A 59,438-nucleotide genomic window follows, 5' to 3' on the forward strand; every position below is an offset into this window, starting at 1 on the left:
CACAGATATATTTGACTCAAGAACACTTTGGTATACAGAGGAGCTCATGGTCGACTTAACGACTGCAAGGTACCCCCAGGTCCTGTGGCTGCGAAACAAACCCAAATCCCCCTGTATGTGTATCACACATATTCATCTGAAAACTATCCAACCACTATTTGACAAAAGAAAAGATGGCTTTTATGTGTGCTTTGTTTTATAATTTCACTTGACAGATCTCTGCTGAACATCATTACTTTCTTTCTTCAGATGTTTTTCCTGCATTCCTTTTTGTTTTTTGAGCGTGACCACTGCAGTCCTTCAGCCGCTCCTGAAACCTACAAACATGAACGAACGTGTGCTCATTTGGACCCACTGTGAAATAATTTATCACCATCAAAAGCTTTCTGTCCACTTCTTGCTCTGTGCTGGCATCTTATTCATCTACAAATGCATTTGGTAAACCCGTGCTTTTAAAATGTGTTGAATTTCATAAATATTTCAAATCAGACTACTCTGTCTTTAATAACAATGTGCCCTTCACATCATGTTCAAACCCAGCGCTGCATTTGCTCCAACACACGCACTACCACATGCTGATCCTCACAGTGACTGAGTTTTTTTTTTATCCCTTTCTGCGCCTTTGACTCACCAACGCACCACTGCTTCCATTTCTATTCGAATAGGCACTCTAAAACTCAGCTCTCTCATTTGTCCAGTCACCTTTGCCATTCTTTTTATTTGTTTTAAACCTGACTTTAAAAGACTCGCATGGCGGTGATGGCACCCAGACATATGTAGTCACCCCTGCCTTCTTGAGCTGGTTGCTATGGTTTGTGTTCAGCTATGGCTAGTAGTAAAATAAAAGGTGTAATAAATGTTCAATCCCCCTGCTTTGGATGATCTGTCCTCAAAGAATCATTGCAGACCATATGTACACATTCTTGCAAGTTTCACACATGTCTGCATTGCTGGCTTGGAGATAACATAATGCAGCGTGTGTAAATATTCAATGAAATACAATCTGAGTTTCAAGTAATCATGCTGCTTTTTCAAATGAGAAATCGGTGCCCCTTCCTTTTTTTTTTCTTTTGCTGTTTCTCTTCACATCCTTTGCGTGCAGCCGCACCCAATCCTACATTTCAGCCAGACATCTCACATTTGAAATGACTTATAACACCAGCCAATTACAGTCTGTGTTTTGGGGTCTGGCTCATCACTCCCTGCAAATATGATACACATAGAAATGTTGGAGCGATGAGCTAAACATCCCTTTGAAGGACACAGGTGGATGTCGGGGTGGTGGAATGGTTGAAACAGCAGGCAGTGATGCAGGGAAATTCTGCAGCTTAAATAGAATGACAAACCGAGAGGGTGTTTTTCAGCTTGGACTGCTTGCCTAAGCTAGCTCGTAGGTTTGCCATCATTTGTGTCAGTGCACATGTCGACGTCAGAGAGCGAGGTGGCACGGAGGATGGTTGTTATACTGTGGAAGCATTTGCAGTGCATTATTTGTGCCATACTTGTCTGTTATCTGTTTCACATTCTAAAGAAGCACCTGCACTGGTGCCCCAGCTATCAAAGGGAGAGAGGTGACGTACACCCAGGACTGTTGCCCTTACCAGGGTTCAGGGAAATCTAATGAAAATCTTCACTGGATCAGATTCTGATAACATCATTGCTTGTCCAGCTGTAGTTCCCTGTGTCTGATGTAGAAGTTTTTAATCGAACTGGATTGCAAATCTCATTTGGAAGTGTGTCCCATATCCAACTATTAACATTAACTTTTCATGGATATTTTGACCGCAGGAGAAACCTAAGCTCTCAGAGAAATCTTGCACAACATCGGAAAACTATGCAAACTGAAAACACAGAAGAGCCTCACCCGAGTACAACTCCAAGAGGCAAAATATGTGGCTAGGATCACTAAAGCAAAACGTTTTATCAACCCTCTTCATAAAATGCTAGTTTAACTTTTACTAAAGAAAATCATATTTCTGTTTCGATGCTGAAATGGTGAAGATGTTGTCAAACCGATGTGCAGTGGAAGGAGGCAGAGGCCTCTCTGGTCCAATTCTCACTCTGATCACCCGCCTGTTGTCTACAACTGCTTAAAGATGCTCAGCAACGCCTCAAGATCATCCACTGGGATCATCTTCTCTGGGCTGCAGTGAGCAAGAGGTCAGGGGAGATTGATTGTCTGGGTGAGAGAAGGTGAAAAAGCCACAGACTCAGTTCTCCGCCAGCAATTGTGCCACTTTGCAGTTTGCCTGTCATTGCCGCAGGCTGGGACGACACTCCAATAGATGAATGAGATGTTGGGGGATTTGTTCAAGTAGAAGTTTCACTGACCAGGGTGAGTGTCTCTCCCAGTAGATTTCAGAATCACTATGAGAGTGTTGAGGCTTCAGGGCTATGAAAGGTACGACTAACAGAGGAGCCACAGTACGAGACTGAAACAGTAAAAGTGGACAATGAAAGGGAGAGTTAACAGGTGTGATCATGTGATCAGCAGCGGGGAAAAACACGACAGCTCCAAAGGGACAAGAAAGATGACTGTGGTGCAGATATTTTAGAGGAAGAAGCAAAGCGTGTTATAAAACTCTCTCTTAGGCAAAACAGCTGAATGAAAACGGAACATGTGGAGAAGAAGATATTTTTGCTGGAGGAAAATTTGGAACAGGAACTAAACCAAATTAGTCACTGCGAGTTCAAACCCAAACATATGACACTGAAACTTCACATAGTCTGTGGCACCATTTGAACGTTAGTGCATCATATTTGGCTCTTCGTCTGTTCCAGGTCTCGCTTCTCAGATTCTTGAATACTGATGAAGAGCTTATATTTTAAAACATGTGTTTCTACTATTATGAACTTTATTTTGAATAAATCTGAAATAGTATGCAGCAACCCTGACATTGTGCCCATCCACTTAAATACATGGAAAGAGCTTCCAAGGGCTCATAAATGATTATAGCACGTAGAACATGCATAAACTTCTTTGAGTGTTAAATCTGGCCCTGTTATTTTTGTGTGTTAAGTGTGTTGATCTGTGACCTTATACAGTAATTTACTGTAAACAAAATTAAAGCAAATTAGTATCATGTCATGTATTGCTGTACTTATGCAATTACAGCAAGATGTGAGATGATATAGAGAGCTAAAAATTATTAAACTGATAGCCAAACGAAATGGATAAATCGGTGAAACTGGTCATTAAACATAATGACATGAATGGCAGTTACATTGAGTAGAGTGTAACTGCAAGGTTATGAATGGTTGAAACACTAATCTAATAAAGACGGTTTAACAAATGGTGACCTGAAAGTTCTCCGGGTTAACTGGATTTATTTAAGCAGGAAAGGTACTGGTTTCTGAGTCCATCTGCTGAGGCTGGAAAACATGACAGTCACCTGAGGCAAACTCCTGGGAATTCTTTCCTACTTCTGAGATGAAAGTAGCAAAAACCAAAATTATTTTTGGGGCAACTTTTGGCTGGCTACAGATGGGAATCAATCCCTACAGACTCCTTTGTTAAAATGTCCAACTTTATAGTATTAAAAAGCATCTTTACAGCCTGGTACAAAAAAGGTTTTGTGTTCATGGGTAGTTTCTCTATGGAAGCTTCCACCACTTAAAGGCAAAAATTAATCAATACATAAATTGCCATCTATAAGTCAAATTTTCTAGTTGGGTATCTCTAAATTTCTACTTACTAACTCAAACATCTGAGAAAAGAACTAAAAATGTAAAAAAAATAACTAGAAATCTTGAGTTATTAAGCCAAGTTTTGAGATAACTTTACATTTTAGTTTAGATTTTTCAGTCAGGAAGCTCCAAGAATGTTTTATTTTTAGTGGTGAGAATAAACTTCCATTTTCCCTTTTCTTAAAAAAAAATCTATGAGTGGGGAAATTTTTTCATAACTCATTCACCTGGATCCAGGGGCGTGACCGTTTTGATTGACAGGTGTTCCCATCTGAGCCTGTTAGACCTCACGCATGAGTTTGAGTCAATACACTGGACTTTTTCATAATGTGTGAACTGTTGAATCTTTACTGGATTATCTTACTGACATTATGTCTTGTTGTGTGATGCAGATCACCTGAGAGGTTTGCGGGTCAGTTTTGGTGAGTGAAATTCTAGCATTTTAGCTAACTGTTTCCTAGCACCCATTCACTTTATGAACATAGCTTGCTAACCAAGCTAAATAGGGTTAGGTGAATAACTTAGCACGTCTCCCTTTCATCTGTCACTTCTGGATTCAAAGTCACTACATAGATGTAGTCACGGTGACTACATCTATGTTTTATACTGTCTAAGGACATTACCCATTGGTTTGAAACATCAACCTTAGCCATTTAGCTGACGCCATGTTGCTTCTTGGGGGCCAGTATGTGGACAAAACGTTTGAGTGCTAAGCTGTCAGTTGTTTATCAAACTGTATCAGATGCAGATACCTACTAATTACTTATTAGCAGGTATCTAAATACACTAAGAAAACTTTACTCACCTGACTTCTTGCCAGCGGTCTGGCTGCCCTCCTCTGACCTCTGGGTGAAAATGCCCTGTTGATGCCAAAGAGCGGCTACAATTTTCTCATTGTGTTAGAAAATCTCAATAGATTTGCATTTTCTGAAATTCTCATGCACCAGCAGCCACACCACGCACAAAGTCATTGAAATCACCTTTCTTCCTCATTCTGATGCTCAGTTTGAACTTCAGCAGGTTGTCTTGACCATGTTTAGAAGCCCAAATCCTCTGAGCTGCTGCCACATGATCAGCTGATTAGATATTTGCAGTAACAAGCAGTAAAATAATATTTCTTTGTTTTCTGTCCACTTATAAAAAGAGGCAAATGCCAGCCACATAGAATCCCTCAAACAACCTCATATGTCTTTCATCTATACCTTTCCCTACGTCCTCATCCATCTTGGGAAAGGACTGATGAAGTGCTAATAATAACCCCCAGATGCGATGTCACCGGGGGGGAAATCAGGTTTGTCCTGCTAGAAATCACTTTACATTACACTGACACACTTATTCAAGGTGACTTTAAATGGCCCACAACCTACATACCAACTCAACAGAATGGCCTGTACAATATATATATTTCATCATAAGGCCATCAGTCAGTGCCACAACAGTACGAGGAGCTTTTATTGCACAAAAGGGAGGCAGATTTGAGGCCTCTGAGGATCCACGTTAGACAGAGCACATCAGTAAAAATATTAAAGGCTGCGATAACGTGAAGTTTGTTTGAGCAGCTCCGTGCGCCAGCAGAGAGTCTGCCTGACGTAAAAAGGACGTATTCACTGATCCGTATCCGTTTTGAAGGAGATTCCTCTGGCAGGACGCGGTGAGAACACACACAGCCCCCAGCCTTCAGCAGTGTCCGTAAATCACACTCTCACAGCTCCTCCTTTCTTTTCATTTCTGTCTTTATATCTTTTTTTTTCTCCCTACTCTTCATTTTTACAGTGCAGTAAGGAATGCTCACTCTACAGGGTGGCTGGTGTTCACTGGAGCGACTCAACTCCCATGTCTCACACTCATCCCATGTGTCTCCTATTAGCCACACTCACCAAGAGAGGGAGGGAGTGAGCGATGAAGAGAAAGAAGGGGAGCAAGAAAGAGAGAGGGGGGGGCATATCAAGAATTTGATATGCTTTGTGCATGAGTGACTTGTATAAAACAAAGACAGGGGAAATACTCTGAATGTAAGAGCTGGAGCAGAGGTGGGGTTTGAGGGGGGGCACAGTGCACACACACACGAGCACTCGAGAAACTAGCAAAAAAAAAAGATTATAATTTATTTCCAGATTTTTTTGCCTTCCTTTGCATCTTGTTTCACAAGTTAAATTGAACGTAAAAAATAAAAACTGACTGCCATACCATGAAAATGTAAAAAAATAATACAAATAATATGTGCTGTATATATAATTATATCATTATCAACAAACGGACAACATTAATCATTATAACAATGCTATTGATCGTAAACATAACAGAACACTAAAATGCTGGTCTCATGCATATTGAACGCCCCTCAGATACAAAGGAGGGGGTAATTACTAAAAATAGAACCAAAAGTTCCACCAGTTCAGAATAAGCGCCTATAGCTACATGCAATGACATAAAAGGGACTCATGTACACATTCCTTCTGGCATCAAGTATTTTACATATACTGTACTTCACTATTGCTGCCCCCATCTAATATACTGTACAGAGCACAATACAAAACAACATTATGCAGGAAAGCGCTGGAGTCTGGTGCCGTTCGCGGGGACTCTGTGCAAGGTTTTCACGCCCTCCTCCCTCTTTTGTTAATCCTTCAAAATCTTCTCGTTTCCTTCTGCGATTTCCCTGTCCACGAGTCCGACCTCTGTTCGGAGTCTTCAGTGCTTTTTTTGTTTCGCTGTATGTGTTCTCTTCTTGCGCACACTCTCCCTTGGTTTTTCTCCATGCTGCTGTTTGTTGGTGCCCCTCCCTCACAGGGTCTTGTCGCTCTCTTTCTTCAGGTGACTAAAAAGTGAGAGGAGGAATCGAATGAGTGCATTAACCTAAGGTATTGGACGGAGGTTTGATTTCATCTCGGCACATGTGTGTCGGAAAACGCTTCAAAGACTCGTCCCCGTGATTAAAACTTCCCTTCGGTCTTCATCTACAAAAATAACATCAGTGATGTTTGTAGAGTCAGCCTGATCAAGTCTTGTTTAGAGGCAGATCAAAATGTAGCATGCAGATTTCTGCTACTGAACACATCCAAACAACGTGTGAGGCCAAACGTCAGATTTAGGGACATTTTTACTGATTTTGGTCTTCCTATGCCCCAACACACAACCAACTACAGTGATGATCAAAAGAAAGTACACCCTCTTTAACTTCTAAGACTTTACATATCAAGACATTACTAAATTTGAGTAGGAAAACAACATGGCATATTAGGCCATATATTGTTCCAGAAATCTTGCGGTTTATCCAGGTGCAGCTTTGCAGCAAACTCTTCCAAACAAGCCATACTTGTTCTTTTTCTAATTGTGCTGTCGTGAACTTTAACATTTAACTTGCTCACTTTGGCCTATAGAGTCTGAGATGTAGCGCTTGGGGTTTTTTTTACGTTTCTCTGACTCTGGGGTGAATTTGTTGCACTTCAAATTGGCCTTATAACCCTTCCCAGACTAACAGACTAAGATCACTGCTCATTCTTTCCTTCTTGGCTTTGTGTTAACACAAACCTGAATGCTTCAAACCAGCAATCTGCTAAAACTTCTGCTTTTATTGACAGCCACACTCATTGATCGTCAATTAATCAAGTGAATTTGATTAGCAGTTCCAAGCTGCTACTTAACCGCTTTTGCTATGGAAGCCATAAGAAAGCTTCTGGTGAATTTTATTATGTCCTGATGTATCCTTTAAATTGAGGATGCAGTTTCTTTTTACCAGGACTGTGTATTAATGAATGCGACCAGGGAACAACAGATAAAAAACTAAATATAAATATAAAGAGAGAAATGCTAGTATATTCAGGAAGATTGCTTCCTGCATTCAGAATTTATTTGTTTAAGGTGATAAAATGCAAGACAGTCTCTTAAAAAATGAAGGATAAAAGAAACAGCTTTATTTTTTATTGCAAACTGACATATGGAGTTAATTCTAATTGTTTTCCACCCATAGGAGTCTTCAAAGCTTGAACAGACTAATAAGGGCTGGTGGCTCCACGGAAAATTATCAGCATTGTAACAGTTTTTAACCCGGTTTGTGTTCAGTAAATCAGAAATACCAAGAAAACCTGTAAAATTAAAATAAGGTAACACAGACTTTGCAGCATTTTGTTACCACCCAAAGGTCCTTTCTAAATCCAAAAAAAAAAAATGTAAAGGAATTTTAATCATTTCTTAAAAGATAGTACTCTGTAGTATTTTTTTCTGTTAATTTTAAATATACAGAAGATAAAGCTTAAAGGCTCAGCAATGCGTTCAGATGGATTAGTCTGTAAAACAGTGCCTCAGTAACAGTAGTGGTCATTATATCAGAACATATTTATCAGCGCATATTTGGATGAATAAAAAGCTTCTGGCTTCCTATATGTTCAAAGACTCGGTTTCCATTTGTCTTATATGACAGCCACCCAGCTGTGTTCAGGGTCTGACTGTTGGTCAAGCCAAAAAAGGATACCACCACCCAAGGCAGTGCTGGGTGTCACACAGCACTGTAATTAAATTATATTTACCCGCAGTGAAGAAAAGTAGCACATTATTGTATTAAAGTCAGTAATCACACTTTCCCTAATCAACCCGATACTCATCGAACAATTATGTTCCATCTGTTTTTCAATTTTCTGCATCATTTTTTCCGATTTAAAAAAAAGTTAATCAACATTTGCTTTTCCTGCTCAGTTGTGCTACACAGTTCGTGTGGAAGGAGAAAACAGTATGTGGTCTATGAGGACTGGAGATAATGAGCTACTTTAATTTTACTTAAAGAACATGAACATGACGGTAAAGTGCAAAATGCACCCGGGCCAGGAACAACTATAAACTCCAGCTAACACAACATCACTTCACCAGCATCTATCAAAGAGACCAGGCTACAAAAAGCTAGCAGCCAAGAACTCAAAACCCACAATGTTGGTAAAATAGAGTGTATGCTGACCCCAAACCAAGCAGCCTGACCTTCATGAGGAAATGAAAACAGAGAAGGGCAGCCAGGCCTGTAGCATTGCTGTCGTACCTGATTCTACAGCTGAATCACTGTGACCTCAACATGTTCCTGTGAAGTGCATTTAAGGATGGTTTGTATTAATATTTGTCGTAATTAGGATAGAGCCTAAAGTTTATACTGTTAAGTGGTTATTGTGTTACAAATCATCTGAAAAAATTGAATAGTTAGAGTCAAACACTGGCAGCTGCAGTGGATGCACAGCCTCTGTACCTGTAATACTCATCCTGGGTGAGGGAGTGGTGGTGATGATGATGGATCCACTGCTGTTCCAGGGCCAGTCTCTGGATCTGCAGCTCTGCGCTCTGGGCCTGCTGCATGGCCTGGAGCTGATGGGCTGCAGACATAGGGCCGGTGAGGGAGGAAGGCTGGGGCAAGTCACGGAAAGGAGCACCTGTCACCAAAACAGAGAGGAAAGAGCAGCCGCAGCAGCAAGTGGGAAAGGGAGAAAGAAAAACAGGGATCATTCATCGCCGCCAGTGTCAAAATGTTTCTTCTTTAGCTTTCAACACGGTGTTTTTAGAGAAGAAAACTGAACTAGTACATGGACGAGGAGCCTTCTCCTCACCGAACAGCTGTTGGCGGAGCACCTCGCTGTCAGTGAGGGGGTGTGCCAGGATAGGGGTGCCTAGTGTGGCTCCTGGGTAAGGGAGGCGTGCCAATGGAGACCCCGATGCCAACGGGTCCATCAGGGGGTGAACCCCGCCCGCCGCTGGATGCCAGTGATGTAATAGGAAATACAGGAGATTATTGTTGCTGCATTATAGCGCTGTTTGTTAACACTTAAAAGCTTTAGATTAAGTCAGAGCAGCTGTCACTACTGATACTGTGACATTAGGCTCATTTATTCAATAAAGGGGTAAAAACGTGAACTTAAGAGCCTTACAAACATTGACAAGTACAAATAAAGTTTGATTTTCTTTAGAGTTCGTACTTTAGTAATAATATAATCTGTCGTATGACATTCTGGCACCGCCCATAAAGACTCATTAATATTGATTTAAATCCCCCCTTTAAGGTCATCTATATTCAAAAGCACTACCCCATGTGTCTGTGATAAGCTCTGGATCTCTTTTTATAGAATTGGGCAAGTTCACAAGGAACCAAATCTGGCTAGATCTGGTGGTGGGCTGGTGGTGGTGTTGCCAAGAAAACAATATGTTTTCATTAAGCTGTGTACCTGCATACGATGTTACGCATAATCGAGGCTGTTTCAGCCAAATGTTTTCCCTCAGATGCCTCAGGATGTTACAACAGAATTCACCCACAGTAATTAATTCAAATGATCAGCATGCTCCTGGTTGCGCACCTTTGAGCTTCGACATAGCAGGTTTTCCCACTGAAAACAGCTGCTAGGTCTTCACGTTTTAGCCACAAACTCGGCTTTTAATCACTAGGGGCGATCCTCGACATGAAAGTCGGGTCGGTTTGACACAAAAGTAGATGTTTGCTCCTTGCAAAGGTTCGAGTTCACAGAGCACACAGTGCAAACGGTCAAATCAAGACTTCCTAGGAACTTTCCAACTATAGAAGCAGTGCTAGAGGCAGTTCACACAGAGACGACCTTAAAGAGGAGAATAGCCAAACTTGGTTATATATTTTGATTTCTTTTTATGAGAAAAGTCCTGAAACTTCATGATCACAGCCAGATATAAACTTGTCAGTGTGCATTCCAAATGTCAATATGTACAATTTGGATTTAAAGATGGGTGAGCTGCTCCTTGTTGTTCCCAAACAGAGATCTGAGTGCACAATCATCTCTTTACTTCTCTTGATAAAACAAATGTCTTTGAATAACAATGGTCAGATGTTTCAGAGAAAACTATGCAATCACAGAAAAGCTGTGTTCAGCGCTGAGCTAAACTAATACAAAAAGTAATTATACTGGAGTTAAAGGATAAGGCTTTTGTTTATCCAATGAGCAGAACCATCAGTGTGTTCGGTCAACACTTTTCAGCGCCGTGCCCATTTTAGATGTACTCGTACAATAAAGAGGGAAATCTTTTAAAATAGGTCACAAATATAATTTTTAGTTTTTCTTAAAAACGCGCATTTGTTCTGGGCTAGACACATTTACTGCAAGGGAAAAAAAACCAAAAAACTACCACCGGAAAACCTCTGGCTTTCTTCTTTATTGGTGTCTGTGCTTTACAGAACATCACCAGCTTTATCCTTTCCTGTAACAAGTTCTGTAAGATAAACTTTTGACTCCAGGAATTTTCTGAGCTACACGTCTGTGAAATCTGAAGATTGATGAGTTGGTATAGACAATTGCATAGTTAGTAGCAGTGGGTACCTGTGTCTTGCTGGTGCAGGTGAAGATGTGAGTGGATGTGTGAATGCTGGTGATGATGAGGCGTCACATTTAGCATCTGAAGACGCCCCAGATTCTCTCCTCCACCTCCTCCACCTGTACTGGCTCCACTTCCCCCTCCCCCTCCTCCGCTTCCTCCTCCTCCGCCTCCAACACTTCCTCCCCTTTCTCTCTCCCTCTCTCTTTCTCGCTCTCTGTCCCCAAAGGCCGGCAGAGCTGCTCTGTCCCTCTCCCTCTCCCGCTCTCTTTCTCCACTCCGTTCTCGCTCGTAAGAGGCAGGAGATCGAGTGGGAGTGGGGTAGGTCTCAGGGGCAGCGGCCGGGGCAGGGGCTGGTGGCTGATGAGAGGACAGGGAGCCGAGAAAGGAAGAATGGGGGACAGGGTGGTGAAGTGAGGTAGCGTTGGAGGTCGGTGGGGCAGGTTGAGGAGGAGCCGGGGGAGGAGCGGCAGAGGCAGCTGGGGGAGCCGGGGGAGCAGATGAAGGGTGAGAGGGGAGTGTGGGTGGGAGCAGAGATGAAGGGGGTGGATTCGACAGGGACTGTGGAGCAGGAGGGTTGGGAGGTCGAGTTACAGGGGCCAGAGTTGGGTTCTGGAGGTGAGGTGGGCCAAGTGGAGCTGGTGGAGGCGGAGTGCCATAGATTGATACCTCATTACTGCCCGCTGCACTGCCTCCAAGGAGCAGAGAGTGTGCATGCGCATGGGCACTGGCGTGAGCATGTGAATGTGAATGAGCAAGAACTGCAGGATCAGGTATAGACCCTGGTGGGTAAACCCGCTCATCACTCTTAAACTCAAATCCTGGCTTTATCCGATCTCGGTGTGCAGCCATTGCATGAGGAAAGCCGACACCTCCCAATCCTGCACCCCCAATCCCTCCAGGTACTGGGCCCCCTGCCATTCCCGGGTGACCACCAACACCTGGACCACCTTCCAGGCTGCCACCATACAAAAATCCCAAGATGGCTGCTGCAGTAGCTGCATCAGTGGGCAAGTGGTGTGGGTGAGCTAAAGCATGATTCTGAAACTGAGGAAGAAAGAATGAGGGGTGGACGTGGGGATGACCATGATGAACTTGTGGGTGGTGTGCCGGGGCACGACTTGCCATCCCAAGTGGAGACATAGCGTGGGGGCGAGCATATTCACTCAGAGTTCTCAGCGCTGGGGTGTCAGGGCCTAAATATGGTCCTCCTAAACCTATTCCCAGGGCCCCCTGAGGGCCGCCAACCACTGCTGGTGACCCACCCATGGATGGTAAGAGGAGGGAGTGGGGGATAGAGTGGGAGAGAGTAGGGTGGAGATGGTGTGTCGGAGGAAGGTGAGCATGAGGATGTGAGTGATGATGTTGTGGATGAGGAGGAGGATGGGGGTTGCCCGAGGAACAAGCGGAAGAAGACGAAGGGTCGAGGATGATCGAGGTTGAGGAAGGAAAGAAGAGTGAGGAGCCCTGGCGACCTCCTCCAGCAGCGCTGGCATCCTTTTGCTGCTGAAGAGGAAATAGGAGAAGACAGTAAATCACATGTGCTTTGGTCTGCTTTGCTCCCCTCCCATTAAACTGACCAATTTAAACGACATCAAATCCATTACATCTGACGTGATTATCACCCTGAAATGTGCACACCTGTAGATGCCGATCGAGCTCCCTCTCACGCTCGCGCTCCCTCTCTCGTTCCCTTTCTTTCTCTCGCAGGTCTCGGGCTCTCTGCTCCACCTCCCTGCGGGCCCTTTCAATCATCTCATTCCTCTTCTTCCACAGTTTGGAGCCATCCAGGGGGACAAAGAGGACATCGCTGCGGGCGCAGGAGTTCCCACTGCCGCGGTCGAGGACCTTGTGAAACCTAGAGTCACGAGAGACACCGATGTAGTACATCATTATTACAATCATCAGGAGTCAGCAGCACCATCGTAACAATTATCGCTGCTGTTAATTACAGGGAGTGTACACATTTACAATCTCAATTAGGCTGACTTTACCGTGCTGACTGGCTGGCGTGGATAGGAATGTCTACAGGTTTTGGTTCAGGCGAGGGGCTTCTCATCACAGGTTGTGGGCTTTCACTTTCTTCCCTGTCTTCTATTGGTTCTTCCTTAATGACCGGTGTAGGAGGCGGGCCTGAATCCGAATGTCCGTCTCCACCAGGGAGCGAAGAACTGGAGGCAGGTGTGGAGATGCCATTGTTGTTGCTGCTGGCCGAGTTACTAAGGGGTGGAGGTCCCTTTGAGACATTCTGAGGCGAGAGTGACTGTGGATTGGTATTGCTGCTGTTGGGTGCGCTACTGTTGCTGCTGCTGCTGCTGCTGGCCATAGTACTGCTGTTGTTTCCGTTAGAGTGGTAAGATCCACTGAAAGGAGGGTGGTTGTTCAAAGTGCTATGATAAGAGGAAGGGCGGCATCCAGGCGAACAGCTAGATGACACACCTGTCGCTGGAAGCGGCATGCTGGCTGCAGAGGAGGAGCCAGGGGGAAAAGATGAGAAAGCTCCCATCTGATTGGTAGATGGGCTGGGTAAAGGAGAAAGGGGTGTCGGAGGAGTCTGGGCAGAAGACTGGTAGTGTGGAGGACGTACATTGGGTGCCATTCCTGAGGGGGGTGGTTGGGTGTGGGAGGCTTGAGGTGGGGGTAGAGGGGGCTGAGGGGGTGGAGGGGGATAAGGAGCATTCAAAGGGTGTCCGTGATGGCTAGAAGAGGAGGAAGGAGAGAGTGCAGGGGGTTGACTTGGGCCTCCACGGTTTTGGTATAGAGAAGTGTCTCGCAGATTTGAGTCTCTCTCTCTGTCTCTAGGCCCAGATTGGTAGTGGGGATGAGGTGGGTGGGGGTGCTGCGTTCCCCCGGGCCCTGAATACTCTCGTCCCAGGTTAGGAGTTACTCCAGGGGAGTTTAGGTACTCCCGATTTGTACCAGTGGAAGGAGGTGCACCAGCAGGGAAGTCTTTTCCTCCGGTGGGTGGATACTCCCTGTGAAAGTGATCCGCCCCAGAGGAGGGCGTTTGTGCCTGGTCGATGGGAGGAGGTAAGTCCCGGTTCGATGAGTTTGGGGGATGTGGGTGGGGGTGTGGCGGCAGGGAAGGATGAGTAGTGTGACTGGGATTGTTTTGGGGAGATGCAGGTGGGTCACGGTTCAGCATGGGGGTGACAGGTAGCCCGCTGGTTGAACTTGGGGGGTTTCCCTGTGGGATGGAGTTGTTGTTAGGGTTACTGCTCCCCACAACGTCTCTCGTCTGGCCCCCAAACTCACCCCATCTGCTCCCATCTTTGTCTCTGGGATGCCCCCCACTGGCTCCACTGGGGCCAAAGTCTCTACTCTGGTTTTGGTTTGGCAGATTAAACTCCCTTCCTCCTTCACGCTCCCTTTCACGCTCCCTGTCTCTGAAAGCCGGAGCAAAGTCTCTTCTTTCTGGCCCCAAGTTAGGTCCATCTCTCCCAGAACCTTGGAATTCCCTGTTCTGACTGACTGACAGCGCTCCAAAGTCTCTGCCTTGGATGCTATTGGGCCCACCCATCCCACCACAAGGACTGTTACTATTTGCCCCGCTGCTATTGTTACTACTGTTGCCAATCGGAGCGGAGAACTCCCGGTTGATCTCCCTCCCCCCACACTCCCCCCTCACTCCCCTCTCCCTCTCTCCTGCACCCCCCCTCTCTCTGTCTCCTCCCCCTCCAGCATACCTGGGAAGGTACTCCCTGTGAGGGTGGGGGTGAGGGTGGGGGAGGTAAGAGGGGTGGGAAGAGGAGTGGCGAGAGGATGGAGGGTTGTAAACGGAGGGAAGTTGCTGCTGCTGAACTGGGGGCTGGTGCTGTGGTTGGTGTGGGTGGTGGTTGCCAGGGTAACGGGTGTAGCCCCAGCTAGCCTGGCAACCAGTTGCCGTGCCACCCTGCCAGCCGGTGGAGCTGTAGTGGTGAGGGTGGGAGGAGGGTTGGGTCTGAGGCTGAGACTGGGACTGAGGCTGGGGACCAGTCTGTGGCAACAGAGAAGGTGGAGTGGACTGAGACTTGTCCAGAAGTTTGTCTCCTTTTTCCATTTTGTCTCTTTCTGCCTTAACCTCAGTAGGCATGTTTTGTGCCCCAAGCTCCAAAGGCTTCAGGGCAGGTGGAGGAGGAAGTGGAGGGGGCAGGGAATGGGGAATGTTGGGGCTGTTATGGGAATAATCTCCTCCGGAGATAGTTGTCTTGGTCACGCACTGTGTGCTGGCTTTGCAAGTCATTCTGCTGCTTAGCGCAGCATCAACGCTGGTCGGTCCACTGTACTCAACTTTACACATCAGCTTAGAGTCCAGGGAGAAATATGACTTTCTCCCACTATTGCTGTCATTTGATGAATCTCCTGCTCCACGGAGAGAGGGAGTCAGTCCAGAGGAAGAGCAGGGAGTGGAGGGGGGCTTAAGAGATGGACAGTCCTCAATTCTTGCATCCACATCTCGCTTTTCTCCATCTCCACAGGGCTCCTCACCCCTCCCCTCCCGCAGCACTCTCCTATCCTCTCCTGTCACCTTCCCTGCGCCCCCCTCTTTACCTTTCTCCCGGTCTCCTTGCTTTGGTGAATCGGGGCCATCAGAGTCAGAGTCCAGGCTGCCCAAAGGGGAAGCGGAAAGACTTGGGGATGAGGAACGATTGTCCTGGTCTATATCTCTCCCGCTGCTCAGACTGCTACTGCTATTGGCCAGGCTCCCTACAACTGAACTCCTGCTGCCCTGAGATTGGCCATCTTCATTGTCACTCTCACGGGATTGGCTGGCAACTGAGGTTGGAGGTGGGACAGTGGAAGGAGCTGAGCTGTCAGTCGAGTGTGTTGATGTTGGAGGAATTGGAGTAGGGGCTGAATCCTAACAAGAAAAGATGATTTGAGGGTGAGGTAAAAAGTTAAACTGTAATATCTGCTATCTACATGATGGCAGAAAATAATAATATATATCTATTTGAGGCGTCCCCTTTTAGGTGATTCATTTAAATCAAAGCTTTGTATTAGGTCTTTATATAACAAGTTGATGAAATGTAACACAAACCTGAACTTTCTGCCTCTTTGGAGGAGACACAAGTTCCTCCCCCTCACTCTCTGATGAATCATGCCCTTGTGATCTGCGACTGAAGCGATTTCCAGCCAATTCCTCACCAGCACCTCTTTGCTAAAACAACACAAGACTTTTAATTCTGTAGTGACGCTTTTGAATCCCTAATAGGCCTAGGTCTGTTTTTAGAACAAAGCTTCGCTTGCATGCACTCACGCTCTCTCACACATACACACACACGCACACGCGCACACACACACACACACACACACACACACACACACAAAAGAGTGTCAAACATGAAACATCAAAGATTTCAAAGTGCTACGGTGTAAAACACAGACTCTAACAATTCTGACACTGCTAGGGGTACATCTATGGCAATCACAGGGATGACTCATTCACTGACAACACATTCACATACAAAAATTCAAGAAACATAGGAAGGCCTTTATTGTTCATTATGTACACGTACACGTTAATATATGGCCCAAACAGTGACAGGAGAAAGGAGATAATAAGATAGGCGGGGTCTAACCGTCTGTCTGTCGTTGCGTTCAGGGCGAGAGGGGCTGGGGTGCGGGCGTCTGCCCCTTCTTTCCTCACTTGCCCCCCGCCGTCGCCCACTGCGCATGGGCATCTGCGAAGCAAAGTGCAGCGAAAGAAGGAAATGTGGCATGTGGGGAAAGTGTTAAAACTGGACAATTATACAGGAACATCGCAGTATGCACGGAGAAATAAAGAAGTGATTGTAGCAAACACAGAGTTAAATCAGGCTGAAGGGAAGTCAACCTCGTTCAATCCAAGGTGGAATTTAACAAGGACGACAAGATGTAGTGAATAAAAGAGGAGGAAATAGAGAGGAGGAACAGGAGGATACAGGGAAGAAGGGAGGGAGGTAAAAGAAAAAAATCTAATTTACATGTGGAATCTGTTTTTTAGACGGCCTTTCGCAACCAAATAAATAATTTATATCTCAGTTACACTGGCCATTTTGAAATTTGATCACATATTGAACTAATTATAATGTGGAAGCAGTAATCAAGAGTTAGGCAGGTACACAATCGCTGACATCATCATGGAAAGCAGACATAGGCCTTATGCATACCGATTCTTTGTGTGTCCTTGTTTTCATTATTTCTTCTTTACAACGTCCATTTTACAACACAAGCCATTGCAGGGACTGAACTGGTTCCAGCTGCTTACTGACTGGGCTGTACTACACGACGAGAGCTACCAAAACCTGTGAAGAAGCATAAACAAAAACATGGAAAACCTAATGAGAACACAAGACTTTGAGTAACATGAGTTCATGAAATGATGGCAAGATTTGGTATCATCATTGAGCGCAGGGTTCAGGAATTTGTGACATTGTTGAAAACATCTGAGTTTACAACTGCAAAAGCCCAGTTACCACATTTAATTCCCAGCATGCTTCACACTGTATCAGCACAACTGCTTTCCACTGGACTCAAAACAGCCTCTGCACCCTTGTTTTCACCACAGCAGCCCAAAACCTTAACAGCACAATAGGTTAACCCACCCTGACTGATAATACATGCAGAGCAGAAAAGGTGCTGATTGGTAGACTTCACTTCGGATCGCAGTCTGCAGAAGAACTCCAGCAAAACATCTTGGGAATATGCGGCCACACCCCCCCTCCTCCCTCCTTCCACCTTCACAACAACAGCCCGAACCCACAGACACTTGTGGTTAACCCACATGACCTGGTTATGGCCAGCAGAATCACATGCTTATTTATCCAGCCAAGCCAACCATTAGGGAAAACACACACTATCAAGATCTTTTATCCATTTGATCGACAACATAGCCAGACTACTTCGCAGGGGCCCGACTAATCCATCCATTCATGTACCACTATGATGAAAAAATGGCTCATGTATATTGAATGAGGATATAAATAGTGCACACCGCTGGATGAAAAGAAAGAAAAAAAGAGTAGTTAGCAGAGCTGTGGCGTGGAGTCTGTAAATACGCTTGTATGTGTGTTTATTTAAAGCAAGTAAAGCCCGTAGCAGCCTCACTACACATGGCTATGCATTAATTAGTGCATGCTGCAGTGACTGATTCAGTTTTATGAGTAAAATCTTCATCACTGTACACACTCTCCACACATATTTAGAGGCGATGCAGTGCGTGCTGTGTGCATGTACAGTCCCCTTATTCACACACACACAACGAAGTTCATGGCACTGAAGTAGAAGCATTCAGAGCCTGCCTGGTGGGTTTCTGTACAGACACACACACACACACACACACACACACACACACACACAATGCATCTCAGTTACAGGTGGCAGCTACTGGCCTGTCTGTGGTCCACTGGCAAGTCCTCAGTTGTGGTCAGAAAACAACTGCATTTACACCACAAGTTCCCCTCCTAACGCACATGCACACACATGCATGCACACAGCATGTATATTATCAACAAATTGGCCACTGCATGTGATGCAAAGCAGCAGCATGCAGTTGCTCTGCTTACATCACCAGCGAGCGGGGCACTGCAACGACTCTTTCTTCTTTCTTGCTGCTAATGTTATTGATACACATGCAGAGGAGACCGGCCAAAGCTGCTCTATGGTCTGCCTTCACAGACCATCCACGACGGGGGGAAGAGACGTGTTCAGCAGCACATACATGTTCCCCAGTCAGAATGGATGCCTGTGCAGTGCTGTTTCCAGACGCTCCACATATCTTCCTTTTTAAAAAAAAAAAAAAAAAAAAGGAAAAAGGAAAGATGATATGGAATGGCGAATCATGGCATTTCGCACCGGCTCTCCCTTTTCCTCGCTGGAATGTGGGTGCGCGTCGTGCGCTCAGTTCACATTAATTCACCGGGACATAATTTAGCCATAACGCAGGATGATCATTAATGCACAAAGAAGGGGAGAAAAAATGGGAGGGAGAGCACAAGCGTGGCCAGCAGGAATAGCTCCAAACACACAAGTATAAGCATCCATTTTCCTTCTCCTTACCTATAATATCCAGCGATGCGTGCTCCCACTCCTCTCACTCTCTCTTTTCCTTTCTCTCCCTGTTTTGTCGTTTTATGTTGCACGCTGACACGTACACCTCAGAGCCCGGTCGTCTGTCAACAGAGACTCGTGCTGGCTCATATTGCAACGGGCTCCGATCATAACAATAATGCAGAGGAAATCTCTTGCTATTCGTTGTAGGAAAAATACAGGGGTGCCAACTGAAGACTGTACAAATTGATGCGTACCCTCGCCTCTTCCCCACCCCCTTTCGCCCCCTTTTCTCTTTTGCCCCCCACCCCTCTCCCACCCTACCTACTCCCCCCTCTTCCTCTAAGACGACTTGCACTTTTTTTTTTAATGCCCCTCTCTTCTGTTCTTACAGTCACAAATTTTTTCAGCGGAGGGGTGAGCCAGAGAGAGGGATGCACGTTGGGTGAGAGAAAGGGAGAGAGGAGAGGGCGTGATTTGCATAAGGAGAGAGAGAGAGAGAGAAGAGGGGAGGGGGAGGCTGGCGAAGGAGAAGGAGGAGGGAGAAGGAGGGAGTAGTGAGGCAGGGAGAAGGAGGAAGAGAGGCGCAGAGAGAGGGCCAAAACTCTGAAGAGGGAGGGGATCAAGAGGGAGGGTCTCTATGTCTCTGTTGCCTAGTCCCTCCAGAGTCACCTTTACTGTATGGAAAGGCTCGCAGTGAATAACTGTGGTTTTATCTGGCAGTGAAACAGAAAGAGGAGGAGAAGAAAAACAACGAGAACAAATACTGTTTGTTCTCAGAGGTTCTGCTGAAGGTGGACTAAAGAGAAAACAGGAAACTGGGCATTTTAATGTCAGTGTGTGCGAGTTAACAAAGAAGGCTCGTGCGAATTAATTAGGCAATTAATAAACGATCAATTAAATCTCTGTCGTGTTGTGTGTCCGCCAGGCTGTCCAGCAGCTCCTGTCTGTCTGGGGAAAGCTTGCAGCGGTGTGTCCAGTCAAGCGGCTCTGCAGACCTCCTCCTCCTCTTCCCCTCTCCGCTCCCGTCCCTCTCTCTCCCCTTCACTCAGCCCCCTGTCCCGTCTCCTATTGTGTGGTAACTATGGAAACCCGGCCGGAGACTGTGCGCGGTGCGCCTGCGCAGCTCCAGCGTTCCTTCATCATCATCACTAGCAACCGGGGCGAGACAGGAACCGAGCCCCGCTCGCGCTCCCTCTGCTGCCCGGCGCGTGCAGCTGATACCTGACCTGCAGTCACACCTGTGCAGCTGTCAGAGCCAGGTGTGAAGCTATGTAACCAATTTAAACTAATTTAATAATTACATGTTCTGTATTTCAATTTATTTTTGTTCCTTATAGAAGACCCACATTGACTTAGATAAAGTGAAGGTGCACACACTCAAACTGCATGAATGTGGCAGATTATTTTACAATATTCTGCTTTATTTTTGCTATTTTACTTTGTAAAGCCACTTTACTGCATTATATTCCGCTTTTAAGACAAGACATGCTTTATTTCTCCCTAACCTGCAACAAAACTGAAATAGGCAGGCTAAATTTATAAAGCAATGTATAAATTGATAAATCAATAAAAAAAATACAAAACGACAAAACACGGTAAAAACTAAAAGGAGTAGACAAGTTTAATTGTAATACAGTTCCAATTGTAATCCTTTAAAATCCAAATAAAATCCAACAAAATTAAAATAGTACAATGTAAACAAGTGTTACATAGTAATACTACAATTATTGTTATTAAATAAAAGCTGAGTATATAACAATAAAATGGCTTCATTCAGTGAAATATCTCAAATTCAGTAAACAAACTAAAACATAATTAAAATAGCTTACATGATGTTTTATTGTATTTCATTTACATTTTATCCTGTTGAACTCAAATTCCACACACTTCATTATTAACCTCATTTATTTCAATTTATTTTATTTTATTTGGTTTATTTCTTTTGAGTATACTTAAAAGAAAAAAAAGAGCTTATTGAGATTGTTCCTTCATATGTCATTGAGAAATATATTAATTCTACTGTATTAAAGTGTTAAGCTGGTACATCTAATGTATATCTTAGGGTATTACGGGCCATGTGTTGGAGGGGTTGTTTAGTTTTCCTATTACGATGTTTTTTTGTAAGTGGTCTGCACATTTATTATACCTTTATCAAAAGATTGGTATATTAATAGACTACTTTACATAATTTACACGTTTATTAGCCCACGCTTCAACTGTCTCCACTCCTACATCCACTTTACATTAATCTATCCACTATATGTATAGCTGTCTTTGTGTGTGTACTGTCTCTTCTCCTAATATAAACTTCTTTGTATTAGATTATATAAAGTCATTACCTTCTGTGATACTTGCTGCAATAACATTGTTTAAAACAGTTTCTAAAGACTATTTTTTATGCAGTATAAAAGATTAATAATATTAAAATGAAAAAAAGCTGCTGCACTGCTGCCTGTGGATGTAACATTTGAGCCACTTTTCACTCGGCAACAGGTCTTTTTAAATATTCCCAATAATACCTGTGCTTTTCCTGTAGTATCAAAATGATCTGCTATGACACAGACTGTTGACGAAAACAGCAGGTGTTTGCCTCTGACAGCTGGTTATATTTAACGATGCGATTCTAATGAATTTCTGTGCATCACAGAAGTCTGTTTAAGTCGCAATGTGTAAAGAAGTCAAGACAGCTACACAACTTTAACATTTTTTGTTGTTGTGCATGAACTGTGAAACCAAACTGTCAAACTGGAGAGACTCTTTGACCCAAACACACACAGATTAAATTAAAGTAATTAAAGTTGCTTTAACTTAAAAGACAAACGCTGCGCAATGACGGCAGGATAGAGCATGAAAAAAAGAGACTAACAAGATAAGTCTTAAAACACACAGGGTCACTAAAAGGAAACATTACAGCAACTATGACCTGACAAAGGCACAGGGCTTTTCTCATTACTACTTTGTGCCTCCTTGTCTTCTGTGTCCTCCTGACTGTGACCCAGAAATCCATTCCCAAATTGCATCTATAGGACAGAGGAGGCAGCAGGAGGAGCTAAAATCGAGGATGCACAGGTGTTTCCCTGCAAAAGTGTTTTTACCTGCATGAAAGAGGCACGGAACAGGCTTGAAATATTCAAACCATTATAGGAAGTCTTTACGTATGAACAACTCATTCTTCTTATCCAGAAGTTGTTTCAGTCACAAAGACCACGAAACAAACAAACAAACCCCTATAGAAAAAAAACATTTGTGCTAAAAGATTCCCTTATTTCACCACAGGTTTGAAATTATAATCATAAACCCTGTAAGATAATATTTCAGAGCTACATGGGTTTCTAGTTTTGCTCCATAACCGATTATATTTACCTCTCAAAAAGAAGCACAGTGAGGCTTCTCTTCAAAACAAACACACCCAGATCTTTGGTTAGAGTTAACATATATCCATCTCTTTATTAAGCTTCACTTTGAACAGACAAAGTAGCAGACACAACTTTGCAGCAAGCTGTTAAACAGGAGGAGGAGGAAGAGGAGGAAACAACAGGGCACAAAAAAGATCAAAACACTTCTGCAGCAAGTGAAAAGGAGAGAGTCAGGGGGCTCAGGAAAATGAGAGAAACTAACAAGCCCGTGAAGGGGAGTGTGACTCAGTAGTTCAGTAGATTTTTTTTTCCTCCACCAGGCTTTGTTAGGATTCGTGGAGGCTGGCTGTAGGCAATCATCTCTATCACTCACTGAAGTGTTAGATCGATATATTGTAGCTATAATGTGAAAACTAATTCGTTTTGATGCTTTTAAGTTCATCTTTGTGTGTTTAGTGCTTTGCTGATACACGTAAACTTCTCACCACATAGAACTAATCAGGGAAATATGACACTATTTATATGTATGCGTGGGGTTTTTTTTGTTCTCTCTCATTTTGTCTGCTGAGAACACTGGCACCCCACTCCCTAAATGGCGCTGGGGTTGCGGAAGTTGTGTCCAGCAAAGCGAGCCTGATCGCCCAGCTCTTCCTCAATCCTGAGAGGAAGAGGAGGTGAAATGCAGAGCAGGAAGGTGAATGTGAAAGAAGATGACAACAGATAAAAGAATGAAGACAAGAGGAGAAATATCAAAATAGTGCAAGCGCTATACAGGAATCCATTTGCATACCATGTACATACATTTATGCAATGTAAGCTACAGATACCCACCTCATGAGCTGATTGTATTTGGCCAGGCGTTCAGATCGACAGGGAGCTCCAGTTTTGATCTGAATGAAGAAAAAAAACACTAACAGCTACAGACGTGGCTGAACTTTTATCATTAATTCAACAAATCTCCACATGTCTGATCGCCTGTCAACGTTTAGCTGATCTCTTCCTACTTGGGAGGTGGACTGCTGGAGTCTCCAGTAAGTGCAGTGCTGAGGATAAAGTTGTTTCGATCTGCAGTCCTCACAATTTGATTATTACTTGTTTTCAGCTTTAGACTGCCTGCATATGAAGCATTTAGGGAACAACGTAACCGGGTTACACTCCCCTCAAGCAGGTTCTGCACATTTAGTACTAATACTCTGTACCGAGGCAATAACTAACTGGCATTTTGATATTTAATACATATATTATTCTGTGTATAATGTTACAAATTCTGACTACTATTCTTAAAATTATATTTTTAGACAAAAGTGTTGAGAAAAACAAGCTGCAAATTATTAGCATTATGAAGATCTTATGACCAAATGTTTTGTATGTTTATCTCCTAAAGTTTGCGTTTCGTCCCGTCTCTGCTCTCTTCTTTTCCCTCTCACACCCAACTGGGAACGGTGGTTGGCTGCCTCTACCCTGAGCCTGGTTCTGCCAGGGAGTTCTTTCTTCCCACTGTTGCCAAGTGGGCTGGCTGACTGTTAAGGTTTCTTTCTAACAATTTAGGGTCTTTACCTTCCAATATAAAGCACCTTGAACTAAACTGAATTGACTGTATTGATATTTCACTGTTGTTATCAATGCACTGATTAGTTAACTTATTAATTTCAGGACTTCAGTTGTTTTGTTTTTAGAAGTACAGTAAAAAGTTAATGAATATTGAGCTGCTTCATTTCCACATCTGTTTATTACCTCATGCTCTTATTTGCACTGCTTTATCATGTATAATACATATTATTATACATAATTACAATAATCATACATAATTTCCTTAGGGATTAATAAAGTATGCTGATGCTGATTCTGATTATTGCTGCTTTGTATGGTCCCAAAGTGTGATGCTGCACTGTTATGTTGCTGTTATGTTGCTTATGCACCGGGACCCAAGGAAAACTTAGAGCATGAAACGTGATCAGTAATAAGCAGTTAAGCTAGCAGAGGGATATGAGCTGTCAGACTGTTGCATGTGTTACCTGTCCAGTGCAGAGACCAACCACCAGGTCAGCTATAAAAGTGTCCTCTGTCTCTCCTGAGCGGTGGCTCACCATCACGCCCCAGCCGTTCTCCTGTGCCAGCTTGCACCTGGAAAACCAGAGAGGAAATTAGTATAACTGCAATCCGTGTGTGTGCCCACAGATTTTGGCTTGAAACACATAAAAGTCAACTCACGCTTTGATGGCCTCTGTAACAGACCCAATCTGGTTGACTTTGAGGAGCAGACAGTTGCAGGCTTTTTCCTCCACAGCTCGTTGTATTCTTCGTGGGTTGGTGACTGTCAGATCATCTCCAACAACCTGCACAGCGAGTGAAGTGAAGGGCACGGGGATTAGTATCACGTGTACTTATTCAGGGGGCATTAACCTTTGTTGTATCTCTAAGTGTGTAAATGAAGTTCTGGTCCACATAGAATAAATAAGACAGCAGTATTGGAGGGGAGAGGAGGGGTACGTGCTTTAATGTGTATGGATATTGATAGAAACTTGCTTTTTACGGCTTGGCTCATTCTGCTAAATAAAAACAGGATGACTTTACTTCTGCACCATTAATTTTGACTGTTCTTTGTTTAATGGAAGGAGGAGGAATACGAGATTACCTGTTGAAGAAGAGCTGCGCTGATCTACTTCCACATAATAATGGCATAATTTGTAATATCTTACCTGGATACCCACTGAGGCTGTGAACTGAGACCAAGCGGGCCAGTCATCCTGGTCAAAAGGATCTTCAATAGACACCACTAGAGGGAAGGACACATGGGTAAGATCATTTTCCTCCATGACTCAAATATTACAACACTGTAGGAGAAACACAAGGCTAGCTGAAATCACTAGTAGCTGTTCTAATGCCTTTAGATCTACTGCTATTAATTACAGATGCAAACATGCACACAGCCCACAAATAGTATGCACACCATTTACAGGGTAAAGACCCACATCAGAGCAGTACCCCGCTTGCCAAATTTGCAATGTAGCACATAATTAAATCTTCCTTAACAGCTTCATGTGTCAGGAGGCGAGACCAGGCTCTTTCTGCCGCCCCTTTTCTCTTTTTCTTTGACTATTTCTTTCTAAAATGTGACAAAAGAAATATGGTGGGAGGAAAAAAAACATATGGAGTCGACTGCGATAGCCCTGATGCTTTGATTCAAGCTGACGGAGGCTTAGAGAAATCAATAACACCCCCCCCCCCCCTTTTTTTTTTTTTTATGACTAAGAGGTGCCCACATTGTGCTCTCTGGAGAACATGTGTACTCACACACCACATTACACACCTGGGTAGTTATTAATGAATCCCTGGTAGATGGCGGCCAGCTCATCAGCGGTGATGTTGCGGGCAGCATTTGGTGGCGACTTAAAGTCCAGGTCATATTTGCCCTCACTGAAGAACTCTGAAGCAGCAACATCCATTCCTATCACCACCTTATCTGTGAAGCCCGCCTTCTCTATGGCTGTCTTTATCAGCTCCAGAGCTGACAGGAAGAAACAGGAGCGATATGTTAGATTAGGCTGAAGGAAATTGTTTTCAGGTGGTCGCCGTGCTTACCTTCACTGTTCTCTTGTATGTTAGGGGCAAACCCCCCTTCATCACCCACATTTGTAGCATCCTGACCATATTTCTCCTTTATGACACTTCTCAGTGTCTGGTAGAGCTCCGCCCCCACACGCAGAGCATCACGGAAAGACTCGGCACCCACTGGAAGAACCATGAATTCCTGCATGGCCAGCCTGTTCCCAGCGTGAGAGCCTCCATTAATCACATTAAAAGCCTAAAAGAATGTCAGATGGATGTGGGTTTTTTTATGGTTGGTCATTTATGTTTGGAGAAAAATTAATTTTTTTAAAAACTATAAAACTCACAGGAACAGGGAGGACCAGCTCTCTGTTTCCTGCCAGGTCAGCAATGTGACGGTACAGGGGGACACCTTTCTCTGCTGCGCCAGCTTTGCATATGGCCAGCGATACTCCCAGAATAGAGTTGGCACCAAACTTAGCTGGAGGCGAAATAGAGGCAGTCACAAACATAACGCACACATGCAGTCGGTACTCACTGGTGCGGAAACATGTCAGTACACATATATACCATCACCCCACACGAGATGTGAGCGAGGCTTACATTTGTTGTCAGTGCCGTCCATTTCAATCATCACATTGTCCAGCTTCTCCTGCTCCAGCACACTGATTCCCTGGAAGAAAAACACAATATTCCTCATACAGTAAACAGATTTTTTCATTTCAGTCCCGCTCGGCTGCTCATCAGGTTCTGCAGCATAAACTGAATATTCTTTTGTTTATCCCATCACTTTGCTGGATGAATCCCCATCATGTACTATTTTAATAGAGCATTTTGCTCTCACAATACAGGCTTACTTGTGGTTCCTTCAGATTTAAAGGGGGGCAGTGCTTCAGCTATCGCGCCCATCTCTCCTGGTTTGGGTTCAAGCTCTCCCTTTTTTTTGATACATCTTATAGTTAGTATTGGATTAGATGACCCTGAGGTATCCCTTAGTTCAGGGGTGGCCAACTCCAGGCCTTGAGAGCCAGTGTCCTGCAGGTTTTAGATGTGTCCTTGATCCATCACAGCTGATTTAAATGGCTAAATTATCTCCTCAACATTTCTTGAAGTTCTCCAGAGGCCTAGTAATGAACTAATCATTTGAATCAGGTTTGTTGATCCAGGGTGATATCTAAAACCTGCAGGACACCGGCTCTCGAGTTGGCCACCCCCTGCCTTAGTTACACTGATGTAGCCTTAAGCTGATGCACTGATCACTTCTTCTCCACTCCCATCGTCTTCTCTTCCTATGCATTTTTATGTCACTATTGCACTACATTAACTGTGTATCTTCTCCCTTTGTTTTTGCCCATTGTTTCTCTTTACCCTCAGCCTAACTGGCTGCAACAGATGGCTGCCCCTCCCTGAGCCAAATGCTGCTGAAGATTTCTTCTGAGCAAAACGAAGCCAATGCCAAAATGCTAAATCTGCAGTTCCTTGTATGGCGACTTGGGGTTCTGTCCAACAGTGACTCACAAGTTTAAAGTCAAAACCTTAGCCTGGTAAATAACATATTTACACGGGACTGTAGTCTCTATGGCTAATTAACATTACAGGAGTGTGGACACTCTGACCTGCATATATTCCAACACAACGAGCTGGAGCCAGTTGTTGTTTGCTAGGCCTCAAGCACTAAACTCCACTTAATGAACAGGACCTCTGCCTTTTGGCACCAACAGTACTAATAATATGACTTGCAATGAAGCATGGCCCATCCAAAAGGATGAGTAAACCTCTCGTATTTTAAGAAGTATGTCACTTAGCAGGTGTGCCTGTATAACAAAAACAAAACAAATACAGCTAGGCTTCATAATGTGGAGCCAACCTAGAAATCAATGTCATGCTGGCTTCACCCATCTTCTATATACAGTCTATGGAGTCTTCTTCCCCCCACACTGATTGGTGATAGAGGCGTATGTGATGTTTTTGGTTCTCTCTGTAATACTATACACCACCAGGGGTGGCTGTAGCTCAGGTGGCAGAGCAGGTCAGCCACTAATCAGAAAGTCGGTGGTTCGATCCCAGGCTGCCTCCTGGCTGCATGCCAAATATCCTTGGGCAAGATACTAACCCCATGTTTGCCTACTGGTGGTGGTCAGAGGGCCCGGTGGCGCCAGTGTCCGGCAGCCTCGCCTCTGTCAGTGCGCCCCAGGGCAGCTGTGGCTACAATGTAGCTTGCCATCGCCAGTGTGTGAATGGGTGTGTGAATGGGTGAATGACTGAATGTAGTGTGAAGCGCTTTGGGGTCCTTAGGGACTAGAAAAGCGCTATACAAATGCAGGCCATTTACCATTTACCACTATAACATTTCACTTACAACAGAAAGCACCTTGAGGTTACTGTTGGTTGTGAACTTGTGCTGTGTACAGTAAACAAAACTGAACTGAGCCAAAGTGAAGTACTCACAGACTGGATGAGGGCGGGTCCAAGAGTGTCATTAATGTGAGCAACAGCCTTTGTCACACCTTTAGTGCAAAACGTGAAGCCAGTTAGTCCCCATTTTGTTACAATAAGGAAAAGAACCATCATGCAAAATCAGATACAGGCAGAAAAACAAGAGCGCTTAGTGCAGGGGAGACATCTTTGTAAGTGTTCACACCTTTGCCCTTGTAGCGAGTCTTGTCGCCATCTCGGAGCTCCAGAGCCTCGTAGATGCCTGTGGAGGCACCACTGGGAACAGCAGCCCTGAAAAGACCTGGAATCGAAGCATATGATTGGTGGGTGGATAGAGGAGGCAGACGTAATGGGGTGAAAGGTTGAGGGAGAGGAAAGAGGATGGAGAAGGATGTAGTTAACCTTAATGAAATAATCTAAACATTAATTTGAGACATTAAACAAGAGATTTTATTTTTTCTAAACCTTTGTCTGTATGCAGATCTACTTCCACAGTGGGGTTTCCCCTGGAGTCCAAGATCTCCCTGGCAACAATATTCACTATAGACATCCTGTTAAAATAAATAAATAAATAAATAAATAAATAAATAAAAACAAGGGAACATTGGCCTCATTTCAAATGCAGATTTTATCCAGTGCTCATACACTCAGTCTGTTATTTTAATTAGAGAAGGAAACACATGAGCAAGCAAAGCTGCGCGTGAAGATGAAGCTCGGTATGAAAATAGCCTGTGAAATACCAAAAGCACTCATATGAAAAACAAGGACTTCACACTCTCTTCCTCTTTTCCACTTGAACACACACTGTGGTGATAGTGACGCAGCCTTGAGGATGGAAAGCAGTGGAAAAAGAGGTTCTCAAGGAAAATGCTCACACTCACACAGAGAAAGACATGAATCAGAAACCAGTGATGCGCACCTACTTAAAAATCTGTCAAACTGTTCCAGACCACAAACCAGCTCAATTTCTCGCCCGTTTCAGTCAGTGACAGAAAGCACGGACCAACAGAGATGAGACGCAAAAGACAGCGCAGGTAGCGACGAGGAGATGGGGGAGGGGAGCAGGATGAGAGGGATGGAGGGACTGAAGAAACAGATCAATCTTTTTAAACGTTACCTGCAGCTTGTTTGAAGCCTGGTGGAGAAAGTGAGCGAATGTGGGCGAATGAGGAGCAATAGCGGGAAGGGGAGGTGGGAGGAGAAGGGGTGAAAACGTATGACACACGGAGGGAGGGTGAGCATGTGAGTCATTGGAAGATGCAGAGGAGGGGAGGGAACAAAGCAAGGAGAGAGGAAAAAGAGATAGGAAGGAGGAATTGAGTAGAAGAGCTGGAGCAATGTGGATTTGTGTATTAATAGGGGTGCAGGAAACAATGAAACCATCTGAGCATTTAACATACACCGCTACTTTACACCCACGCAGTCCTGTCATACGTGCTGCGTACACATCTGCTCACTGCTGATAACTACAGAGGCACTCGTGACATGAAAATATTGTCCCAGCAAATTGATACATGAAACGTTCATTTGCGCTTCCTGTCAGGTCCAAGCAGCGCTGCGATACAGCTGAAGTAAGTGCATGTGGATGACAGGCAGGAGATGTGACAACAAAGCAACCACAAGGAGGATGCATCTTAGCAAAGACAGCAGAAAAGAAGGCGCCTTGTTGGGGAACGTTAGATATCTAATGATAGGGATTAAAGGAAACAAGAAGGCAGGTAGACGGGAGCAGCCGCTGCCGGAGGGAGGATGTGCATTTAAAAATAGTCTTAGATGTAATTAAAGATACAGCCAGCACGAGCGAAATGCAGACGGGAAGCTATGGGGCGTTTGGAGAAAAGGAAAGTTTTTCATTGGCTGCCCCGCTTGAACGTGCCATCTGGACATCACATGACCTGCAGACACGGTGGCACAGGGAAGATGAAGAGGGCGCACACCTATGAATGCGTGCATGCATGTGTATGTAGACTTGCATTGACACAAATGAACACGTTATTTAGCTGTCAATACATTTTATGAATAAGCAAGGGTTTTAAAAAAAACAAAAGGAAAAATACAGAATCGGAAAACTCTTTAAACAACACTCCATAATTTAAGACATGCAACCCCAAAACATCAAAACAGAGGCACACTTTGCAATTATCTAACAATGTTTAATGAACTTTTTATTTATTACATTAATTAGTTATCAGTATACAATTCAATTCACCGACACACGAGTGTCTTCACAAACATAAAATGGATTGTACAGCAGATGTACTGTATACTGTAGCACTTTAGTGCAGTGGGCAAAGACACATGTCAAGTTTAGAGAATGAGTGTTTATATATATTTATACATTAAGTGAGTGTAGTTATACCCATGTTTACACAGGGGCGTTTGTAAGTGTGTCTGTGTGTGTAAGAGTAAAGAATTTAAACTCTAACCATTGTGTGTGTGTGTGTGTGTGTGTGTGTGTGTGTGTGTGTAATATGTTGTTCATGTAAAGACAGTCCAGTCATATCAAACATTTATGGCGGGCATCAACTTCCCGTCCTCATCGTGGTTCACAGCATCGGGGAAATCCTCAACTCCTTCAATCTGGTCGCATTGTTATACGGAACACCTGGAGGGACAAACACACAATGCCAAAAAAGTGCATTAGATAAACTAAACTGAGTGATTGGTAGCTATATTGTGGGCCATAGATCACTGAGGCGTGATCTATGGCCCACGACTACTAATAGGCTTGCTCACACCTTTGCACAGCACTGAGACCCCAACACAGTGCTGGGATTTTGTGGCTGCTGTGCATTAGCCTAAAGGACTTAAGATTCCTAGAAGAAAATGATCAGGCTACGGTGGCGGTGCAAACAGTAAACAGAGAAGAAAACAACCTTATTTTTAAATTATTTTTTAACGGTAAGAAGGTTTATTTGGGTATTGCTGAAATTAAGTCGATGAAATTATGAGACATGATCAGATAGATTGGACAGGCCATGTGCTGTTATAAGGTTTCAGAAGCTCTTCTATATATACAGGAGCCTGGCCATATAAGGTTTTATATGTTATAATTAATATTTCAAAATTAACTCTGAACTTCACTGGAAGCCAGTGAGGCCCACCGCTCTCTGCGATGCGGCATATGGTCGCCTGCTCATCCCAGTGAGCTAAACTGGTGCCCCTGCCATTTTAATGATATATGAATACGGAAGCTCCGAGATTCAAAGGTTATGCAGAGGGAGACTTTCTGGAAAAATAGAGTTTGGAAGACTTTGGAAAAAAACCTCTAACTTCTTCACTTCCTATACTAAGAGTAATGTGGAGGTTTTCTCTGAGTAATGGCACCTATTGTTCAGGAGGATACTGCAGCAGGTACTCATGTGTGAAGAGCAGTCTCAGAAAAGTGTTAAAACAAGGGCAGTAAACCATTCTGTAGAACTATGTAGGGAAAATAGCTGGCATTGTTTAATCTCCTAGCATTCAAGGTGCAAATGAACAAAAGCAAATCAAAAAGCAGTGACAATGTTTAGCATTTATAATTTCTTACTGTGCAAACCAATATACTGCGAAAAAGTATTTATAAGAGTAAAATATGGCCATTTAATTTTATGTCTGATAACATTCAGAAATTAATAAGCTCACAACAGATTACAGCAATTATAATAATAGTGGCACAATGATCTCTGACATCTCTCTTACCTTCTCACCAGTCGTAACGTGGGCGGGTTTGGGGCTGACGGTGTCTGGGGGACTCGTGCCGATGACCTGGTGGGGACGTTGAACTGGGAGGAGCGGTAAGAGCGAGCTGCTGGCCGCCTCCTCGTCGATCGCGGCCGTAGTCCAACCCACGAGCATTCGGGGGAGCGTATCTTCCTGCTTCTCTTCTCCACTCCTCGTCAAATGCTGGACCCTCACCTAGCAGGAACAAACACCGGGTTAAGAGCCAAAAAGAAAAAAAAGAAATCACACGTGTGTGAAGTGAGACCATCAAAGTCACAACTCCTCATTCATCTCCTTTGCCCCCTTTTTAAATTCAATTCCAATTAGCCTGAATAGTAGGTGAAGCCTGAGCTAAGATTAGTGTTGTAATCAGGGTCGACTCACTCTCATCCAGGTTAATGTAGTCTTGCCGTTCTTCACAGTCTCCAGTGCGGCGATTTCGTGAACGCGCCATTATGTGTGCACGGTCTCCAATGTGGTGGCCAATGGCAAGACCCTCCAGGCCGCTCTCGCTGTCCCTCATCGACTGCCGCGTCTCACGGATCTGGGGGAAGAAAAAAAACAAAAAAAAACAAATCAAAAAATACCTCAGATTACAAAATCAGGCAGGAAGGGATGAACTTAAGTTCATCTCTGATATTTATACTGTACATAATCTATTTACAGTCACTACACTTACTGGTGTTAATGAGGCCAGCAGACTAATTAGGCCCCAGCCACTGAGCAGGTCTACTTACATGGCTCTGACCACAACTTCGTATATATATTTGAACTAATATGAGTTATTCCTACCCCCCCTGGGCCCGTCCTTGTTTCACTGGTCTGCTGATAAACTTTAGGAGCCCCTGGGTCTGTTGACGAATATGAGATCACTGTTGAGGAGGAAAACGTCTGACAGTTTGGTGAACCAGACATTCTGTCCTGGAAGAAGAAAAATAATGGAAAGTAAATAGAAATGATGGAGAACTAGTGAGACACACATTTCATTTACGACAATAATTCCTTTCTGTTTATTTGGAAAGAAAAAACAACTCACCACGTTTCCCATCATTTCTCCCATCATGCCAAACATATCCATGAACCCTCCACCCTGCAAGCAATAAGAGGATCTTTACATTTCTCATTTGAGTAGTCCCCAACCACAGGCAGAAAAGCAGCATACATTGTGTGTTGAGTGCACAGTTGTCAATAACCACTTTTCCAGTGCAGGAGCTCGTGGCAGCCATGAGGTGCTACACAGCGCCATAAACAGCCCTTTCAGCCTCTCTGTTTCCCACTGTGGTCTAGAACCCTTTGATAATAACAACAGTGGACACTGTTGCGTCCACCAATACTGGAGAATTTCAGTGTTGATAGCTACTCTTCTTCCTGTTTCTGACTAGTAGATGTTTTTTTTGTTTTCAAGATTAACCAATTAACTGGGCCACTCAGATATCTAACCTAGAGTATGCACTTCTATGCTAAAAACAGACTGAAAGATGTTCTATGACGGCAGTTCCCGTTGTTGGAAAACGCCCAAAAGTGTTACGTTATGTAGGAGAAAACATTCTTTGAGCAATCCCCTTAAATTTTTTAACCCTTTATTTAATCCAGGATCCCAGATGACATCAGGGAGGAGATGAAATACACCCTGCACAGGCCAAACAAAGATAAACAAATAACTGACACGAATGTCTGTAGATTGTGTGAAGAAGCTGGGGCACCCAGGCTAAGGAGAACATGCAAACTCAACACAGAAAGATGGTCAGCAGGATTAAACTTTGTGGCTTATTGCTATATGGCAGCAGCGATAACCGCTGAACCACCATAATCATAAAATCCATATAATAAATGACAAAACTTATTTTATTATTTTAAATCAGCAGTCATTCTTTTAAGATTCGTTTAAGGTAATAACAGATCTGGGTAATGTGCCTTTATTTATTTTGTTGCATTTTTATTCAGGTTTACTTTTTTTACTTTTCTATATTTAACCGAGCTCCTTCCTTGCATATTTTTTTTACTTTATTGAGAGATTTTGCTTTGCCATATTGTATTGAGCTGGTTTCACACTGACACTCTGTAAAAAGTCAGAAAAAGCAAGTTCAGACACAGCAGGAGATGACTTGCGGTGGGTTCTCTCTAGAGAGAACATACTTGGCGAAGGAGCTGCCTGATGAGAGGGTACAGGAAGCAGGACACTCGATGCCAACTCATTAGCTATTATTAACTATTATTACTGCTGCTATTTTTTCTTATCCGAGCAAATCAATAAACTTAAACTTTGCACCACCTACGTTGTGCAATACCTTGAAATGTTCAGAGCTACAGAGTTTTGGGGATGTAAACCTCAACCTATTAAGAAGTCTAATATAATTACACTGGAACCTATCAATCATCAGTCAGAATATCATCATGTGGCTGGTGACAGAATTAAGAGTTCTGTAATTCCTTTAATGAAAATTAAGTCACCATGCACCGTGTTTGCAGTTGTTAAAAGAGGTCATAGAAGGTGTTACTAACCATTCCCATCATGCCAAAAGGAGCCAGAGGGCCAGCCTAAAAGACAAATATACACCTTAAGATTTTAAAAAAGGCAGTAAACAAAAAGCCAATCTGGACATACAAAACTCATACAAAGTATCTATCAGCACAGAGTCTGTTACCTGTCTGCGTGATGCACGATGTGGCTGCATCTGAGGAGCAAGAGGGAAAGGCTCCATCCCAAATGGTCCAAACAGACTCCTCATCTGCTGCCTGTGAGCTGCAAACGGATCCCTGGAAGAAATCAAAAGCATTTATCAGACTTTTGTGTTCGATTTCACATGTATGAATCAACTGAATGTAGCTGTGTGAACTGTACTCACATAGGTGAAGGTAAACTGAAAACGACACAAGGAGGAAAACTGTAAACTTTCAAGCACAAGGCAAATACTCCAGCAAAGTGTTTCAAGTTCCACTGGGTTTGTGAGCCCAGTTTAGCCAACCATTATTTTGCTTTATTATTTTCTTCAGTTTGGGGGTTTAATACAAGAAAAGCCAGTAATATAAGAAAATCTATTATAGTGTATTTTGTATACATATAAAAAAATTAATAAATTCACGCAGCGAACTCTTCTCTCATGCACCCTGCTTTATTAACCAGACTATCAGCCACCTTTGTTTTCATTATTTTCATAATCTGAATATTGTTTCAACAAGCAAGTCAATCAACTGACACATCGTTTTGTAGCTAAAGTGATTTTCCAACCAGTGACCAGTGAATATCAATGAAATTTTGCTACTGTTTTTTCTTTTTCTTTCATTATTTTTTAAAAATTAAACTTTTTTCTTCGAGCAACAACTTTGGCAGCATAAAGTGGGAAGACACAAACTTTTCTCAACTTTCAGGTGAGCGATTTGAGAGACTTCCAATGAGAGCACAGGATATCAATGATTGATATTATCGCAGGTTAGTAAATACTTTAGTGGGTTACCTCGACAACCAGAGCCTGGAATACCCACTAGCAACCAGCTTTAAAGTGAGGACACACCTTGATGTTTGGTTGTTAACGAATAGTTGTCGAAAATTAGTCCCCACTTCATGTTGTCCGTTCTTGCTTTAAGCCCCTCAATTTAGTTATTTTTCTATGACTCTGGCTGCATTGTTGCTGAAAATTGGTGTCTGTCTGGTTGCTCCTTTAAAGTGTGTTTGCCAATTTAAAATGTAATAGACCAAATGATTAAAAAAAGAAGAAAAAAGATATTAAAGGACAAAAACAACTGCCAATGAATTAGTTTAATAACCAGCCAGTAAGCCTGGAGGCACACCAAACATGGACTTGTATAACATCAAGACCCAAATCAAATACTGAAATTTGCATTTTGTGCATCTGTGTCGTTAGATTGTGCTGTGGTTTTAACAGAAAGCTGATGTTTATCTGTTAAATGGAAAATAAGTGTGATGAAGAGCTGAGATGCAATCATTGCATCTTTATTAATAAAAGGCCTATTGGAAATGAGTCAACACAGAAAGTTTATTTCCACCTACAGAAGGTGTTTTTGTTTTTTGTTTTTAATTTCCATTATAAAAATGCTTTTACACTGCATTTATTAAAAGAGCAAAATATTATGCATTTTCCATTTCCATCCATTTGCCTGAGGGGAAAATGCACTAATGTAAAGAATGCAAGACTGGCAAGACAGTAGGTCTTGAGAATGATATGAATGCAAAGAGAATATGCATACACATTTATTCAAAATGAGTTCTCGGCTATAATTAGAGCACCATCTGGAAAATCTAGAATTATGTACTATTTGGGTTAGACTATACTGATACTTTTGTTTTTGTGGTACACCTTCATTTTGATAAAACCTGTATGAAAAGTTAGATGAAAAAAAATAGCTATTTTTCATTTGCAAATAATATTTTGATTTATTTTGCATTATTGTAAAGTACAAATATATGCCATTCAGAAATTTTCACTAGTAGTCTTTTGCATTGTGATGTTTTTTTTAAGTTTTTTTATGTGTGTTTAAATATCAGAATAAAATCGCGGTTATATTCCATAATTGATCAAGCAGTGCGCCTTTTCTAAAAATAAATAGTTTGTTTGTGAGAGATTAGCCGAAGTAGAAGATTTACTTGCACCTGTTATTTCGATTTTTTTGTCTGAAATAAAAAACCAAAAATGCATATATGCTGTATTTACTGAGGGCTGCGAGATTACGGATTTTTTTCATCCATTTGCCAGCGGGAAATGCGCTAATGTAAACCTGCCAGACTACAAAAGTAAGCACTTTTAAACCTAAAAAACAAGCGATTTAAAGAAACAGTGGAAATCCAATGAGAGCAATTGACTGCTAAATGTAGTGACCGGCTGGTTATAACTAAATACTGTTGAACGCTAACACCTTTTTGTTATTGTCTATCCAATATGGTGGACCAGTGTAGGCCCCCACAGCTGGCAGGAGTAACGGAGGGTACCTGCTACAAGGGACAGTGGAAATTTTTTAAACTTAGCAATCCGCAATATAGCTACCAATCACTTATAGAACACAAAGACACCAGTGTCAAAAGAAAAAAAGTGTGAAATGTCAGTACTTACATCATATAGGGATCTTCATCAACGTCACTCAAGAACCGAAACATGCTAGGTGATTTCTCAGCTGGCTGATTCGAGCCAGCTAGCAAGGTAAACAGTTTTTAAAGGCTGATAGAAAATGAACTCAAACTCGATTTAAGCTGAAGTGGGGGATCTTTTACCAGCTCCCTCTCGAAAACCACGCACAATTACTACTGCTTAACAAGGAGGCAGAAATCGTAGCGTCTCAATAAACAGCGATTTCCAGAAACCTGGAGAAAACACAAAAACGGAAGTCAGTCCTCTGACAAAGGGAAGCAACGCTGCTATCAAGTTAGCATCAAAGCTAACAAAGCTAACTTCCGGTTAGCATATTTTCACAATAACACATTTCCGGAGAGGCTTCTAGGACAATTTTTGGCACTTTTTCTGCAGATTAGGGGTGTTTACAGGTAACTGATACACATGCATTTAAATATATTATTATTTTATTTTAGTTTTATACTTTATTTTTGTTGTTTTATATTTTATTGAGCTGTACCATAGTACTTACTTAGACTACTTGTTATACGTTTGTTGTGTTTAACTTACAATTTAAAGGAATTTTCCAACTCTGGGATAAATAAAGTCTTATCTTATCTTTTTAGCTTTCCAGTCTTTCTGAAGTTTTTCTTTAAACATCGGTTTCCTACTAATTCGCAGTCGATTTCTTGTACCTAAACATTTATCAACTAACTCAAGGAAGGAACAACACACAACTTAGCAAAGAACCATTTTAAAATTGTATGTTTAGGTACTTTGTTACTAGCCCCATGTTAGAAAAACATATTGTTGGGGAAACACAAGGGCAACATTCAACAATTAGACTTAACACATATGGTTTGCTCGCATTTCTTTAGCTGAATCTACAATCAATCTATCAGTCTTTACTGACAGACTTTATGTCCTTAGTTAAAACTTAATAGATCTTAATAGGAAGAGAAACAAAGATCGACTGACCTTCAAAAAGCCTGAAGAGCTATTTCTGAAGACTATTTAAAGATCTTACAAGAAAGCTTCAATAGACAGTTCAGGCTTTGTTGGATAATAAAGATGGTCAAACAAAATATTCACTGTCAAGCTCATGTGATTTGTATAAACACTGTTTATGCCTTATGTGCTGTTTTGCCATGTGAAAAAAAAACAGAAATGTGTTGCAGTTTGGGCAGCAGGCGACGCTCTTTCTTTTGTATCGATTCTACAATCGGGACTGGGTCCCGGTTTGCTATGCGCCTGCGCACAAAGTAATTCGACCCTCAAACCCGGATGTAACCAACGCCTAACCTGTGGGAAGAAAAACGGTGAGTAGAGTTACAAAAACTGCTTAAAACTACTATTTGTGGCTAATTAGAGTAGGCGACACATGCAGGAGAGGCCCTCTAACAATGTTCAGTCTAACAGAAATGAAACATTTGTTTCTAGATGTTTTAAATCTGCGGGGTGGTTAAAGTTTTCTACCGATCAGGGTTAATTCAGAGCGGACAAACATTTCTTTAATGAAGCTGTCATGATTGTTTGTCAGCTTTGGTAGTGTGATTACTTTCATTTTGATCGATTTAGATCCCGCTGTACATTGTAATTAAATAAGAAATCTACCAGTGACAGTATTTTCACGCTGCCTGTCCACTGTTCACAAATCTGATTTAATTTATTCAGTCAGACTCAGTCTTAAATGATTATTTTTTTATATGTTGGCTAAAACATCTCATTTGCAGGTGTTAAACTTTCAGATAACAGATTAACAGATGGAGCTCTTATTTAGCGGAAGTGTTTGCAGTATCCGTTTCTAAATGTCATTTTGCTAATAGGCGGCATTTTCCTTTAACATCCTCGCTGTGCAGCTTATGCGGAAGTTATTCACTGTCATTAATTTTTCGCTTGCACATGTAATAACAAGCCAAATAGGAATACCTCCAAACGGTATGCACGCTGCTTGAACTCACACCTATCTATATACAGCCGTATCCTTCATGTTTTTGTTTCATTTAGACTAATTTTGCATTAATTTTTATTTCAAAGTAGTTTTTAACTTTGCAAAATCGTTTTCCATTTGTTTATTCTACTTATTTATTTGGGCTGTTTTGATTGTGCCAAACAATTTTCTCAGTTTTGGGGATAAATAGTTTATCTTGTCTCATCTGATCAGAGACTATTTGATGGAATACATTTTTTTTGTATTTTTTTTAGCATTGTTCATCATACTGCAAATGTTTCTTTTTGTTTTTACAAGTAAGACTAGGGCCCAACTGATATAGGATTTTAAAGATCGACACTGATATTTGGCAATTTTAGAATCCAATATATCAACCAAATTTGACCAACATTTCTTATGTGTAGTTATTTAGTTTAGTTACATGCGTAGAGTTCTTATTAACATAATAGAAGTGCAATTTAAAAAAAGAGGGAAGTTGGAGAGGGCCCGATGGTGGACAAACTGTGCGTCAACACTGATAAAACCACTGAACAATGTTTTCGCTGTCTCTTCTTTACTGTTTTTTCTTTTATTGTGGAAGATGCAACAGGATGTGGAGTGTGGTAACAAAGCACTGACAGAAACAAGAAAGAAAACAATTGTAAAAGAGAAACAATCCATCCATATTTGTACACATGTTGTGTGGTTATGTGCATTATGTGGATAGGTGAAGCTCTATTCAGTCTCATTTATCAGCTGTTATAAATGCCAGTAATGACAGATGTGGACCAATAGATGAGTGGCGTATATCACTGATAAAGCTGTCATGCTCTAACTAATGCTCTCTCTGTATGCTTTTATGCCTAATAACTTAATTGGTTTGTTCTTCGAATAAAAGTCGTATTACTAGAGGTCTAAGTCACATAAAAACGCCTTGGTATAATTCATCAGCACCACAAAAGTTTAATTCATTTGTCTCAAACTGATTCGACTTTTACTGAATATTATATTTGTCATGAAGGGTGGATCGGGTTGCAGTCGTTTTAGGTGCTGCACATTAAAGTAGCAACAGAAATGTTTAGTAAATTTGACTTTTAAATAAGTGGGATGAATTTAATAGTTAACATGTACTGTAGGAAGGTGTGGCACCAAGAAATCTGAGCAGGCACTGTTTAAATATGCAAATAGTTTATTTGACCTAAAAAAAAAAAAGTTAATACTAAGTATTACCTTCACATGGGATTCAAACTTTGTTCCCTTTGATGTGAACGTTTTATGTTTAATCCATTGCAACACTACAGCTTAGTACCTGTGTGGACTTTTTCACCCTTTATGCTACTTTATATGACTCACCCCAGCCTGTCCAAATAGACCTATGATTGGATTTTCAAAAGAACACAAAGCCCAGCATCGGCGTAAGGGTCTAGTTCTGGCTCAGGCCATTTGAATTAAGATGCTGAAATTCTATAATGGATACTTTTTTGTCCACTAGTCCTAAAAAGACATACCCTGCCCCAACTGTAATGTTATCGCTTATCTTAGGACAAAATATGTTAGCAGTGTGAGCTTAATGGATCAAAACTATGAAAATGGCCATTGAAATGCTGCTGTTGCAATATGTAATGTGTAAGCATTTTACTATCAGAGTTACAGAGGTTGAGCTATTTAAAACTTTCAGTTTTTATTTGGTAAAGTAATACTTTAACACTTAATACATAATACTTAATACTTTATTTTCGAGTATTTGCATGTTTGATGTCTAAAATCCTGTGATGCTGCATACGAATAATTACTTCATATATAAAGTTATGTAATCTTTATATGCAGTCCATTCCCACATCTACACTATAAATCATTGCATGTTACAAGATTAGAGACAAATTCATGAATGATCAGACATGCCTTTCGTCTCAGAAAGGCATGTCAGGCGTTTGCTGGTTTCAGTTTTGCACCCCCACCCAAGGTGGAGGAAGGGTTTGTGATTGCTGCATTCTGCTTTTCTGTCAGACAGCAAGAGGGTGCAAATTCCACCAGGCCAAATTCCAGGAAAATATTGACAGAAAAACATAAAGGTTTAATCGTTTTCTTTAAAAATGCAAAGTAGGCCATTGGCCTCCGCTGAGGATGCAGTCTGTAAGTTTATAATTGTTTGACCTTTCATATTGTACTGACCAATAATTGATTAATCTTCAAAATAATGTGCAGATTATTCAGTAGTGAATATAAATATTAATTCCAGGCTTAGATGTGCTGGTTAGATGCATCACATGTCTCTGTGAGTCTGTCACAGTTAGTGCTTGTGTGTTTGTTTCCATGTTGTTTCACTGCCTGTATGTGAACCCATGCATGATTCTAGAGACAGTACTAAGAGTGCTTGTGTATTACTTCCTCTCTAAGAATCTAGCTAGCTGTCTGGTGTGCTGTTTCTGGCAAACATCTTGTCATGTTTCCTACTTTCTGTTTTTCTTTGTAGATGCAGACGATAAAATGTGTAGTAGTAGGAGATGGGGCTGTAGGAAAGACGTGCTTACTGATCTCCTATACAACCAACAAGTTCCCCTCAGAATATGTGCCTACGGTAGGAGGAGGAATTAAGAAAGACTGAGCCATATTGTTGTAAACATGCTCACCTATAAAATTTCTGTTTTCTTATATTATTCATGGTTATAATGCTGCACTACCATTAACTGCCCTTTTTTGCTTACTTCTTTTTTGTGTTTTCAAAGGTTTTTGACAATTATGCCGTGACAGTGATGATCGGCGGAGAGCCGTATACGCTCGGTCTTTTTGACACAGCTGGTAAGCTGGTCTTCGAAAGTCTCTCAGTTTCACTTTTTCTCTCTCATTTCTGTCAGTCTAAAACCTTTGGAAAAAAAATGTCCTTGTTCTGCTTCTCTTTTGATTACTGCTCTCAGGTCAGGAAGATTATGACAGGCTGCGTCCTCTCAGTTACCCACAGACAGATGTGTTCCTTGTATGTTTCTCTGTTGTCTCACCCTCGTCGTATGAAAATGTCAAAGAGAAGGTCAGTTTTGAAATCTCTTTTCACTGTTTTGGGAACAGAGATGTTGACTATTTTTTGTTAAATGTGTTGGCAGACTTACACTGGTCACTTTGTTTTATTCATAATCTATAATCAGCCAATCATGTTGCAACTTAGTACCTTTAGGCATTTAGACATGGTCAAGATAACTGGCTGAAGTTGAAACTGAGCATCAGACTTGGGGGGGAAAAAGGTTAAGGATTTAAATGGCTTCAAACATGGTCTGAGCATTTCAGAAACTGACGATCTACTGAGATTTTCCACACACAACCATCTATAGAGTTTATAGAGAATGGACTGAAAAAGAGAAAATATTCAGTTGGCAGCAGTTCTCGGGGGGGAAATGCCGTGTTGATGCGAGAGGTCACAGGAGAATGACCACACTGACAGGAAGGCAACGGGAATGCAAATAACCTCTTGTTGCAACAAAGGTATACAGAAGAGCATCTCTGAATGCACAACATGTTGAACCTTGAAGCAGATAGGCTGCAGCAGCAGCAGCAGAAAACCACACCGGGTGCTACCCCTGTCAGCTAAGAACAGGAAACCGAGGTTACAGATTGCATCTGCTCACCAAAATTGGACAACAGAAGGTTGGAAAAACGTCGCCTGGTTGGACAAGTTTCAATTTCTGCAACAATATTCAGATGGTAGGGTCAGAATTTGGCATAAACAGCATGGAAACATGGATCCATCCTGCCTTGTATCAGTCGTTCAGGCTGTTGGTGTAACAGAGTGAGGCACATTTTGGGGCCTTTAGTACCAACTAACCAAGCATCGTTAAACACCACAGTCTCCATCCCTTTATATAAGCAGTGTCCCCATCTTCTGATGGCTGCTCCACCAGGATAACGTGCCGTGTCACAAAGCTGTAATCATCTCAAACTGGTTTCTTGAACACTAGAGTGAGTAGACTGTACTCAAATGGGCTCCACAGTCACTAGGTCTCAAATAGAGCACCTATGGGATGAGGTGGAATGGGAGATTCACATCATGGATGTGCAGCCATTAAAACTGCAGCAACTCTGTGATGCTGTTATATCAATATGAACTAAAATCTCTGAGGAATGTTTGATGCATGTGGAGTTGAGGCAGTTCCAAATGCAAAAGGGGGTCCAACCAGGTACTCGCAAGGGGAATCTGATAAAGTGGCCAGTAAGCGTATAGATCTAAAAATAATGATTATTTTTAAAGATCTCCTGTTCATTTTCTCTAGCTAGCCTAATGCTTATATTTAAATAATTTTGTATGTAATAGAGTGAAGAAAGTGCTGTAGTTTTCTAAATTTGACACACGTTCAAGAGCCACTTGCTCAAAATAGTGAAGTTTTCACTGTGTTCTTATGATCATCCTGATGTGGAGGTGTAACACACCTCCACATCAGGAGTCGCGATGTCCTTTCTGCTTGGACTGCTTGGAATTTTAATAATTGTTTTAATTGTCGTCCTTATTCTCAATAAATGTCACATGGAAGAAAAAGCCTCCTGCTTCCTCAGTTTCTCTACAATCTCACCGTTTTACATGCCAGACATTTTATTACACATTATTTTCTATGAAATGAAAAATATGAATCAGAAACTATTTGGATTAAAGGAAAAGCATACCAGCTTTTGATAGTCGCAAATTTCATTGGGTATCTAAGATAAACTTTGTCTTTTTGTCTGTATCCAGTGGGTCCCTGAGATTTCACACCACTGCCCAACCACCCCTTTCCTGTTAGTGGGGACACAGGTAGACTTGCGGGAAGACAGCAACACGGTGGAGAAGCTGGCAAAGAACAAACAGCGCCCTTTATTACCCGAGAGCGGCGAGAAGCTGTCTCGTGAGCTCAAGGCTGTTAAGTACGTGGAGTGCTCTGCCCTCACACAGGTATGTAAAATCTCACTACACTTTTAAAACGTATTTAAAAAGTGACAGATTTGTTTGAAATAGAAAGTTATGCTTCCTTCTGTTATGCTTCCGTCATCTTTTCCTCTTCTTCTTCTTTAACCAGCGAGGACTTAAAAACGTGTTTGACGAGGCCATACTGGCAGCTTTGGAGCCCCCCGAGACCAAAACAAAGAAGAGGTGTGCTCTGCTATAGAACAGTGCTGACCGCGAGATGCAAAACGGTGCATATAGAAAAAATAGGTGGGATGATTGAAAACATCATAAAGATTAGTGGCCATTTTGACAAAAAAAAAAAAATCCCAAAAAACAAAGGACAAAACCAAAGGGGAAGGGACGGTACCGTGGCATCGAAATGTATTTCGGTACACACGTACACTGATTGTGCCTTCAAAATAAAAGCTGAAACAGGCTGAGGATTCAAAGTATCAGATGTGCAGTGAATGCAGTTTAAGCACCAACGGTGTCCTTCTCTGAAACCTTTAGAAATCGCAGTGTTCTCTCTATAAATATTCAGGTGGGGCAGGCCCCCCCTTGCCTGTCACTGTTTTTTTTTTTCCCCCCCAAAGAAATGTTCATTTATAAACTTGACATTGGCCTCTTCCTGTGTTTTACTTACTGTGGCCTACTGGGTCCTTTAAACTCAGTATAGGGAAGTATAAAAGGGGAAATACTTCAGTTACATTTAACATTAGTACGTTTAAGGGGGCAACTTGATGTTAAGTGGTACTCTACTTGCTTTCTTTTCCGACCTTCCTCAGTTGAATAATGTCAAAAAACTAAACATTTGCTGTCACTCCAAACAAAAGCAGTTGTCTGTAACGGTTACTTTCTTCTAACTAGTGGTGACTTGCAGGGATGAAAAGTGTTTTCACCAAGTTCCCTTATCCAGGTTACTTATGAGTTTCTGTTTTCTTTTTTGTGTATATTGTAATTTCACAATGCTGTTTTGGGAAAATGTTAGTATTTTTTAATTATTTTTTTCCCATTTTGAAACTTGAGTTGTTGTTTTTCGTTTTGTTTTTTTAATTGCAAGACCTCCAACATTTGAGCGAATGATGAGAAGATTCAAGTTGTAATATTTTTAATGGCTCTTGAGAAGATGAACTTTTTCTAGTCAATTTCTGGGTGTTTGTAATCACAGGATATTTTTAATAAAATGGTTGAGCTCAAATGAAATGTAATCGTTGTTTTGTGTGTTTGAAGGCAAAAGACTGAATTCGAAAGTATTACAGAGTTTAAGGGCGTGATCACACAAGTCACACTTGCCTCTGCACTTGCACTGTGTTAATGATCTGGGCCTGAGTATGCTTCTCTCACATGCTCCCACTGTCACAAACACTTGCTCTACCAGAGCACAATGAGCTTCGTAATTTTATGCATTTTGTTGTTTATTTTTAGATCTTCTTAAAAGCTGCAGCATGATCAGTTGAGGAAGCGTAAGGTATCCAGTGAAGTGGGAAAAAAAATCCCTCCAAACCTACCTGGTCTTATTTGAAAAAACTGCCCCCTAAACCTAGTAACTGGTTGTGTCACCCTCGGCAGCTAGAATTGCAATCAAGCGTTTTTGATATATGGCAATCAGTCTTTCACATTGGGACAATATTCCTCCTCATCAATCTTCACAGCAGAATTGTTTGAATTCAGCCACATTGGAGGATTTTCGAGTATGAACGGCCTGTTTCAGGTCGAAATGACAAAGCATCTTAAATGGATTTGGAGGACTTGAGCCATGCAGCCAATCCAGATAAGGATTAAAGGATTGTTAACATGACGCCAGGTAGGTGGTGATTTCTCTGACTGCAAAAAGAAGTTCAGTTGTTTACAAGTCAATAGGAAAACAGCGCCCTTGATCTATGACGTCAATAACCACTTTCCTGATGAGTTTATGAGCTCGGTCGCTGGTTTCAAGTCTTACAGAAAACAACATGATGCTTATTGTGTAAATTATGGCTCCTATTAGATTAAAAACATGATTAAGCTGCGCATGTTTTAGGGCGAGGCTTTGTGATTGAAAAGTTGCTTTAAGTGGGCAGGGTTTGAGAGTCACATGATGTAAGAGGACTCCACAAATCAATGAGTGAGATCTCTTTTTTTATATAAAGTCTACTAGCAATGACAGTCTGACAGTTACTGAGTTTCACTGTAGGTTTTAAATAATAAATCAATCAATGGTATAGTCATGCAAAACTAAACATGTACAGGGACCTGCAACTACAACTTCTGTTCCAAACAGTCTCACAGGGTACCATTCAATAAAGAAGCACTTTGGTATTTTTTTTTTTTAATAAACTACTCTATTTATTAGAAACTCAAAAAGACCTAAACGCACTCATTGTGCAGGAAACAGAACAGTTTCATACAAGGACGAGGGACAAAAACACAAGACATGGAAGTAAGTGCAGCAAAGACTCTGATATACAAATAAATAAACCAGAATCAAAAAGAAGACATAAATACAGTACAAGTCCAAAGACGTGCTAGCCTATAACAGAATACAAGATAAAAGAAATCTTCAGTGTTTGAGAGTTAGTTTGGGTTAAGCTCTGCTTTAAAAGCTTTGTCAGTTCAGCGTGTGATTAACTGCTGTGTTTGTGTGTGTTCATGGCTACACCTGTATGCATGTCTGTGCCTGTCAGTTTGTCTGTCTTAATATTTTGAGCAGTTTAAAAGCTGAGCAGACTTTTTTTTTTTTTTGTACTTCCCGATGGAGCTTTGTCTTTACATTAGTTCTAATTTTGCAGTTTTTACAAGAAAGCAATCAAACCAAACTGCAGTTTCACTTCTCTAAGGGAAAACGTGGACAAAGAAAGGCTGCTTTGGACAATAATTACGATAATTTGGTGTCAAAGTTAACCCGCGCTGTGTCCAGCGGTGTCTGTCTGGTGGTTGGTTAGGATCTGGGCTCATTTGGTCAGGCCTTGTTAGGACTTCTTACACTCTACAGGTATGAATGGTGACCGTATTCTTGCACTGCTGGCAACGCACCGAGCAGCACCAGGAAAACTTGCAGGAGCAGCGCTGCACCACCTCAGCCCGGCCTGCTTTGTAGCCTGGCCCGCAACACACCAGCTCGCAACCATCTGGTGCCAGCCGAGACGTTCCTGGGGGGAGGGGGGTTGGTTTAAAACATTGCAACATCACTTTCTAAATTGATATGAGTGGTAAGTTGGATTATGTGAATTATTTTCCTGTGACATGGTCCTGGTGATCTTACCGTTACATCTTCTACCTGCAGTCCCAGGAATACCATTTTCAGGGTCGAGACGGCAGAAATCTGGGGAGGGTGCAAGATACACAAGATCTCTGGCAGCAGGGGGTTTGACCTGTGAGTCTCGGGGGAGCAAGGCTGTCCTGGAGCCTATACGTGTCAGGCGGACCTGGGAAGATTGTGACATTAAAACACAGTAATGTATACTGTAATAATACTGACTACTAAACACGGTCAACGTTTTTAAAATATGTGGTCAGCTTATGCAGAAGTGATCCAAAAGCTCACAGCTTATTTTAGACTGTTTTCCTTCTCTTGGCTACTTCTGATGTCAAAGATAATATCCTTAACCCTTTAAAGCCTGAACCATGAAATAATTGCCAGGAAATTCAATTTTTCTGAAAATGGAGTGCTTATTGAACATTCTGACAATTTTTAAAAAATTAATCATATTTGATACATTGGCATTTTTTTTTTTTTGCAATTTACTACATAAAAATGTATTGGGCCCGAATTATTTAGTTTCCGTGGGGACAAAAATCACACTGATGATCGATAGATCTCTAAAACTCAAGAATTTGAGGCACTTGGTGTTACAAGGTTAATATGGTAATCCCGAGCACACAGCTCTGGCTTTCAGGAAAGTAGCCCCAAAACTTGATGTTTAAACCTTCTGTTTGCAAGGAGCAGCCAATCAGAAAAAAACTGATTTAAGAGGAGGGAAGTTAAATTGCTTTTAACCCCCATATTTCATGAGATGATGAGCTGAGGGCTTGCAACAATCAACAAGATAAATAAAGATTTATTTTGAGATGTGAATCATATAAAACTACTGTAGCAAGGTCCAAAAATACAAACATGGAGCTGAAAAAGCATAACATGTTCATTTCGAGATGTTTCAGCGGAAATTGTAGTTTTTTTCTGATAAATAATTTACTTCAGCTGTTGTGACGTCTGCTCACCCCATTAAGCTAGGGAAGATAAAACAAGCAGAAGGTATCATCTGTTACCTCTGTGGCTCCATCAAAACGTTCCTTGAGCACAACGCCCACACGCCTGAATGGGGGCATGACCTTCCAGCAGGTCCTCAGCTCACAGGACCCAGACACACCGTGACATTTACACTCAACCTGCATGTTATGAAGGATGGCCTGAGGAGGAGATAATTATAAAGGACAAAAAAATTCTGTAAATTGACACAGGGATTTGGAAATCTGTAAGGACATTGGTGATGTTGCTAACCTTTCGACCCGCCTCGTTGTTGTGGAGGTTCATGAGCGGCCGGCCTGCTGACAGCCCCTTGGCTCGCTCTGGTTCATCCACAAATGTCTGAGAGAAAGCCACACCATAGGACAGGTTGTCACTGCACCCTGACCACTGGAAACCTGTGGTGGAACGAGGCTTAGATTAAGATGATCTGTGTTACTGCGATTTTGTAAGGTCAAAGAAGGTTAGATGTTAAATGGAAAATCCCTTCTGGTTCATGTGAGGCAGGGGGCAGCTGCTACAGTCTCACAGCACAGGTGTGTTACATGTGACAGCAGATGGGAAACTACCAGCTGACATTACTGCTGCATACTTTAGACCCACAATCAGCACTGTAGCAGCCTTTCTATGCTCTGTGTGAGTCAGAGTCGATTTACTCACTATATTTTCATGGAATAGAGTTAAAGCTCACCCTCCGGGCTGACCCCCCTGACCTTCCTGTCACAGCCACACCTCTCCAGCTCCCCACGGGTGCAGGCTCGGGTCACCGCAACCGCCACAGCTGCTGAGGACAGAGCGTGCACAAAGGCTGCCTCACGAGTGCCTGAAACCACAGCAGAGACATGACACAACTTTATTTTTAGAGAATATTTATAAATGTTGCTCAGTGAATCGAGGTTTCTTCAGAAAATTCACTAACTTCATGCCAGTAATGGGTCTACCTTGGTTCATCACTCTGCCAAATACATTGATCCCACGTGGGGTGATGGAACAATTCCAGCGGCGATTCCTGAACTGGTGCTGGCACTGAATTGGACAGCGAGTTACACACCAGGTATGTAAAAGTTTCCATCTCTGCCACACATAATGGTGATTGTTATTTAAATCACTCAGAAGTTATGCTTCATACCTCTTCTATGACCATCTCTGCTGCCTTGCGTACAGACTCCATGACCTCCCCCCGTGCTCTGCACACCCCCACCTGGCCTGGGGTCAGCCCCCTCAGCCGTGCACATGGGGCAGCACCAGACACAGGCCGGGAACGGGGCAGCCTCGCCAGGGAGCTGGGACATAAAAATGGAAGGTGGAGGAGTGATTCACAGCAAGTACGTGGGGGAAGATGCATATTTAAGTACAAGGCTGAGGCCTTTAAAAGAGTGACAGAAAGATGAAAAGGTAACAAATAGAGAGGATGAAAACAAGGAGACAAACAGGCAAAGAAGACACGGAGGGCACAGTGAAGGCAGGGAGAGAGAGAAAAGAGAAAAGGTCACCAGGAGCGAGACAAAGAAAAGAGGGGAGCGACTGAAAGAGATTTAGTGACATGTCACCACCTTTTAAAAGTTATAGCATGACAAACAAACTCCCTCTTTCTCATCCTCCTTCACACACTAGACTTACAGCCAATTGGTTGCCATGGTGGGGTGGGTTGCCCATAGCAACAGGAGGAGGAGTGGTGCCGTGAGATTGACAGTGGAGACAGTTGGCATCAGACTGTCTGTCTGTCTGTCCGTCTCCGTGCGTCAGGCTGGGTCTTTGGGTCCACAGCTGAAGTGATCGCTCCGTCCGTCTGTGTGTTTGTTGCCGTTTAAGTTTAAAGTCCAGAGTCTGGGGATGATCCCCACATATCTGTTGAAATCACAAGTTAGCAGGTTAACGATGAATGCAGAGATGCTCTGCATGGTATTTTGGTCAAGTAAACAATAAATTCCTTATTAGTTTTCTAATGATAAGGTTTATGCAAGTTACTGGTGTTCGAAGTTAAGTCTGTATATGCAGTTTATCATTTTGTAGCAAATAAAACCACAAAATTACTGCGTTATACTCGTGAAATTTCCTTCAGGTTGCAAGAGTTTTAAAATTGATTCTTACCAGTTGATATTTTTGTGATAGCCAGTTATTCTTCTTTTTGTTACTGAGTGGACAGAATTTCAAAATGAATCACAATTTTATTCACCAAAGCTGCTCTTCAGCTTCTCTCTATTGTTGCCAAAAAAAGCATACTTACATGACTGTTTCACAAACTCATCCTTGATGCACAAAAAGACGTCCATATGTCCGATTTCAGTCCCAGATTAACTGAATTCACCCCCAAAAACAAGAACCTAAAATCCAGAAACACTAATAAAAGTCACTTTTTTATTAGTCAGGGAAACAGTAGCACGGTGTCATCTTATGGTTAGTTCTTTCCCGGGAAAACAAATGTGTCCATTGCGAGTTGAAAAAGCAAGAATGAGTGAGGGCAGTGAGCTGGGAGTGATGGGTTATAAAGGAGGTAGAGAGTGAGGCTGGGAGAGAGAGGACATCCAGGGTGTGGAGTGATGCTGAGGGAGGAGGAGGAGGGTTTGGAAAAGGGTCATTGTTTTACTACGCAAGCATTACAAGCGTAAGTATGCCCTCTATTGTGTTAATCTGGCATGAAAACTAAAGTCTGAGCCTGGGCTGGTACCTGGACTGAAATCACAAATGTGGTTGTGTGCATACATGCCTGAACACATGTATGAACATATATATATGATTTATATCAGAGAAACTTATGAGAACTCCAACTCCAACCTGTTTGTTTCAATAAACTTTTCTGCAAAATCCTCTTGTCAGTGACTGAAACGCAGCACTTCCAGTTCCACATATATGTACACGCATGTGAGAAAGTGTCTTACCTAATGTGTAATTTTCCCAAACTTTGTTGCTCATTTTACGAGTCCAGCTCTCCCCCCCTACTTTTCCTCTATGTCCCCCACATTTGCCCTCTCGTTCTCCTTCTCTCTCACTCCCTATATTGTCTTAGAAGAAGAGGTGACATTTAGACAAGGGGAAGAAAACAGACTGCCGACAAATATTGGAACTAAGGCAAATAAATCACAAGAAGGGAGGGCACGAGGACAGAGCGGATCAGTGTCACACGGGGGATTGGGAAAAGCAATAAAGAATAATAAACCAGGTTGGTGGTATATGAACTGAAGACCAAATTCTCAATCAAATTATCCACGTGAACATAGATTTTCTGGAGAATTTGAAATACCCTAAAAAAATTTTATTGATTACTGCATGTTGGCTGTTTAGCACAGAAAAACAAGCGCATGAAATAAACTGTACAGCATTTTTTTTAAAGAATATTTATCGCTGCATATATTTTCATTTTTTATTTTGTAGTATTCCCTCCCTTTCTCTCCTTCAAACCAGTCATAGCAATACTGGAAGAAATCCAGATGTACCTTCAGTGTTTTAAAAATTTGTGTTTCCTTTAGATTTAAGCTACTTTTGGGACCTATTCCAGTCTTATAACACACTGAAACAACCAGAAGAAGCATGTAAATTATGACTATTTCATTCCCCATATTTATGGTTTTTACTGAATAATGTAAGGTCTTTAAGGCCTACTAAGTCAAACTATAAAAGATATAAGAAAATAAAGTTTTATTGACCTATATTTTTTCCTCAGTTGCCCGCTTCCCTCGGGAAAAGAAAAATCAGGTTGTCACAAGATCAGTAAAATGTCAGTAAATGTGTTGTTTCAGCTTTCTTGAGCATCAGAACTCGTAAATTAATATAGCTCATAAATGTATTAAACGATCAGTATATGATTATGATATGAATAAAACATGACCTTTAAATGCAGCTTAATTGCACATAATCACACAAATTCCACTTCAACCAGAATCCTAAACCAGAAATCTGGTTCTGTTGTTCTGCTAATCTAGGCTAGTTAGCATAGAAAGTAGTTTTGTATTACAGTTTCCTCTGTTATGATGAGATTCAGCTGATGTCCAACAAAGTAAGTGAGAAGCATCAACGTGACTTTTAAAGGTAAATTAGCTACACGGTGAAACTTGCAGCTACGTCACCAGCTAACAATAACCAGATGGTGGTAAATGCAGTTTTTTAAAATTCAGAGTTTAAATGTTTAATTTAGGTCCTGATTTCCACATATTCTGACATCACTGATGTCTGATGGTAATTTTTCTTGATTTTAAAGTTGAAATTTAACTTCAAAGACTATAAATTAACATATGTGCCGCAGTCTTGTGACACTTAATGAAACCCCATTTGCTCATCTTAGAGGCTCATGTGTTGAATCAGTCAGTGCGTCACTGAAGCCAAACATTTGCAGACTCAAATGTTGGGAGTCCTCGTCTAAGATTTGGTGGCCCATCTACCTGACACCCAGAGTAAATGGTCACCCATCTCTCTTGCACACTTTCCTCTGTGTGTATCAGCAAAGACAGGTCTCTTCGAGGCTCCCTTCCCTCCTTTTTTAGTCTTCCACATGTCGTATTACTCCTTTGTGTCCCCTGTTTCTCCAAGTGACGTCTTCTGCTGTCTCCCACAGCAACACCATGGAGATGAGCTGGCCACTGTCATGTCCGGCGCCTCTGTTATGCTCGTCCCTTCACCCCTCTCTCGTAAATAACCTGCCCTCTTTTTTTTATCTTTATCTTTCCCCCATTTTGTGGACATTTTATCATTCCGAAATGGTCCCACACTGATTGACTGTAGCCAGGTTGCAAAGCCTAAAGAGATGCTTGTTAAAGCTTCAGCATGACATATATGTGGAGATGAGTTGCTTTACCCTCTGTTAAAGTGGGAGACAGCAGCAGACTTTGAGAGACAACTCTTAACTGATCTCACTTTGTCCACTGATTCTTACCATTGGGATGGATGATTGGCCTCATTCGGACAGGGCTGCCTCAGGGTGAGTCTAGACTTCACGAACATGCCCCCCCCCCCCCCCCCCCCCCCATACCCCTCCCCTCATACCCCTCCCAAGGTCATTAAGAGACAGAAATGTAACCCATCACCTTTTTCTCACTCCTTGATCTGCTTTGTTACTTCCCTGCAGTTGAGGGCTACCTGCCTCAGCAGTCTGAATGCAGATATCAGGCAGGAACATGACTGTTGTGCATGAGCAGGCTCACATTGCTCAGGCATCTCTGCCAACAAAGAGCACTGCACGCACTGCTGTGTATGAATGTGTGTGGAGCGTGTGCATGAATATTATGGGATGGCGGGCGGTGGTGTTGTCAGGCAGGGAAGAGGGGGTGGCAGAGTGGGCGGCGAGCTGTGTGCACATGGGGGGAGGGGGCAGAGGGAATGGACGACCCATGGATGTTATGGAAATATGGCGGTGAGTGTACGTGTGTGTGCGCGCGTGTGTTTGTGGTGTGTGTGGGGGGGGGGGGGGGGGGGGGGGTGTAGCAGCCTGCTTTAGGTGGAAGGACAGCTGTGCATATAGAATAGAGGGAGCAAGATGAAGCGTTGAAGATGACGGAGTTGCACTTGAGTGCATGTGCACCCGCACATGCATGTGTAAGGGGCATTCAAGCAAAAGTAACGGACAATGACCAGACGTAGGCCTTTGTTGCTATGCGATCTGCATGTCCTGTACAGTGGGGAATACTGCAAAGTGGCCTCTGGAGTGTAAAGAAAGGCCTCACATCTTTGCAGCTCCTGCCCATTGAGATCTGAATCTGATACCATAGGAATCTTTCTTTTATGAATCAAAGCAACATAGGTATCAATAATCAAGACCCACAAATAAAAAGCAGAATAAAATATTAATCACATGCCTATTTAGCAGTGAAAAAAATAATAGTGTTAATGTAAACTATGTAATTTTTTCCCCCCAATGAAATGAAACACATAGATCTCTGTGAAAAGTAAAGAAATACAGTAAGTTAATGGGCAGGAAATCCAATTAAAATGCAACGCATAATTACAGTTTAGTTATCCATGGCTGACAGTCTAAATAGTAACATGTCTTATGCCATAATGAGCAGAGCAGCAGCCTGCAAAGTGAGCTAGTCATAACAAGCCAAATGCTGCCAAAATTGGCATAAAATGTCTGTCAGATATCAAACACACTGAGGTGAACGTTGCACAAAACACCTGACTGAATGCTAAACTGCTGCAGCTAGTAGGCAAAGTATGTGTGTGTGTGCAAGCATATGTCTGTGTGTGACAGAGGAATATGATGCTTAAACTGTACGCAAATCTGATTCAGTGTGATTACAAAGTGCTCTTCAGAGTAGTAGAAATGAGCATTTCTCATGGTGAATGAGTAAATCTTTGGAGCCTGATTAGACGCCATGTGGCCTTCGATTGCTCCTTCTAAACTCGTTTATGAGTTCAAACTTTTGAAATTGGACTTAACATTAAAGGGATTTTACTTTGGGAAGCCACTCAGAAATGAAGAGACCCCACTGAGCAGCTAAAAGCATCCATTTTCATTTATTTCTTTTTTAAAATAATAAGTTTTAGAAATCAATCAGTGAAGCCACAACAGGGAGCTGAATTTAGCAGAGGAGTGTGCTGCTGAAGCAGACACATTTTAGTTAACTTATTTGGTACTTTTGCTTTTGTATTACATATTATCTTTGGTACCTGCAGCTTACATATATATAAAATCTATCATGATTATTGCTGCGATGGTTTTGGATGTGCTGAAGCTCTGGTTGTATTTACTCCAGACAGAACCTGAAGGCAGCAGCAGTGTGCATGTTTTTTATGAATCAATTTTAAGATAAGATAAGATAAGATAAGATAAGATAAGATAAGATAAGATAAGATAAGATAAGATAAGATAAGATAAGATAAGATAGGTCTTTATTAATCCCACAACGAGGAAATTTTTGCGTCATTTTAGCACTTCCTTTCGACTGACACTTTACTACACAAGATACAAGATATGTGTGTACTTGCAAATCTGTTGGCTCTTGAAAGTAGATGACCAGATGGGAGACAGATGTGTTGCAGTCGAGTTGTAATGAACCCACTAATAACAGTCTAATTTAGGAACTCTACGTATGATAATGGCCATCATTTGTGTACATAATCAAACTGAATCACTGTGATTGAAATGCTGAGTGTGGCTCTCTTGTAGTGTATCAATAAATCTGTACTCGATCAAACTCACATGTGGCTCATCCTGAGCTCTTATTTGCACATTCAGGTAATTTTACTTCAGAATTACTGAACCAAGCAAACCCAGCTGGGAGAAGGTTTTAGTCAGGCCTGATTTCATTTTTCGATCCATCTGTTTTCTTCTTCTTACCCAATTCAGGGCTGTGGGATGAGGGTTGGGGTACACCAGATGGGTCAGTCTATCACAAGGCCAACACAAAGACAGAAAGAAAGAGAAGCACTGGAAACAATTTAGTCAACATGCATATTTTGTGGACTGTGGGACAGAGGAAACCCGCACAGGCCAGACAGGAAGAACATGCATGCGCCGCACAGAAGGCCCCAGCCAATCAATGGATTCAAGCTCAGGACCCAGGACAGTAATATCCATTGCATCACTGTGCACCCCTGATTTTACTTCTCTTTTAAGTTATTGTTTTTTTGTGGTGGAAATGTGCTGTTAATTTTTTATTTGTTTCAACACCCAGGCCCTTTTCTAATAATTCAAGTCAATCCAGTTTTATTTATATACTGCCAAATCACTAAAACGGTTGTGGCAAGGTGCTTTATATTACAAGGTAAAGATGCTACAATAATACAGAGAAATTGGAGAAAAACCCAACAATCATATGACCCCAATGAGCAAGTGCTTTGGCAGCAGTGGGAAGGAAAAACTCCCTTTTAACAGGAAGAAACCTCTAGCAGGACCAGGTTCAGGGACCTGCCACGACCGGAAGAGAGCCAGAGATGAGTAATAACTAAAAATTAAATGCAGTGAGATGTATAAACACAGATATAAAGAACCAAAAATGTGAGTGTAAAAAGTGACTGAAGAAGAAACATTCAGTGCATCATGGGAATCAGGGTCACCTGATCCAACCCTAACTATACACTTTATCAAAAATGAAAGTTTTAAACCTAATCTTAAAAGCAGAGAGGGTGAATCCGAGCTGGAAGCTGGCTCCACAGAACAGGGGCCTGAATGCTGAAAGCTCTGCCTCCCATTGTACTCCAGGAACCACAGGTAAGCCTGCGGGCTGAGAGCAAAGTGCTCTAATGGGGTGATATGGTACTGTCAGGTCATTAATATAAGATGGGGACTGATTATTTAATACCTTGTATGTGAGGAGCAAGATTTTAAATTGAATTCTGGATTTAACAGGGAGCCAATGAAGGGAAGCCAGTAAACAAATATGCTCTCTCTTTCTAGTCCCTGTCAGTACTCTCACTGCAGCATTTTGAATCAACCGAAGGCTTTCTAGGGAGTTTTTAGGCCATCCTGATAATAAAGAATTATCAGAAAAAGTCCAGCCTAAAAGTCATAAATGCATGAACTAGTTTTTTAGTGTCACTCTGAGACAGGATGTTTTATTTATTAATACGTGCTTTGAAGGACATATCCTGGTCACAAATGACACGAAGATTTCTTACAGTGTTATTGGAAGCCAAGGTAATACCATCCAGAGTAAGCATCTGGTAAAATACCACATATCTAGGATTTTTAGGCCCGACTACAATAACATCAGTTTCATCAGAATTTAGAAGCTGAAAAATTGAGGTCATCCAGGTCTTTATGTCTTTAAGACATTCCTGCAGTTTAACTAATTGGTGTGTGTTATCTGGCTTCATAGATGGATAAGTTGGGTGTCATCTACATAGCAGTGAAAACGTGTGTTATGCCTTCTAATGATACTGCCTAAGGGAAGCATGTGTAATGCAAATGGAACTGGTTCTAGCACAGAACCCTGTGGAACGCCATAATTAACCTAAATGTGTGAAGAGGACTCTCTATTTACATGAACAAATTTAAGTCTATTAGATAGATAGATAACTCAAACCACTGCAGCGCAGTACCTCTAATACCTACAGCATGCTGTACTTGCTGTAATGGTCACTGTAATTGAACATTGCACTGAGGTCAAGCAGGACAAGCACAGAGATAAGTGTCAGAGGCTATGAGAAGATCATTTGTAACTAGGGATGGGTACCGGTCATGGCACTGCAACAAGTGCTTTAAGCTGATACTGTGATACTGTCAAAGGAGGTAACACCTCGAATCCGATGAAACACCTGGCGACGCATAGCGTTTTTTTAAAAGCCCAGAAATGCGCCATATGATAGCTTGCTGCGAGACCTCACACCAAGCGCATCTACTGTGCGTGGGTTGCCTGTTATCTGACCGGAGTTAGCAATATCCCCCAAAACCCCCGAAGAGTAGAGTCCTGGCCCCTAGCCCTGCCAGTGTAGCAGAAATGATGACGGATGATGATGGCAGCAGCAGCCGTTCTTCTCTGCGTGAGTAGCTTCATGTTGTTCGTGTGTAATTTACGTTGAGTAGGCTAACCACGTTATTACATTAATGCATGTAAGGTGAACTAGCAAACCTCATCATAGCTACATGCGGCTGTCTTCTTGTTTGATGGCAGATACTCCCTTCACCGTGGCCAAAAAGGCTAAAATGACCAAAGAAAAAGTGGAAAACAGTTAAACATGAGAGGTTTTGGACAAAGTTTGTGTTTTTTCCATTGTTTAAGCACTGCTTCCAGCCAAGAGTGATACCATATATGCCCCATAGCTGCAGAAAAGGCTAACATTGTTATCTTTTTACAAAAAACCAGCTGAACATGAGAGGTTTTTGGACCAATTTTGTGTTCTCCATTCTTTAAGCACCGGTTTGAGCACCGTTTGAGCACCGGCACCGTTTCAAAAGTACCGGTTTGGCACTGGTATCGGATAAAACCTAAACGATACCCATCCCTATTTGTAACGTTCACTAAAGCTGTTTCTGTGCTGTAATGAGCTCTGAAACTTGACCGAAACTATTCAAACAAACCATTCCTCTGCAAATTATCAGTTAGCTGTTTTACAACTAGTCTTTCAATATTGTGTATTTTGTATAATTTTTCCAGTGACAGGTCATTCGTCTCATCATGCATAACATTTGCCTTGACGTGTCATGGGTGAGGTGTTTTGAGTCTTTCCAATTTATAATCTTTGAGAAAACCCAGGCCTCACTGAAGAGATTATGTTTGTCAGCTGACTTGGGAATGCCATGGTGACTGCTCCCACAGCTAGTAGATGTGTTCTGGGAGGAGAGGGAGGTCTCCATGGTTGGATGGATGAATAATGTGTAACATTTGATATTTAAAGGTTTCCTTTTTTTCCCTAAAGCAATGCTGATGTTTAAATAATGGAGGTCTATGGGTGTTTTTAAACATTCTTCTGGATACAAACCAAGTAGAAACAACTTTTAGTAGAAACAACTTTTAAATGATCTCTGCATGTGTCTTTCTGAGCTCGTCACAAAATATATTAATCCTCCTGTAAAGTCTCACACAGTGAAGTAATGTTACTTTGGACTCTGTACATTTAAAACATATGTCTGTTATATTTATAGTACAGTCATTTACTTTAGGGGTAGTTACATAAGTTGCATTTAGCAACATATGTAACTAGCACTATTAACACTATAATCCACTCTCTAAACACAAACAGATTATAAAACTTGGATATCATGGCTTTCATTATTTCTGCAAATATTCAGAGGGTGGAGGTAAGGATCTAGTGGGTGGGTGTTGATACACTTTAACAAAACTTCTCAAAAAGTTTTGTAAAAGTCACAAATTCAACTTAAGGAGGGAATATTTGTTTATTTTTTTTAATGAAGGAATTACTTTCTAACCCTTGCTGTGCTGGTACATAACTACTGGTTTGTGATGTGGATGGAGGAGATAATCCTGGAGGAACTGATGGCAGTCTTCTCTGTCACTGGGGTGGCCCTGGGTACTCTCCACCTGTGTTGATACCACAGGAACAGGGGGCCCAGAGATCTGCAGCACTTCCTGCTCAGCAGGCCTGTTTGACCCGAACACAGTCGGCATGCTGCCTACCTGTATGGATCCAAAGGAAAGAGTGAAGGCTAAATGACTTCTTCTTGTAGTCCTGCTCACTACCAGGTGGATGCTCTGTGAGTATTATGGTCTGTCACCATTGGACTTGCGCTCCCCTGGAGACCCAGCTCAATAGTGTTTTTTTGTTCTCTTTCTTGTCTTTTTAGGAGTTGTATATTATGGGATGTATACTGCTACTGCTTGAGTATTATGGTCTGTCAGGGAGTGGGGGGGGGGGGGTGTCACCATGACAACGGGGT

At 42.2% G+C, this 59,438-nt stretch overlaps 5 protein-coding genes across 10 annotated transcripts; 1 reads left to right on the forward strand and 4 right to left on the reverse strand.

Annotated features, from left to right (window-relative positions):
- Positions 1 to 5,768: 5,768 nt before the first annotated feature.
- On the reverse strand, positions 5,769 to 19,268 carry atn1 (atrophin 1). 3 transcript variants are annotated; one of them, XM_086311419.1, is made up of 10 exons: positions 19,012 to 19,268; positions 17,124 to 17,258; positions 16,554 to 16,655; positions 16,013 to 16,132; positions 12,987 to 15,832; positions 12,634 to 12,850; positions 10,998 to 12,498; positions 9,246 to 9,413; positions 8,915 to 9,095; positions 5,769 to 6,505 (listed from the first exon to the last, which is right to left on the reverse strand). In XM_086311419.1, the coding sequence occupies exons 2-10, from the start codon at positions 17,148 to 17,150 to the stop codon at positions 6,472 to 6,474; spliced, it is 5,196 nt and encodes a 1,731-aa protein (XP_086167545.1). In that variant the 5' UTR covers positions 17,151 to 17,258; positions 19,012 to 19,268; the 3' UTR covers positions 5,769 to 6,471. The 3 variants fall into 3 exon arrangements, with proteins under 3 accessions (XP_086167545.1, XP_086167543.1, XP_086167544.1); XM_086311417.1 differs by having other exon boundaries at positions 9,240 to 9,413; XM_086311418.1 differs by lacking the exon at positions 19,012 to 19,268 and adding an exon at positions 18,519 to 18,960 and having other exon boundaries at positions 9,240 to 9,413.
- Positions 19,269 to 22,421: 3,153 nt separating this feature from the next.
- LOC147319092 (gamma-enolase-like) lies at positions 22,422 to 30,205 on the reverse strand. 3 transcript variants are annotated; one of them, XM_086311420.1, is made up of 13 exons: positions 29,464 to 30,205; positions 28,812 to 28,897; positions 28,552 to 28,647; positions 28,359 to 28,417; positions 26,514 to 26,583; positions 26,258 to 26,391; positions 25,944 to 26,166; positions 25,672 to 25,869; positions 25,061 to 25,137; positions 24,573 to 24,697; positions 24,377 to 24,485; positions 23,193 to 23,251; positions 22,422 to 23,019 (listed from the first exon to the last, which is right to left on the reverse strand). In XM_086311420.1, exons 1-13 carry the CDS (start codon positions 29,742 to 29,744, stop codon positions 22,950 to 22,952), a joined length of 1,587 nt encoding a protein of 528 aa, XP_086167546.1. In that variant the 5' UTR covers positions 29,745 to 30,205; the 3' UTR covers positions 22,422 to 22,949. The 3 variants fall into 3 exon arrangements, with proteins under 3 accessions (XP_086167546.1, XP_086167548.1, XP_086167547.1); XM_086311422.1 differs by lacking the exon at positions 29,464 to 30,205 and adding an exon at positions 29,270 to 29,447; XM_086311421.1 differs by lacking the exon at positions 29,464 to 30,205 and adding an exon at positions 29,266 to 29,447.
- A 273-nt stretch (positions 30,206 to 30,478) lies between these two features.
- mlf2 (myeloid leukemia factor 2) lies at positions 30,479 to 37,439 on the reverse strand. Its single transcript, XM_086311426.1, has 9 exons — positions 37,115 to 37,439; positions 34,895 to 34,909; positions 34,694 to 34,805; positions 34,551 to 34,586; positions 33,085 to 33,138; positions 32,841 to 32,969; positions 32,433 to 32,592; positions 32,028 to 32,243; positions 30,479 to 30,951 (listed from the first exon to the last, which is right to left on the reverse strand). Exons 1-8 carry the CDS (start codon positions 37,156 to 37,158, stop codon positions 32,032 to 32,034), a joined length of 762 nt encoding a protein of 253 aa, XP_086167552.1. The 5' UTR covers positions 37,159 to 37,439; the 3' UTR covers positions 30,479 to 30,951; positions 32,028 to 32,031.
- Positions 37,440 to 38,276: 837 nt separating this feature from the next.
- cdc42l (cell division cycle 42, like) lies at positions 38,277 to 45,150 on the forward strand. The gene is made up of 6 exons (XM_086311427.1): positions 38,277 to 38,430; positions 41,515 to 41,619; positions 41,768 to 41,840; positions 41,957 to 42,066; positions 43,756 to 43,953; positions 44,078 to 45,150. Exons 2-6 carry the CDS (start codon positions 41,515 to 41,517, stop codon positions 44,165 to 44,167), a joined length of 576 nt encoding a protein of 191 aa, XP_086167553.1. The 5' UTR covers positions 38,277 to 38,430; the 3' UTR covers positions 44,168 to 45,150.
- Positions 45,151 to 46,261: 1,111 nt separating this feature from the next.
- Positions 46,262 to 50,646, reverse strand: wnt4b (wingless-type MMTV integration site family, member 4b). Of its 2 annotated transcripts, XM_086311423.1 has the most exons (10): positions 50,397 to 50,646; positions 50,261 to 50,303; positions 49,790 to 50,017; positions 49,299 to 49,452; positions 49,111 to 49,195; positions 48,861 to 48,992; positions 48,425 to 48,567; positions 48,193 to 48,333; positions 47,189 to 47,351; positions 46,262 to 47,075 (listed from the first exon to the last, which is right to left on the reverse strand). In XM_086311423.1, exons 3-10 carry the CDS (start codon positions 49,876 to 49,878, stop codon positions 46,906 to 46,908), a joined length of 1,077 nt encoding a protein of 358 aa, XP_086167549.1. In that variant the 5' UTR covers positions 49,879 to 50,017; positions 50,261 to 50,303; positions 50,397 to 50,646; the 3' UTR covers positions 46,262 to 46,905. The 2 variants fall into 2 exon arrangements, with proteins under 2 accessions (XP_086167549.1, XP_086167550.1); XM_086311424.1 differs by lacking the exons at positions 50,261 to 50,303; positions 50,397 to 50,646 and having other exon boundaries at positions 49,723 to 49,802.
- Between the last annotated feature and the right edge of the window lie 8,792 nt (positions 50,647 to 59,438).

The sequence above is a fragment of the Aulonocara sp. 'chitande type north' Nkhata Bay genome, linkage group LG11, assembly GCF_057382095.1.
Source record: "Aulonocara sp. 'chitande type north' Nkhata Bay isolate Kocher_YH1m ecotype deep benthic linkage group LG11, A_spYH_male_GT1.1, whole genome shotgun sequence".
Classification (NCBI taxonomy): Eukaryota; Metazoa; Chordata; class Actinopteri; order Cichliformes; family Cichlidae; genus Aulonocara; species Aulonocara sp. 'chitande type north' Nkhata Bay.

Coding starts and splice junctions, on each gene's coding strand:
- atn1 (XM_086311417.1), bottom strand. CDS start 17,150: ATGAAAACAAGGACACACAAAGAATCG. Junction 12,499..12,633: donor AGCTCGATCGGCATCTACAG/GTGTGCACATTT, acceptor TTTCCTCTTCAG/CAGCAAAAGGATGCCAGCGC. Junction 9,096..9,239: donor GGCTCCTCGTCCATGTACTA/GTTCAGTTTTCT, acceptor TTTTGGTGACAG/GTGCTCCTTTCCGTGACTTG.
- cdc42l (XM_086311427.1), top strand. CDS start 41,515: ATGCAGACGATAAAATGTGTAGTAGTAGGAGATGGGGCTGTAGGAAAG. Junction 41,620..41,767: donor CCTCAGAATATGTGCCTACG/GTAGGAGGAGGA, acceptor GTGTTTTCAAAG/GTTTTTGACAATTATGCCGT. Junction 43,954..44,077: donor AGTGCTCTGCCCTCACACAG/GTATGTAAAATC, acceptor TTCTTTAACCAG/CGAGGACTTAAAAACGTGTT.
- wnt4b (XM_086311423.1), bottom strand. CDS start 49,878: ATGCCAACTGTCTCCACTGTCAATCTCACGGCACCACTCCTCCTCCTG. Junction 49,453..49,789: donor ACCATGGCAACCAATTGGCT/GTAAGTCTAGTG, acceptor TTTATGTCCCAG/CTCCCTGGCGAGGCTGCCCC. Junction 47,352..48,192: donor GTTTTGATGGAGCCACAGAG/GTAACAGATGAT, acceptor CAATCTTCCCAG/GTCCGCCTGACACGTATAGG.
- mlf2 (XM_086311426.1), bottom strand. CDS start 37,158: ATGTTTCGGTTCTTGAGTGACGTTGATGAAGATCCCTATATGAT. Junction 32,970..33,084: donor GAGAAATGATGGGAAACGTG/GTGAGTTGTTTT, acceptor TTCTTCTTCCAG/GACAGAATGTCTGGTTCACC. Junction 32,593..32,840: donor CAAGGACGGGCCCAGGGGGG/GTAGGAATAACT, acceptor TTCTTCCCCCAG/ATCCGTGAGACGCGGCAGTC.
- LOC147319092 (XM_086311420.1), bottom strand. CDS start 29,744: ATGTTAAATGCTCAGATGGTTTCATTGTTTCCTGCACCCCTATTAATA. Junction 26,584..28,358: donor GACCCGCCCTCATCCAGTCT/GTGAGTACTTCA, acceptor TTTTTCTTCCAG/GGAATCAGTGTGCTGGAGCA. Junction 24,486..24,572: donor GTTACAGAGGCCATCAAAGC/GTGAGTTGACTT, acceptor CTGGTTTTCCAG/GTGCAAGCTGGCACAGGAGA.